The sequence below is a fragment of the Paroedura picta genome, chromosome 8 (genome assembly GCF_049243985.1).
Source record: "Paroedura picta isolate Pp20150507F chromosome 8, Ppicta_v3.0, whole genome shotgun sequence".
Classification (NCBI taxonomy): Eukaryota; Metazoa; Chordata; class Lepidosauria; order Squamata; family Gekkonidae; genus Paroedura; species Paroedura picta.
Window position 1 is genome coordinate 13963 of NC_135376.1, and position 60948 is coordinate 74910.

At 47.0% G+C, this 60948-nt stretch overlaps 1 protein-coding gene and 1 long non-coding RNA gene across 5 annotated transcripts; one reads left to right on the top strand and one right to left on the bottom strand.

Annotated features, from left to right (window-relative positions):
* Positions 1-10910: 10910 nt before the first annotated feature.
* Positions 10911-18487, top strand: LOC143842770 (uncharacterized). Of its 3 annotated transcripts, XR_013233351.1 has the most exons (4): positions 10911-11888; positions 13249-13399; positions 16045-16218; positions 18130-18487. It is a non-coding gene; the product is annotated as an uncharacterized LOC143842770 (long non-coding RNA). The 3 variants fall into 3 exon arrangements; XR_013233350.1 differs by lacking the exon at positions 16045-16218; XR_013233352.1 differs by lacking the exon at positions 16045-16218 and having other exon boundaries at positions 10911-11482.
* Positions 13496-60620, bottom strand: MELTF (melanotransferrin). 2 transcript variants are annotated; one of them, XM_077347920.1, is made up of 16 exons: positions 60377-60618; positions 59148-59302; positions 51255-51354; positions 49599-49781; positions 48751-48907; positions 48237-48304; positions 45108-45295; positions 41760-41940; positions 36248-36399; positions 29006-29102; positions 28465-28659; positions 24777-24933; positions 21242-21309; positions 20967-21154; positions 18186-18384; positions 13496-15466 (listed from the first exon to the last, which is right to left on the bottom strand). In XM_077347920.1, exons 1-16 carry the CDS (start codon positions 60423-60425, stop codon positions 15396-15398), a joined length of 2208 nt encoding a protein of 735 aa, XP_077204035.1. In that variant the 5' UTR covers positions 60426-60618; the 3' UTR covers positions 13496-15395. The 2 variants fall into 2 exon arrangements, with proteins under 2 accessions (XP_077204035.1, XP_077204033.1); XM_077347918.1 differs by lacking the exon at positions 13496-15466 and having other exon boundaries at positions 16545-18384; positions 60377-60620.
* Between the last annotated feature and the right edge of the window lie 328 nt (positions 60621-60948).

Consider the following 60948-nt stretch of genomic DNA (forward strand, 5'->3'; position numbering starts at 1 on the left):
CAAAATGGCGTTTGCCTTTTTTACCGCTGCATCACACTGCCTGCTCATGTTTAGTTTACAATCCACAAGTACCCCAAGGTCTCGTTCAAACACAGTGCTACCTAGAAGCGTATCCCCCATCCAGTAGGCATGCTTTTCATTTTTCTGACCCAGATGCAGAACTTTACACATCTTTATTAAATTGCATATTGTTCTCATTTGCCCATTTTTCCATTGTGTTCAGATCTCGTTGAACTCTGTCTCTATCTTCCGGAGTATTTGCCAGTCCTCCCAATTTGGTGTCATCTGCAAACTTGATGAGTAGTCCCTTCACCCCCTCATCTAGATCATTAATAAATATGTTAAAAAGTACCGGGCCAAGCACTGAGCCCTGAGATACCCCGCTACTCACCTCTCTCCAGTCTGATGAAACACCATTGACAACAACTCTTTGAGTGCGGTTCTCTAACCAATTCCCTATCCACCTGACTATCTGAAAATCCAGATTGCAGTCCTTCAATTTATCCATCAGAACATCATAGGGCACCTTGTCAAAAGCTTTACTAAAATCCAAGTAAATGACATCAACCGAATTTCCACGATCCAGCAAACTTGTTACTTGGTCAAAAAAGAAAACCAGGTTGGTCTGGCAAGACCTGTTGTAGATAAGTCCATGCTGACTTCCTTGGATCACCAAATTGTCCTCCAGATGTTTGCAGATCACTCCGTTTAATATCTGCTCCATTATCTACCCCACAACAGAGGTCAGACTCATTGGTCTGTAGTTTCCCGAGTCATCCTTCCTCCCTTTTTTGAAGATCGGAATAACGTTTGCTCTCTTCCAGTCCTCCGGGATATCTCCAGTCCTTAAAGAGGTCCCGAAGATGATGGACAAGGGCCGTGCAAGTTCTCTGGAAAGTTCTTTGAGCACTCTCGGGTGCATTTCATCCGGCCCAGGGGATTTGAACTCACCCAGTGCAGCTAAATGCCTCTTGACAACCTCTCTATCCATGTTAACCTGCCACCCAGACACTATCCTTTGGCTACTGCCATCTCTAGAGGTCAGACTCACTGGTCTGTAGTTTCCCGGGGATCCTTCCTCCCTTTTTTGAAGATCGGAATAACGTTTGATCAAAGCCTGAACAATGTTTCAGAGGTTTTTCAATGGTCAAGAAAGTTGAGAAACCCTGTGCTGTTGGAATGGCATGCTGCAATGAGCAGGAGCACAATCCAAACTCCACAGAATACGTTAAGCCACCACTGCTGCACTCCACAGCTCCTTGCCCAGTTTTCCCTGCCACATCTGTACAGAGCAAGAAAAGATGGCATGGACACAGGGTCTGGGGCAGGGAAAGTGCCACAAGTGTTACTGAACGGTGCAGAAAGAGAGGCTGGTAGAAAGGCAGACAGTGGATGGGGGGCATGAGGGATGTAAAGACATAGGCAGGGAAGGGGAGAGGAGGAGCTGTGGGTAAGCTGTGCAACTGGACTTCAAGGTATCTGTGCCTAATAGCAGCATAAGAAGCTGAAATTCTCCATCTCTGCATCTGTAAAAGATGTGAACAGCTGCTGCTTAGACACAGAAATAAATGAAGCTACAAGTGAGTAGATTTGTTTGCCTGTGGAGTATCTCTCAGTGTCTCTCCTTGAGCAGGTCCATCCATTCTCAACACTTCAAAGATGATAGAATGAGAGAAAGGGGCTAAACCAGGGGACCATAGAGTTCATGAACCCCCTTTAGAATACTGATACAGAGTAATGCAATCACAAAATGGCTGGTGCTTAAGGCAGAGCCAATCTCAAAATGACAGAAAATGTGCATATCATGAACAGTAATTCTTAAATACATGCAGAGTCAGAGCTTGGAATCCTTTAAAATAAAGCATATTTTCTTTCTTACACACAACTCATTAAGTCCTGCAGTGCAGTGGTGGCAGCTGTTATCAAAGCAATGTGGTTTTTATGAAATGCAGGGCCTGCAAAAGGGAACTCTTCTGCCAGTTTTGGTTGAGGTCGATCTGAATTCAATCACTTCCCACTGGCCCCTGAGCCCCCCGTCCCATGGAAACCACCACTGACATGTCCATCCTGCGGGGCCATCAGTATGTTTCCATTAAATGGATGTTTTCTCCTGTCTGCCTCCACATTCAACATTCCAGGAATGTAAATAGCCTGGATGAAAGCGCAAAAATTCAATACAACTGACGAGTCAGCTACAAAATGGCTGCCATGAGAAGGGGAGGAGACAGCTACAAAATGGCTGCCTAGGGAAGGGGAGGAGTCAGCTACAAAATGTCTGCCAATAGAAGGGGAGGAGTCACCTACAACATGACTGCCTAGGGGACAAGTCAGCTACAAAATGGCTGCCATGAGAAGTGGAGGACTCAGCTATAAAATGGCTGCCTAGGGGAGGTATCAGCTACAAAATGTCTGCTTAGGGAAGGAGTCAGCTACAAAATGGCTGCCTAGGGAAGGGAAGGAGTCAGCAACAAAATGGCTACCTAGGGAAGGGGAGGAGTCAGCTACAAAATGGCTGCCTAGGGAAGGGGAGGAGTCAGCTACAAAATGGCTGCCATGAGTCAGTTATAAAATGGCTGCCATGAGGAGAGTAGTCAGCTACAACATGTCCGCCAATAGAAGGGGAGGAGTCAGCTACAAAATGGCTGCCTAGGGAAGGGGAGGAGTCAGCTACAAAATGGCTGCCATGTGAAGACGAGCAGTCGGCTACAAAATGGCTGCCTATGGATGGCGAGGAGTCAGCTACAAAATGGCTACGTAGGGAAGGGGAGGAGTCAGGTACAAAGCGGCTGCCATGAGAAGTGAAGGATTCAGCTACAAAATGGCTGCTTAGGGAAGGGGAGGAGTCAGCTACAAAATGGCTGCCATGAGTAAGTTATAAAATAGATGCCATGAGGAGAGTAGTCAGCTACAAAATGTGTGCCAATAGAAGGGGAGGAGCCAGATACAAAATGGCTGTCATGAGAAGGGAGGAGTGACCTCCAAAATGTCTGCCTAGGGGAGGAGTCAGCTACAAAATGGCTGCCTATGGATGGAGAGGAGTCAGCTACAAAATGGCTACCTAGGTAAGGGCAGCTCCAAAATGGCTGACATGAGAAGGGGGGAATCAACTACTAAATAGCTGCCAATAGAAGGGGAGGAGTCAGCTCCAAAATGTCTGCATAGGGGGACACGTCAGCTCCAAAATGGCTACCTAGGGGAGGAGTCAGCTACAAAACAGCTGCCATGAGGAGAGTAGTAAGCTACAAAATGTCTGCCAATACTAGTGGAGGAGTCAGTTACAAAGTGGCTGCCTAGGGAAGGGAAGGAGTAAGTTACAAAATGGCTGCCTAGGGAAGAGGAGGGGTCAGCTACAAAATGGCTGCCATGAGTAAGTTATAAAACCCTTACCCTAACCCTAACCTTACTGTAGCAGGGAAGGACATGTTTTTGGTGAGCTCTTAGGCCCAACAGCCAATTTCTCCTGCCATAGAAAGGTGACGAATCAGCTACAAAATGGCTGCCATCTGAAGTGGAGCAGTCAGCTACAAAATGGCTGCCATAGGCAGGGTGGGGCCAAGTACAAAATGGCTGCCTTGGCGAGGGGAAGAGTCAGCTACAAAATGTCTACAACTCCATAACCATTCATTTATTACCAACACATGCTAACTGAGAGAATGAAAGAACACAGAGAAAGAGAACGGGGGGGGGGGGGGAAATATTTTGGCATTTTCCCTTTATCTAACCCTTTCACCACCTATATAAAGGGAAATGATTAACAAGGTGGGGTTGTCGACCCAAAATGATTCAAAGGGATTATAATACAACAGCAAATTAAAATTAATCACAATGTCTTATTCACAAACTTTCTCATTCGTTGCCTAAAACTTTAAAACAATACACCTTTTGTCAGAGATTTCCAGAAGAGAGTTACTCAAGAAACATTATGGCACAATCTGTTCTATTAGGTTTCAGCGCTCAAATATTTTCTCACAAGTATGCAAATACACACATACAAAAGATTTAACTTCTTTAAATGTTTTGAGAATATCTCACCCAATCCTTACCACTATTTCGCTCCCTTATATATTCGGGAAACAGCCTCCTGGGAAGAGACTGTCCAGGGCCCTGTCTGTCCAGGTCCACCCTGATTGGCAATCCCCTTCCAGCTCCCACCCTCCCTCACTGCTAGAAGCCTTGTGGCTGCAGCCTCCATTGTCGCCCACGAGGAGACGGGCAGTGACAGGACAGGATGATTTTATGAACTTTGACAGATGTCACTGGGTGGGCAGGAAGGGATGCGCCATTGTTTTTCTCTTGTGGCCCTTCTTGGCATACACAGGGAATTACTGATTGTCACTGTGGGAATTCCCTCCAGCCTAGGCAGAATTCTGGAGAATTTTGGTGGTAGGACAGAAAACTTGGGCATGAAATTGGGATCACTTTGGGAGGCAAGTAGCTGTGAATTCCTGCAGAGTGCAGGGGGGGTGATTAGATGACCCTCGAGGTCCTGTCCAACTCTATGATTCCCATACGTCCCACTGTATTGGTGGATAGTGGTCCATGGTGCTGCAGACCAAACTGAGTCAGGAGAAGGAGCCTTCATCATACCCTCAGTCAGAATCAGTTGAAAATGGAGAAACAGGAAATTCTAAGGTGCAACCTTTCCCTGGCTAGAAGGCCCACCAGATATTTGCAAAGGAATTAGCAGTTTTCCCTCTGTCACGCTCTGGGCCTTTTTCTATTCTGCCGCAGGCAAAACTGACTCAAGGGGGAAAGAGTGTTCATGACACTGTCACACCTCAGTTGGAAAGTGGTAAGGGTCAATTTTAAGGTGCAACCTCTCTCTGGCTGAGTGACCCACCAAACACCTGCACAGAAATTAGGAGGTTTCCCTCCATGAAGCTCTGGGCCTTCTTTCGTAAAATTATGGGTGTTTTCTCTTTAGCTGCAGGCAAAGGGGAAAGAACCATCATCATCCGCAGTCACAACACAGTTGAAACGGGGGAAGTGGGATTATTAAGGTGCAACCTCTTCCTGACTGCTAGACCCACCACATAAATAAATGTTGTGCTGTGCTTCAGAATCATGTATTTGGGCTGTAGTTTTGCCTCAAAAAGAAGAGCCTCTTGTGGCGCAGAGTGGTAAGGCAGCAGACATGCAGTCTGAGGCTTTGCCCAGGAGGCTGGGAGTTCAATCCCAGCAGCCGGCTCAAGGTTGACTCAGCCTTCCATCCTTCCGAGGTCGGTAAAATGAGTACCCAGCTTGCAGGCAGGTAAATGGTAATGACTGGGGAAGGCACTGGCAAACCACCCCGTATTGAGTCTGCCATGAAAACGCTAGAGGGCGTCACCCCAAGGGTCAGACATTGCACAGGGGATACCTTCACCTTTACCTTTTGCCTCAAAGCTGTGGGTGTGGGTTTTTAAAAAATTCAGTTTATGTCCATGGACTTGCCCCCTGGTACACCGAGGAGCTTCGCAACAAGAAACGGGAACTGAGACGGCTAGAGCGAGTTTGGAGGAAGACTCGTGACGAAGCCTCGAGAACATCTTATAGAATGCAGATGAAGGCCTATGAGATGGCAGTAAAGTCAGTAAAATGCAATTTTTACTCGGCTACAATCGCATCTGCAGACTCACACCCGGCTCAATTGTTTAAGGTAGTTCGATCCCTCACTGCCCTGGTTGAAGGGCAACAAAACAGTAGCCAATTGGACATCAGCTGTTAGGTATTTGTGAGTCATTTTGCAGATAAAATCTCGACACTCCGCCATGACCTCCCACCAACCTTAGATACAAAAAGTGAACTAGAGGCCCCTTGGCCGTCTTTGGAGAAAACTATGAGTAACTTCAGACGACTCACGCTTGACCGAAGTGGACAGGATACTAGCAAAACCAAGGCCAACCACATGTCCACTAGACCCTTGAACATCCTGGCTCTTAAAAACAGCTAGCATAAGGATAAAGGGCCCCCTCCAGGAGATAATCAACCTATGTCTCACAATGGGAGAATTCCCGGAGGGATTGAAAGAGGCTGTGGTCCGCAAGAGCCTAACAATTACAGACCCGTCTCGCATTTAGCGTTTCTGGGGAAGATGATTGAAAGGGCAGTCGCAAAACAACTGACGGAATACCTGGAAGAAGCTTCGGTCCTAGACCCATCCCAGTCAGGTTTCCGGCCTGGCCATGGGGTAGAGACAGTGCTAGTTGCCCTGATGGACGACCTCCGTCGCCAGTTGGATCAAGGCGGGTCGGCACTGCTGATATTACTAGACCTCTCAGCAGCGTTCGACACAGTCGACCATGAGCTTCTAGCTCGCCGCCTCATTGATGCCAGAGTACAAGGGACAGCCCTTCAATGGCTGATCTCCTTCCTCCAGGATCATGGACAGAGGGTAGCAATAGGAGAAAGAACATCAGACCGCTGACAACTTACTTGTGGAGTCCCACAGGGAGCGGTCCTCTCTCCTATCTTATTCAACATCTTTATGCGCCCTCTTGCACAACTGGTACAGAAGTTTGGACTGGGTTGCCATCAATATGCAGATGACACCCAGCTCCTCCTCCTGATGGATGGCCGCCCTGACTTTCCCCCAGAAGCATTAGCCAGCTGCCTAGAAGCAGTGACGAGATGGCTCAAGCAAAGTCGTCTGAAGCTCAATCATAGAATCATAGAATCATAGAGTTGGAAGGGGCCATACAGGCCATCTAGTCCAACCCCCTGCTCAACGCAGGATCAGCCCTAAGCATCCTAAAGCATCCAAGAAAAGTGTGTATCCAACCTTTGCTTGAAGACTGCCAGTGAGGGGGAGCTCACCACCTCCTTAGGCAGCCTATTCCACTGCTGAACTACTCTGACTGTGAAATTTTTTTTCCTGATATCTAGCCTATATCGTTGTACTTGAAGTTTAAACCCATTACTGCGTGTCCTCTCCTCTGCAGCCAATCCTTCAAAGACGGAGGTCCTGTGGCTGGGTAGGAAGGGCCCATGTGAGGAAGCGCGCCTGCCTGCCCTGGATGGTGTGCAGCTCTCTATGGCTCACTCCGCCAGGAACCTAGGCGTGATTCTGGACACTTCCCTCACAATGGAAGCTCAGATCACAAAGATAGGGCGGCTGGCATTCTACCACCTCTGCCAAGCCAAGCTACTAGCGCCCTACCTGGCCCCAGAACACCTAGCCACAGTGATCCATGCGACAGTCACCTCTAGACTGGACTTCTGTAACTCGCTCTACGCAGGCCTGCCCTTAGTCTTAGCAGCCAGGATCCTCACTGCAACACCGTGGAGGTCCCACATCCGGCCCATTCTCCATAAACTGCAGTGATTGCCAGTTGAATTCGGGATCAGACTAAAGGTTCTGATAATTACCTTCGACGCCATACGCGGTCAGGGCCCAGTGTACCTCCCTGCCCCCAAAAGAGCCCTGCGCTCCACTGCTACCAACCAGCTAAAGGTCCCTGGCCCTAAAGAAGTCCGCCTGGTCTCAACCAGGGCCAGAGCATTCTCTGTTCTGGCCCCCACCTGGTGGAACGAGCTCCCGGAGAAGATCAGGGCCCTGACGGAGCTTAAACAGTTCCACAGGGCTTGCAAGGAGTTCTTCCGCCAGGCATTCAGTTGAGACCAGATATATATAACCAACAGCGACCAAAGGGCCCCTGCACCCCGCCCCCCCTCAGAACACCACCTATACACTCTGGACCTGTTTGTATGTTGCAACGTTGTATTCTTTATTGGTTATACAATTATGTTATATATGTTTACAATTATCAGTTATTATTGCACAGTTACCCAATGGTTTTATAAGACTGTTCCATGTATTGTGTTATTATGTAAACCGCCCTGAGCCCCCGGGGAGGGCGGTATATAAATATAATAAATAAATAAATAAATAAATAAATAAATAAATAAATAAATAAATAAATAGATAAATATGTTATTTCATGGTGAATTGGAGTGCTACAATGCAAGAATTTTTATCATCTATTGGATTCTGTGACTTGGGAATCATGTGTTTACTCTGTGGTGTCACCACAAAGATCTGAAACCATGAGTTTTGTGGTTCAAGTTCATAGAATCATATAGTTGGAAGGAGCCATACAGGCCATCTAGTCCAACCCCCTGCTCAACGCAGGATCATCCCAAAGCATCCTAAAGCATCCAAGAAAAGTGTATATCCAACCTTTGCTTGAAGACTGCCAGTGAGGGGGAGCTCACCACCTCCTTAGGCAGCCTATTCCACTGCCGAACTACTCTCACTGTGAAAATTTTTTTCCTGATATCTAGCCTATATCGTTGTACTTGTAGTTTAAATCCATTACTGCATGTCCTTTCCTCTGCAGCCAATGGGAACCGCATCCTGCCCTCCTCCAAATGACAACCTTTCAAATACTTAAAGAGGGCTATCATGTCACCTCTCAACCTCCTTTTCTCCAGGCTGAACATTCCGAAGTCCCCTATCTTCATAAGGCTTGGTACCTTGGCCCCAGATCATCCTCATCGCCCTCCTCTGTACCCTTTCAATTTTATCTGCGTCCTTCTTGAAGTGAGGCCTCCAGAACTGCACACAGTAATCCAGGTGTGGTCTGACCAGTGCCGTATACAATGGGACTATGACATCTTGTGATTTTGATGTGATGCCCCTGTTGATACAGCCCAAAATGGCATTTGCCTTTTTTACCGCTGCATCACACTGCCTGCTCATGTTTAGTTTACAATCCACAAGTACCCCAAGGTCTCGTTCACACAGTGTCACCTAGAAGCGTATCCCCCATCCAGTAGGCATGCTTTTCATTTTTCTGACCCAGATGCAGAACTTTACACTTATCTTTATTAAATTGCATCTTGTTCTCAATTGCCCATTTTTCCATTGTGGCCATCGACATATTTGTTGTGGCCATCAAGTTGTGGCCATCAACACGATATTTGCTTTGATGGTGAGTGTGGAATGACCCAGTGCGACAATCCATATTTCAGTCATGTTTTTGCTCCCTAGTGTCGCTACTAAAATAGGGATCCATGATTTTAGTGATGTGCATTGTGACCATAGACATGTGATTTGATAGTGTTTTGAGGTGATCCAATGCAAAATCTCTGAAGATCCATCAGGTTCTGTGCTTTGCAGTCATGCTTTTTCCTCTGTATCACCAGTAAGATGTGGATCTGTGATTTTTGTAGTGTGTTGACATTTTAGGTGAACGAAGGGTAAATTTGGGATGATCTAAAGCAGTCCTTCTCAACCGTTTAAACCAGGGGTAGTCAAACTGCGGCCCTCCAGATGTCCATGGACTACAATTCCCAGGAGCCCCTGCCAGCATTCGCTGGCAGGGGCTCCTGGGAATTGTAGTCCATGGACATCTGGAGGGCCGCAGTTTGACTACCCCTGGTTTAAACCACCGAGACACCCCTGAAACATTCTACAAGCTTAAAGAAACTCCATGGTCAAAATGTACATTATCCCAAAATTATCTTATTTTGCTTGAGGCCGACCGACTCAAAACATTCTCCCCCCTCAGACACCCCTACTAAACAATTTGACCTCCCCAGGGATAGATCAGTGTTGTTGTTCTGCTGAAATACTGATTCAAGTGGGTAGCCATGTTGGTCTGAAGCAGCACAATAAAACAAAATCAGAGTCCAGTGGCACCTTTAAGACCAACAAAGATTTATTCAAAGTGTGAGCTTTCGAGTGCAAGCACTCTTCCTCAAACTATGGTCAGCATAGTCTGAGGAAGAGTACATGCACTCGAAAGCTCAGACCTTGAATAAATCTTTGTTGGTCTTAAAGTGCCACTGGACTCTGATTTTGTTTTATTGTTGAAATACTGTTCAGGTTGGCATGCTATGTTATGATTATCTGACAGATTGTTATAATGTTCTATGCAACTATTTTTACAGTGTTGTATGTAAACCACAGAGCAGTGTGGAAGGGTGGTATAAAAATCCAAACACATAAAAAGCCTGATCTAGACCAAAAAAACACATGAGGATCTTTGTATTTCAACTGTTTTTACACCCTTGTGGCCCCACAACATAGCACAATATTTGTGGTGCTGCCTACAGCATAACATGGTGGTCTATTTTGTTTCAGTGTAAACCTCGTATGATTTCATGAGGATCCTGCCTCGCATACCCGTTTTTCTGTTGCTGCTCTTGATCCATGTTCTTAATAGCCCAGTCCTGGCTTTCAAACGAGATGCTAATACTGGATTTGTAGGACAACTCTGCCACGTTCTTCCCTTTTTCGGACGGAAAGCTGGCTGGCTGTCTGGCCTCGGGCCCGCTGAGGAAAAGGCCGTCTGGAGCTAGACGCTGCAGGGGCCCCGCATTCGGGGGACGGGCGAGGCGAGCAGGCTCAGGCCGGGACGCAGACCTGTGGCTTCAATGGGGCGGAATTCCCAGGGCAGCGGCCCTGCAGCCCGCCAAACAGACGCTTTTCCCTCGGACGGGGCTCCTGGCCGGCTGGCTGGCAGGGAGTCTCTCGGCGGCCTCCCCCTCGCACCCCCGCGGGAGCACGACGACGCGTACGAGACGCCCGGGGGGAGGGGCCTTCCCGATGACTCCGCCCTCTCGACAAAGGCGCGCACCGCCTCCTCCGGGCGCCCGTAGCGCGTGACCGGCCCTCAGACCCAATCACTGCGCGAGCACTGGGTCACCGGGCCTCCGCCTCCCCGCGAGGGCCTCGCCGCTGCCTGCCTAGTTCGGGGGAGGATGGTCCTGCGCCGGCTGCTGCTCGCCCTGCTCAATGACCACCGTCTGCTGGACCGGCTCGCGGAAGCACGCCCTATCCGGATGGCCGCGCGGCTTACCGCCTCGGCCCTGACACGCGGACTGCGCCTGCGCGACTCCTTCCTCCGCGCGCTCAAGGAGGAGGCGGCGAGCGCCAAGGACGCCTGGCCCAACCAGCGGCGCGGGAAGGAGAAGGGGCGGGGCCCGTGACTCGCCTCTCGAGAGCGCCGGCCGCAGCCACGGGCCACAAGGGGGCGTGGCCAAGGACGACTGCGAGGGATCCTGCCCGCTGCTCCCGGCCGTCTTCCTCTCCTTCCCCCGGAGAGCCACAACACGCCGGCGAGGTAGGCCAGGTGGCGAGGACGCTTCGCAGCCCAACGGAATCGTCGTGACCCTCTGGCAGCCGACGGCCGCGCTCCCTTCTTCTGCGGGGGGCGGGGGAGACTCGAACCCAGGACTGGCGCCCCCCCCCCCCGCCGCCGCCGCCGCCGCCGCCGCCGCCGCCGCCGCCGCCCCCTGAAGAGGAGAGAGGCAGCCCAGCGGCAGGCCGAGGGAGGGGACTGCGGGGCGCCTCCCTCCCTCATGTGCTGCGCGAGACTTCTCCGCTGGACGGAGGGAGACCCTGCAGTGCCCCGCGGGGGGTTCCCGCCTCCCTCGGATCAACAGCGAGCCCTGTGAAGTTCTCTCGCATGCGAACAAAAGCAATTAAAGTCATACAATGCTAGCTGGAGGGAAACCGTGTCAGACTATTGCATTTTTAAACGCTTAGAAAGGGAAGGTAAACCGCTGCCTACATGCGTGGAAATAAGAGGAGATTGTACTCCCCTCGTTTCCGGTTCAGGGCGGTTTCCAGTCAAATTCTTATAACAATACAGAGTGCTTTATAATTATTAAACTGTTAACAATCCAAGCTTATGCTTTAACTGTGCAACCGTTCACTGCACAACTGTGGATTAATTTTTCTGAGAGAGTGCTGCCGGGTCAGGAGTTGCCCTGTGCTGTTTTCTCATTGAGTGCACTTTGGTGGCAGGCAGCAAGGGGGGGGGGTCTTCTGGGTGCTCTGTCTAGTGGATCACAGAAACATAGAGTTGGTAGCTCCTCCAGGGTCATCTAGTCCAACCCGTTGCACAATGCAGGAACTCACAACTACCTGCCTCCCACAGTGACACCAATTTCCTGCCCAAGTGAGTACCCCCCAAAAATTCTCCAGAATCGAGCCTGGAGGGAATTCAGCTACTGTCCCACAGTGGTGATCAACAATTCCCTGGGTATACAAGGAAAGGCAACAAGAGACAAATACTGGCACATCCCATCCTGCCCACCCACTCATCGCAGCACAGGATCAACCTACAGCAGTGGTTCTCAACCTGGGGGTCGGGACAGGGCAAACAGCTTTTTTTGGGGGGGGCGCCATCCCCGCAACAGCCTTGGGGGGTAGATCGAGATAGAGCATTTGTCTGTCTGGAGCACCGGAAAAGAGCTAGATCATCATGGTGGGACAAGAGACAGAGCTGAACTGGGAAACCCTGGGGGGGCGGGGAGACCTATATACAATCATGAACAATAGATCTCCACACCATTGGTCAGTTTTGGTTTAATTTCTGTGGAAGAACACTTGCATAATTTTAAGATTGGGGGTCACCACAACATGAACTGTATCAAATGGTCATTGCATTAGGAAGGTTGAGAATCACTGGCCTACAGCATCCATGTCCAGCCACTTGTTGAAAATGCCAATGTCATAGAATCATAGAGTTGGAAGGGGCCATACAGACCATCTAGTCCAACCCCCTGCTCAATGCAGGATCAGCCCTAAGCATCCTAAAGTCATCAGTCATCATGTAGTTGGCTCAGCACTTCTGACTACAAAGCAATCTCATTGTACTAATTTGTTTGGGAGTATCAGACTTCAGGAGTGACAGCTGATTCATGTGATTTTTATCCTTTTATCATAGCCAGAAAACAGGTTGCATTGAGATAAACTGCAGCATTCTACTTCTGCATTATTCTTTTACTGAGACAACTAGAGTTTGACTCTGGATGAACACAGCTTTGATAGTCAAACTGGTATCTTAGCCAAACTGACCTACTATGAGTGGTTTACACTGAAGCACCTTTAATGTCAGCTTACCAGTATTGAATGCCTCAAACAAAAATCACTTGGTACCTTTAAGGCAATCTAGATTTCTTACTCCAGAAGTTTTCAATAGGGCTACATCTAAAGATACAAAAGGATGAGGCAGAAGGACTTGGCCATGGTCAGATGGTGAAGGAGTTACTCTTTGCCAACCAGGGTACTGGAGGAGACGGTGCCCAAGGCTTCAGTTAGGATGGTATAGGTAGGCAAAGGACCATGCAAATATTGCCTTGCAGGGGGCAAGATGGGGTTAAGTAGTTTATCTGAGAAGGATGAGAAATGTTGCAGAAGAGTAGGTCTAGGACTAATATGCAAAAGCCTACTCAGCAGCTGAGTCATCAGTTGGACCATTGGCTCCTCCAAGCAGCTGCCACCTATTCACACACAATAACCCCCCCTCTTTTTAGCCCAGGTCAGAGAGGGACAGATCCAAAGGCAGCCCATGAGGTTCCAGGGTATGTGAGAGAGCCAACTGATACCTCCCAGACTCTCCAGGACTCTAGCGCCAGTATACCACAGTCACTTTGTCACAAGAACAACTGGAATGGCTTGATGAAGGTAAGGAACATGAACTTATATTTGTTCTATATAAAGCAAAATTGCATGTAACACCTAGACTCAACTGTAGTAAGATGTTTAATGAACACACACAAAAGGGTCTCAAGGTTTTACTGGAAAAGGTACAGTGCTGTTTGGCAAACCCAAACAAACTGGGGAAACCCAAACAAAAGAAACAATAAAATTGGTTACCCAATGTCTGGATGAAAGAAAATTACAAGGAATAAAATATGTTATTTTTCTAGGTGAACTTTGCTTCTAAGTTCTGTATGGCACAAAAGTTTTAATATAGCTATTCTAAGGATCATATAGCCTCTTCACTGGATCAGCCAAATTTCTTTGCCTCCAGTTTGCCTTTGGGGGAAAGAAGAAATCTGTGGGATAGTTTCAGATGATCTAACAAGAAAAATGAGAATAGACACTGGGGCACTGAGAGATTACTGCAGAAATAGGCTATGTCTAAAAAAAGCTCCAGAAATGTTCCCTTACAATGGGAAGTTCAAAAGATAGGTGGTTTGGTTTATGGCTTTGCTACTGTCACCAGCCGTGCTCCTCGGGCGTGGCAGATTGGGACGGGAAGGGCTGTTGGCGTATCTCTGGCAGTCTTCAAGCAAAGGTTGGATACACACTTTTCTTGGATGCTTTAGGATGCTTAGGGCTGATCCTGCGTCGAGCAGGAGGTTGGACTAGATGGCCTGTATGGCCCCTTCCAACTCTACGATTCTATGATTCTATGATCTCCCATGCGGCGAGAGCCCGTAGCAGGGCAAGCAACCCCGGGAAGGCCGCTGCTGGCGGGCACTGACCTGCGGAGGCGGCAGCCTGTTGAAGCGTCAGGGAACGGGGCGAGTGAGCAAAGTGCCCTACTCAGCGGCCAGGAACCTTCAGGCTGGGAGAGTGGGCAAGCGGCCTGCCAGTGCGGAAGAGCTGGACGGACTGGGTGTTCCAGTGTCCGGGTCAGAGCACGGACACCACCCGGACAGACCCACCCAGCTGGCCTTTTCAAAAATATATATTGGAACTTATGGTAAGGATTCTCACATAGAAATTATTGAAGAATTATATTCTTTATATTCGTTTTCAGGCCATATAATCAACCTGACTTGGCACTAACATATTTATATATGATTGTGTGTATGTATACAATCGTTTGACCACTGAGGAAGGCCCCAAAATGTTTTTGCTCCTGTCTTAATGTAGTTTGAGGCCTAGAGATATTGAATTGCATCATGTTCTATAATTTTTGGAATCCTTAGGACTCGCTACTTTGGACTCGCTACTTCATGAGTGGAATGTGCCTGTGTTTTTAAAGTATAGTTTTAGCACACTTTGGAATAAATATATTTATTTTGTTTAATTTATTTCTCATAAATAAATTTTATTTTACCCAACTTTTGGGCACCCAACTAGTGTTACCAAAACATCCACCTGAACACACATAAGGGTCTGAACATCTAATGGATATGGACTTAGAAGAATTTTGGAGAGAAAGACATGTAGTGGGCAAACTGAGGCTTCCACATTCTGCATCAGTTCGTTTGTTGACCCACTGAGTTACTTCTGGAAGGCAGCAAACTTCAAACGTGACTCAGTCATAGAGAAATGGATGCCCTTGAGGCAAAACAGTGGAAAATAGACCCTACAAGCCTGGGATATGCTACTTATAACTACTCTCCCCAAATAGTTAAATAAATGGCAAACATTTTAATGTTTATGAATTAGGAATGCTTTCCTATCTTAATTGGAGCTTCATGGTCCCTGTCATACATACTAAGCTTCATGCTTACCGCACTGTGCACAATCTTAACATTAACACACTCTCAGAAAGCCCTCCTGTGTACTAGAGACATGCATTGTGTCTGATAGGAGCTGGAGGAAATCAAATGTTTACCCAGGCCAAACAAAGACCCTACTGGATTTGCTGATTTCATCGCTGTAGAAGAATTTGTTAGGTTCCCCCAGTTGCATTCTCTTTTGTTGCATGTTGAAGTACTGATCACAAAGAACAGAGTCTTATGAGAGTAAAACCTGCCATCAGCAGAAGAAAGATGTTCATGGATTCCATGCCTGCAATTAGATATAGACCATAAGAACAGATAATAACAAGAATAATAATAGAATCATAGAGTTGGAAGGAGTCATCTAGTCCAAACCACTGCTCAATGCAGGATTGGCCTAAAACATCCAGGATAAGTATCTGTCCAGCTGTTGCTTTAATACGGCCAATGAGGGGGAGCTGGCCATCTCTGGGAAGTCCATTCCACTGCTGAACTACTCTGACTGAAAATTTTCTTCCTGATATCTAGCTGGTACCGTTCTACAAGTACTTTAAAGCCATTAATAAACTTTATTTCTGTAGCCCACCCTTCCTCAGTAGCTAAGGATGGGTGACAACGTAGTTTAAAACACTCACAATCATATAATCACTAAAGCGTATTTGTAATTTACAGTAACCCGCAAGTAATTTCAACAGGGGGGTTAAAACTTTTTCTGGGCAGGTCTGCTCTCCATTTCACCAGTGACATCTGGGTCACAAAACTGAGAAACATACATACTAGATGGGAGATACACATCTGGGGAGCAGTATGTGTGAATGTGATTTTGGGGTACTTCTAGAATCTAAATCAATGGTTCTCAACCTGCAGATCAGGACCCCTTTGGGAGTCTTAACAACCCTTGCACAGGGGTTGCAGCAGGCAAGCAGCTTGGCGGAGGGGGAAGAGTGTTTGTCTATCAGTTGAGCTCAGACAACTGAGAGCACGTGGAGAAAGCTGCTGGGGAGGGCTGCTGCTGCTGCTGCTGCTGCTGCTGCTGACCAGGTGAGGCTGTTGTGGTGCTGAGTGAGGTAATTGCTGGGTGATTGCTGGGAGGATTAAAAAGGGCTGCTCCTCGCCAGAGGCTCTTAGCCTGGGGTTCTTGGCCTAGCAATTAGAATCATCAGTAGATTATATTTCCCTAGAACAAGATGCAATTTAATAAAGATGTGGACAAAATAGAGAGGGTGCAGAGGAGAGCAAGGAGGATAATCCAGGGCCTAGGGACTAAGCCCTATGAGGCAAGGTTGAGGGATTTGGGTATGTGTATCCTGAAGAAGAAGAAGCTGATAGGGGGGCATGATTGCTGTTAGTATCTGAAATTATTATTATTATTTATTTATTTATTTATTTATTTAATTTTTAGACAGCCCTTCTCCAAATAGGGCTCAGGATGGTTTAACATAAACAGTTAAAACACAATAAAATCCCCATAAAAACCCCAATTTACGTCAAACAACATGTCACATGTACCATATAAGCGGCGGTGGTCACAATTCTAATCATATTTACCCAACTTCCCCCAAATTCAGCCTGGTGGGGAGAATAATATTCAGGAAAAGGGTGGCGCAAATGCAATAGATCTAACAATGATATCAATATTAGAGATCTCAATATTGGAGGGGATCCTCCAATGGATTAGTGGAAGAGCTGCCCTGCCTTCAACCATATGCCTGGCGGAAGAGCTCCGTCTTGCAGGCCCTGCGGAAAGCTGGTAGATCCCGCAGGGCCCTTAACTCTTCTGGGAGTTCATTCCACCAGGTTGGGGCCAGGACTGAAAAGGCCCTGGCCCGGGTCGAGGCCAGGCAAACATCCCGTGGGCCCGGGACAACCAGTAAATTCATACCCGCAGAGCGGAGTGCTCTGCGGGGGGCATAAGCACCCAAGTGGTCCCGCAGGTAGATGGGACCCAGGCCGCGTATAGCCTTAAAGGTCAATACCAATACCTTGAATCTGATTCGGAAACAGACTGGTAACCAGTGCAGATGACAAAGCACCAGCTGAATGTGGGCCCTCAAAGGTGTTCTAGTGAGGACCCTGGCAGCTGCATTCTGGACCAGCTGTAACTTCCAAGTCAAAGACAAGGGAAGGCCCGCGTAGTAGAAATGCTGTTACTTAGAGGAGGGCAGGGAACAGTTCCTATTGGCAGCAGAGGATAGGACCTACAGTAATGGATTTAAATTACATTAGTATGGTACCACCTAGATAACAGGAAAAAAAATTCAGAGTAGTTGAGCAGTGGAAACGGCTCTAGCAACCGAGGTGGTGAGCTTCCCCTCAATGGCAGCTTTTAAGCAGTGGCTGGACAGATACTTTTCATGGATGCCTTAGGCTTATTCTGAACTGAGCAGGGGACTGGATCACCTGTATGGCCTCTTTCAATTCTATAATTCTATGTGTGGTGATGAACCCTCCCGCCACGGGTGAACCTGTTGCTCTTATTCCAGGCTTCTATTCCAGGTTCATTGTTCTGAGGGTCAGTAGCCCCAGTGCACACATGCACCCATGCCAAAATACATCAAGGGCAGAAACACTTATCCCTTTTCAGGAAGAACTGTGTCACACCTCTAACTAGTATTTCATGTCTTAATTAAAAGCACAGTCCAAATGTCTCTTTTTGTCTGTCTCTCTGCACTGTCATGCACAATGTGAGGCAGAAAATGGCTTCCTATATTTGAAAATGAGGTTCACAAACGAGATTCTTGTCACATAACAGCAGCAAGCAACATAGACAAATATTTTTAAAGCCTATCATAGACACATACACTTCTGCCCCCAACAGCTGTCCATAGAGGGGGGGACCACACTGTATGTAAGGTTGAAACTAAGCACAGTGGCAGCTTGCAATAAGTAGGGGAGGGGTTGTGAGGTTTAACAATCCAACTCTGAAGCTCCACTTCTTCTGATTCCTACCAGGAGGCCAACCTTGCTGTTAGAACAGGGAGAAGATAAAAGTCTTGAGTCACACCCACCTGCTGCAGAACACTGGAGAGACTCCAAGCCTTCGAGAGACTCCAAGAACTGCTGCTCCAACCATGACATGTATGTTATTTTCTCCCCAACAGGCACAATTTCAATTGTGGAATCCCTGAAAATTAAATCCTGTCCTTGGAAATCAGTGGAACTGAACATTTTAAACCCATGTCCATTGTTGTCATCCCCAAAGAAATCCTAAAATCCAAAAAGAGATTTCTCGTTATACCTAGAAACTGCTCAAAGTTAACACACTAGTCTGTTGTTGTTATATTTCCATTAGCATGGGCTTCTGATACAACTTATAATGTGTCTGCTATTTTGTGACTGTTCATAGAATCATAGAGTTGGAAGGTATGTCCAGGGTCATCTAGATTCTAGACCACCCCCCTGCAGAATTCAAGTGATGGCCACAAAAGCCAAGCACCTACACAATGCATTCTGCCTACACACTTACAAACTGCCTATATTCACATAGTATTTTTGTCAAATGGCTATTTAGCCTCTGCTTTAAAACTTCCAAAGAAGAAGAACCTCCCACCTCCCGATGAAGCCTGTTCCACTGAGGAATCGCTCTTCCAGGTGTTTAGATGGAATTTCTTTTGAATTATTATTTTCATCCCATTGGTTCTGGTTCAACTCTCTGGGGCAACAGAAATAACTCTGCTCCATCCTCTATGCGACAGCCCTTCAAGTACTTGAAGATGGCTATCATATCACCTCTTCGTTGTTTTCTCTCCAGGCTAAACAGACCAAGCTCTCTCAACCTTTTCTGATACTTCTTGGTCTCCAAACCCCTCACCAGTTTTGTTGCACTCCAGTTTGTCTACATCCTTCTTCTAAGTGAGATCTAACCAGAGGAGAGGAGAGTGGTACCATCACCTCACGTACACTGGGCACTATACTCCTTTTCATATAGCCCCAAATCCCATTTGCCTTTTTAGCCACCGAGTCACACCAACTTAATACTGACCAACAGACAAGAGTTGGTGGATGAGGTGAAGGAGGTGGGGACCCTAGGGGGAAGTGACCATGTCCTCATAGAATTCCTTTTGAGATGGGGAGCCAAGGAAGCTTGTAGCCAGATGCGGATGTTGGATTTTCGTAGGGCAAACTTTAATAAACTCAGAGACATGATGAGTGTCATACCATAGCTGGAAGGGAAGGGAGCATGTGAAGGGTGGGCGCTACTCAAACAAGAGCTATTGCATGCTCAATCAATGACTATCCCAGAAAGACGAAAACACTGCAGGAGCTCTAAGAAGCCTATTTGGATGAACAGAGAACTTCAAGAAAGAAAAGGGAAATGTTCAGGAAATGGAGGGAAGGACAGAGCTCTAAAGAAGAGTACCTACAGGTTACTAGGCACTGTAGATCAATCATAAGAAAGGCCAAAGCTGAGAGTGAGCTAAGATTGGCCCCAGAAGCCCATTGTAACAAGAAAATATTTTTCAGTTATGTGAGGAGCAAACGTAAAGTAAAGGAGGCAATAGGCCCACTGTTGGGTGCAGATGGACAAAATCTAACGGAGGATGCAGAGAAAGCAGAAAGGCTCAGCGCCTATTTTACATCTGTTTTGTCCCACAGGTCAAAGGGTTTAGACACATCTAGAGATGGCAGTAGCCAAGGGATAGTGTCTGGGTGGCAGGTTGGCATAGACAGAGAGGTTGTCGAGAGGCATTTAGCTGCACTGGATGAGTTCAAATCCCATGGGCCAGATGAAATGCACCCGAGAGTGCTCAAAGAACTTTCTGGAGAACTTGCAGAACCCTTGTCCATCATCTTCGGGACCTCTTTAAGGACTGGAGATGTCCCGGAGGACTGGAAGAGAGCAAACGTTATTCTGATCTTCAAAAAAGTCCTCAGTCCGGTACTTTTTAACATATTTATTAATGATCTAGATGAGGGAGTTGAGGGACTACTCATCATGTTTGCAGATGACACCAAATTGGGAGGACTGGCAAATACTCCAGAAGATAGAGACAAAGTTCAAGATCTATATAAAATGGAAAAATGGGAAAATGAGATGCAATTTAATAAAGATAAATGTAAAGTTCTGCATCTGGGTCAGAAAAATGAAAAGCATACCTACTGGATGGGGGATACGCTTCTAGGTAACACTGTGTGTGAACGAGACCTTGGGGTACTTGTGGATTGTAAACTAAACATGAGCAGGCAGTGTGATGCAGCGGTAAAAAAGGCAAATGCCATTTTGGGCTGTATCAACAGAGGCATCACATCAAACTCACAAGATGTCATAGTCCCATTGTATACGGCACTGGTCAGACCACACCTGGAGTACTGTGTGCAGTTCTGGAGGCCTCACTTCAAGAAGGACGTAGATAAAATTGAAAGGGTACAGAGGAGAGCGACGAGGATGATTTGGGGCCAAGGGACCAAGCCCTATGAAGATAGGTTGAGGGACTTAGGGGACCCCTAGATCATGGTCAAGGTTCATACAGTTTATTATGCTGTTTTCATTACTGCTGCTTTTTTAGTATTTAAAATTGGGATCTTAGTGTTTTTGCTTGGTAGGTTGGTCTGAATACTATTCTGATACAAAGACGTAGTATCTTCCTGGAAATGATGGGGGCTGTGGCTTCTTCTCTGTGGCCTCAAGCCCAGCCTCTAATCCTGCCCTTCCCAGGATCCACCCCCAAGTCTCCAGGCATTTCACAACCTAGCAAATAAGAGGCGATAACTGAAGCTCCGGATCTTATCCAGTGCCTGTTTCAAATAAAGCCTTTGGTAAGCTCATATCGAAGCATCCAGACAGGTACCTGAGCCTTTCTGAGAAGTCCATACACAGCCACAGCATTGGTGTCTGGGTGGACCATAACAGCACGAGCAGGCACCTGGCCCCAGTGACACTCTGAAAACTGTCTGACTTCAGCACGGGCTCCATTGGGACACAACAGCTGGAAATCCATAGACCGCAGCTGGGAGGCCCAAGAGTCTGAGTTGTTACCTGGAAGGGAGAAACTGGCTCCATGAGGTGTTTAGAAAAGGGAAAGAAGGGTGGGTGGGGCTGCAGCAGTCCAAAACAGCATCATACCATCTGTGTTCTCAAAGACTGAAGAGTGCTTGACAAAGGCTACATCACCACGATGCTCAGCTAAACACCTGCAAAAATGAGACAGCCATGGATTGTTTCATGCAGTTTCATTACAAATGCAGATGAATTCAACATTTGCTGCTGCAGCAGCACACACCCCCCCCCCCAGTCCCTGCAAGAAACTCTCTTGAATCTGCTTGACTGGACAGCTTTACCAGATGTGAGCTCTGTATTTCAAGGCCTTCTCTGTACTCTTCCGGGGATATGGAGGGGAAATATCCCTTTGTGCATACAGCATTTGTCCTCAGCAGGGGGAAGGGGGAGGGCAATGGAACACTCCTCCTCCTAGGCTGTGGAACCACGTTTTGATTACTCTAGGTAATATCCATAAGGTATCTCAACCTGGCACAAAGAGATGTAGACCAGAATTGAACATAATTGCTGTATGTTCAGGTATCAGTACTTAACATGCTGGTGAGTACCCAAGAGAAAGGGCTGAAATAACCTGATGAACAGCCAGCAGAGAGAGATGAAGCAATGAAGAAGAGGGATCAGCCTGCACTCCAGAGCCAGATGGGGCAAAAATCACATTGGTTGGTTGAGAAGGCGTCTCCTCCCATTATTGAAACCAGGAACTTTGTACTTTATTTTAGGTATTTCTCGTTGTGCATTATAGCAATATAACATAAAATAAGTCACTAGAAACCAATACCATGATTAAGGCATGAATGGCAACTAATCAAACATTCATCAAAGGCCAACATCTTACTCATCAAATGCAAGAGTAACATGTTCTTCCTTCGAAGGTATGTTGTTTCAACCTAGATGGTATTCATCTAGGATGTCCAGAGGACTTGATTTATCTTGGCTAACCAGCTGGCTGGCCAGACATACTTGGTAAAAATCTCTGTTTTGTTTTTCATGGAATAGAATCATAGAATCATAGAGTTGGAAAGGGCCATACAGGCCATCTAGTTCAACCCCCTGCTCAACGCAGGAACGGCCCAAAGCATCCTAAAGAATCCAAGAAAAGTGTGTATCCAACCTTTGCTTGAAGACTGCCAGTGAGGGGGAGCTCACCACCTCCTTAGGCAGCCTATTCCACTGCTGAACTACTCTGACTGTGAATTTTTTTTTGCTGATATCTAGCGTATATCATTGTACTTGTAGTTTAAACCTGTGTGCAGTTCTGGAGGTCTCACTTCAAGAAGGACATAGATAAAATTGAAAGGGTACAGAAGAGAGCGACGAGGATGATCTGGGGCCAAGGGACCAAGCCCTATGAAGATAGGTTGAGGGACTTGGAAATGTTCAGCCTGGAGAAAAGGAGGTTTAGAGGGGACATAATAGCCCTCATTAAGTATTTGAAAGGTTGTCATTTGGAGGAGAGCAGGATGCTGTTCCCATTGGCTGCAGAGGAAAGGACACGCAGTAATGGGTTTAAACTACAAGTACAACGATATAGGCTAGATATCAGGAAAAAATTTTTTCACAGTCAGAGTAGTTCAGCAGTGGAATAGGCTGCCTAAGGAGGTGGTGAGCTCCCCCTCACTGGCAGTCTTCAAGCAAAGGTTGGATACACACTTTTCTTGGATGCTTTAGGATGCTTTGGGCTGATCCTGCGTTGAACAGGGGGTTGGACTAGATGGCCTGTATGGCCCCTTCCAACTCTATGATTCTGTGATTCTGTGAATGGCTCAGATCCCACATAAAGGAATCGAGCTCTCGTCTTCCTCCAGGGAGGCATAATTAAGATGGGGGCCTGCACGGATCTCAGCCACAAATATCCCCGTGCACTAGGGTGCAATGCAACATTGGCCTGATATTGTTGGCCTGTCGTGGTACTCTCAGCTGCTGGAAGGGAATGCGGTGCAAAAAAGGCGCAGGGTGCTGGGCCCTCATGATTGGACAGTGCACCTCCTCCACCCTCCAGTCATCCCTGAGTATGTTCAGTAGGGAGGGATGAGTTGGAGAAGGTGTTGCATTACACACACAAGGCTGACTGTGAAGAGCTCCAGGAGAACCTCCAAATCTGTGTGAGTGGGTGACAATATGGCACATTTATTTATATTTATTTATAGTTACATTTATTGACTGCCATTCCCGTATCCTGCCGGCTTGTGACAGTTTACAAGAATTTAAAATGATATAAAATACAATTACAAAAACGCAATCCTAGATCGGCAGCAAAACCCAATCTAAACCACCCCCTCCATTCAACCCACACAGCACATACAGACCCACACCACCATCGTGGGGGGGGAGTAACTTCTTCCTAGATAACCAACATATAGGGCCTAAACAGGGAAGGGACCCAATCTACCTGGACCAGCAGAATGCTGACAGCTCCATCTGGGCCCTCAGCTCTTGAGGGAACTGAAAAGGCCCAGGCCCTGGTGGAGGCCAGGGGACAGCCAACAGATTCAAACCCGCAGCGTGGGGGGCTCTGTGGCAGGCATCAGAGATGAGGGATGAGCAGGGTATAGCAAGTTACAGAAGTCTAGTCTGGAAGTGACCATTGCATAGATCACTGTGCCCAGGTGTTCTGGGGACAGGAGGGCATTAATAGCCTCACTTGGCGAAGACAGCAAAACACCACTTTGGCCACCTTCATCACCTGTGCCTCCATAGATAAAGAGACATCAGATATCACCCCCAAATTCCTGGCAGAAAGAACAGCTGTAAGGTGTACCCTGTCCAGTGAGAGTAAGCAAGCTTCCTGATCGTGTCCCGATCTACCAAGCCATAGGAACTCCATCTTGGAGGAATTGAGTTTCAGGCGATTCTGCCTGAGCCATCCAGCCACGGCTTCCAAAGATCTGGCAATGTTTCTAGGGGGGAGTCCGGCTGGCTGTCCATCAGGAAATAGAGCTGGGTGTCATCCACATACTGGTGACAACCCAGCCCATAACTCTGGACCAACTGGGCTAGAAGGCATATATAGATGTTAAAGAGTATATGGGGGAGTATCACCCCCCCATGGCACCCCACATGGGAGTACAAAGCCCGACTGATATGGGTCAAGGACCAAAGCTTCCTCCAAGAATGCCAGGAGCTGGTCCATGGTGGCCCACTCAACTATCTTGCCCAGAAACATTAAATGTGAGACTTGGTGGCAGCTGTCAGGATCCTGTGGGTCCATCGATGAAATTCAATGCTGGTAAATGTGAGGTGATGTACATTTGGGACAACAAATCCCATGCTGATTAATGCGATCTGAGCTGGTTGAGGCTAAAAGGGGAAAGGAACTTGGGGTCATAGTGGACAGCTCAATGAAACTGTCCACTCAGTGTGCTGCAGCAGTGAAAATGGCAAACTCTGTGTTGGGGATTGTTGGGGATGGGACTGACAATAAGAAAGCTGTTTAGATCTATTGTGCAACCTCATTTGGGATCCTGGGCACAGGTCTGGTCACCGTATCTCAAAAAGCACACTGCAAAGTAGGAAAAAGCTCATTAGCCAATCCCAGGGAACTGTGTGGTACTCCGGTTTCTAGAAACCCAGTACTTGGCATCCCCACGTGTTTCCCCCTTACCTGAAGGCTCCAGTATAGCCATAATAGCGCTCCTGGTTGCTGGCATGGCATTTATTGTCCCCATTGTTATCACCAATGCAGAGTTCACAAAGGCTGGCTGGATAATTGTCTCTCTCAGCAGCAGGAACACAACTGGCTGAGAAGAAGGCACTCACCGCTGGAATAAGAGGAGACTTTGCTGGTATTGCAACCGTGATGCTTGCTGGGAGGCTTTGTGACTCTGGGACTGGCCTCACCAGCCATCAGGTTTGGTGTCCACGAAATATATTCAAATTATATTCACATTTATTGTGCACAACTTAGAAAGGTAAAAAGTTAAAAATGTAGACAAAGCCCATAGGCTAACCATTCAATTCACAAAATATGCACATTCAATACTAAACTGTCTAGCATTCTATGGTGCATATTTTGTGAATTCTATGATTAGCCTATGGGCTTTGTTTATGAAGAAGAAGAAGAGTTGGTTAAGTGTAAAATGCCACTTTTCTCTACCTGAAGGAGTTTCAAAGCGGCTTCCAGTCGCCTTCCCTTTCCTCTCCCCACAACAGACTTCCTGTGAGGTGGGTGAGGCTGAGAGAGCCCTGATATTACTGCTCGGTCAGAACAGCTTTATCAGTGCTGTGCTGAGCCCAAGGTCACCCAGCTGGTTGCATGTAGGGGAGTGCAGAATCAAACCCTGCTCGCCAGATTAGAAGTCCACACTCCTAACCAGCACACCAAGCTGGCTTTAACCTAACCACTACACCAAGCTGTTTTTAATTTTATAAATTGTGCACAAAAATGTGAATATAGTTTGAATATATTTCATGGACACCTAACCTTTCGGGTCCTAAGTAGTGGTTGGTTAGGTTTGTTGTTTGTTGTTTGTTGTTACACTATCCCTGTTCGGGTTTTCTCTCCAGCTGTCAGCCTGGCTGGGGTTCCTGCTATCCTCACAGGACAGGTAGTGTGATGTGCTAAAGGAAGTCTAATGCCAGTCTTGTGCACTTGATGAGTTCACAGGCTGACTGCAGGACCAGAATCATAGAATCATAGAGTTGGAAGGGGCTATACAGGCCATCTAGTCCAACTCCCTGCTCAACGCAGGATCAGCCCAAAGCATCCTAAAGCATCCAAGAAAAGTGTGTATCCAACCTTTGCTTGAAGACTGCCAGTGAGGGGAAGCTCACCACCTCCCTAGGCAGCCTATTCCAGAGTGCTAAACTGACTGTGAACAATTTTTATCGTGATATCTAGCCTATATCGTTGTACTTGTAGTTTAAACCCATTACTGTGCGTCCTTTCCTCTCCAGCCAACAGAAACAGCATCCTGCCCTCCTCCAAGTGACAACCTTTCAAATAGTTAATGAGGGCTATCATGTCCCCTCTCAACCTCCTTTTCTCCAGACTGAACATTCCCAAGTCCCTCAACCTATCTTCATAGGGCTTGGTCCCTTGGCCCCAGATCATCTTCGTCGCTCTCCTCTGTACCCTTTAAATTTTATCTGCGTCCTCTTTGAAGTGAGGCCTCCAGAACTGCACTCAGTACTCCAGGTGTGGTCTGACCAGTGCCGTATACAATGGGACTATGACATCTTGTGGTTTTGATGTGATGCCCCTGTTGATACAGACCAAAATGGCATTTGCCTTTTTTACCGCTGAATCACACTGCCTGCTCATGTTTAGCTTACAATCCACAAGTACCCCAAGGTCTTGTTCACACACAGTGTTACCTAGAAGACACCATATTGGGAGGAGAAGCAAACAACCCAGAAGAAAGTTCAATGAGATTTGAACATGCTGGAAAAGTGGGCAAATGAGAACAAGATGCAGTTCAATAAGGAGAAGTGCAGAGTGGGTTACAAAATGGAGACGCATGCATACTGGATGGCAGATAACACTTTTGGGTAGCAGTATGTGCAAATAAGATCTTGAGGTACTTGTGTACTATAAGCTAAATCTGAGCAGACAGTGTGATGCAGCAGTAAGGAAGGCAAATGCATTATAAACAAGGCAAAAAATCCAGTGGCGCCTACAGCAGTGTATTGGCAGAAAGAACAGCCTGCCTCACCAATGGCCAGCTAAAAGATAAAAAGAAGAAGGCTTGAGCTATATCAACAGAGGCATCATATCCAGATCACAAGATGTCATAGTCTCACTGTATACCACATTGGTCAGACCCCACCTGGAGTCCTGGGTGAAATTCTGGAGGCCTCACTTGGAAAAGGACGTGGACAAAATTTAGAGGGTTCAGAGAAGAGCAACGAGGAAGATTGTGAAGAGCTACAGAAGGAGCTCTCTGAACTGTGTAAGCAAGCAGAAGCATGAAAAAAATTAAAAAGTATGAGATTAGCAAAAAATGGAACAAAATGCTAACTTTAAATGTATGTTAATGAATTCTGAAGTGGGGTTATTGTGGAAATAATGGAAATAAAACAATAGATCCATTCAAATGTAAAGTCTATGTGTAGTAGGGGCCCCAGAGGCAAAGTCAGTGGTGGGGATTGCTAGGAAAGGGATTGAAAACAAATGCCCCTTCATTTCGAAAGCTGTTTGTGCAGTTCTGGTCACTGCATCTCAAAAAAGTCATTGCAGAGCTCAAACATGGACAGAAGCAGGCAACTAAGATTATTAATAGGTTAGAGTATGTTTCCTATGAGGAGAGGCTAAAGTGTATTTTCAGTTACAGAAAAGGGGAGGGAGCACACACAGTACAGGTTTATAAATTTGTATATGGAGAATTAAGAAAATAGCTAAACAGAATTTATCCTCACTGATTCACTAGGCCAGAACTTGGGGGCAACCAATTATGAATTTAGGCAGATTGAGAGTGGTTGGGCAGGAAGGGATATGTCAGTGTTTTTCTCTTGTGACCCTTCCTTGCATACCCAGGTAAGAAAATCACAATAGCCTCAACACCAGTGGGGGAGCCTTTGCATTCTGGCCCAGCTTCAAGACAGAGAGCAATCCTGGGTGGAAGGTGTTTGGAGGAAAGGAGAAGTGGGTGGAGCTCAGGTGTAAGCTGGAGCTAAATATAGGGAGGAAAGGAAATGGGAGGGGGCTGGCAAGAGAAGCAGGTGACAGCATTGTGGCTTTTCTTCTATGTAATACAGCATAACCCTGAGGTGGGCGAAGTGAACCATACCTTCATAGGGTCCAGACTGATAAATAAAGGAATCTATGGCCTGCACGTGTGATGTTCTCCTGCACTACAACGGCTTTAAGGGAATTAGACAAAGTAATGGAAAAATGGTCCCTCTCAATGGTTCCTAAAGTGTTTCATGGGTACTTAAGGAGAACCTTCAAGTTCAGAAGCAAGAAACACCTCACTGCCAGAGATTGGAAGCAGCATCAGGGGAAGCCTTGGCTTCCATGACCTCTTTTTTTGGCTCTCCAACGGAACTGGTTGGCCACTATTTGAAAGTGGATGCTAGATTATCTGATTCAGCAGGACACATCAATTACACCACCCTTAGCCCCTTGGAGCAAGAGTACAATCCAGGATGGCAGGATGGGGAATACATTTTTAAAAATCTGACATATTCAGAATTCTGCTTTTGGTCCCAAGTGTTTCCCCCCCCCCCTATATGTCATCCTTTGCTTCTCCCAGTGCAATCACACTTTGCCTTCTTCCTCAGCACTTTCCCACTGCTCTGCAGGGACCACCAGAGGGTGATGATAATCCCTCTAGCCTTCTGCCCCCCCTTACCTTGGAGGATGTTGCAGCTCTGAGGCTGAATGAAGCCCCTTCTTAACAGGATGCCAACAGGTATGTTCCACCCAGCCATCCTCCCGAGGCCAGTATGGCAGGACTTCTTCCCTTCCAGCTCATGGATGGTGAAGGCATTGGAAACGTTCCGCCTCACCACTGCGACAGCATAGTATGTGTCATTCGTGTCCCCATCTGGAAGAGGAACAGAGAGATGCCCTGATGTCTTCCCTCTCCCTTGGCCCACAGTCCTCTTGGGAGGGGCAGACACCCTGGGGCTCTGCAGTTCTGCCTTCTGCTCCTGCTTGCTCCGTAGGTTAGGGAGCACCAGGGACATCAAGAGGCACCCACAGGAGTCTGACGAGAGGACACCTTGAGCAGAGCTACAGAACGGCAGCCTGAGGTGACTGATGTCTTTTCTGTCTGGCTGTCCTTTTTTTGGGGAGGGGGAGGCAATTCTCCCATGCTTCCCCAGTTCCTCTGCCTCAGGCAGTGACAGGACAGCTTAGACACACTGGCCAGTGTTCTCTGGCCTCCTCACCTGCATAGCGTTCCCCAGCAGCAGGCACTAAGCCATATTTCTTCCCAGCCATGTAAATATACTCTCCTGCCAAAGCTACTGCATCAATGTCTCTTTTCTGCAATGAAAGGACAACAAGGGTGTGGTTGGAAAACAGCCCAGGAAGATGGGGCTGAGGGGAGGGAGGAGGATGGGAGGAAGGCTGCCTCAGAGTGACAGGCTTTGCATCTCATCTGACCGTGGCCCTATCCCAAGAGAGCATAGAAGTAGAATACAGCAACAAGTTGGTAAAGTACCAGCCCAAGCCCTGAAGGGAAGCAGCCCCCCCTCCCCCCCACTGAGGAAGGAGTTCCATCTCTTGCCTAGTCCAGACCCCTGCTATCTGCAAGGAATCCGGAGCTGAAGCACTCCTTGCCAGGAAAGCACAGATGATAAATGTGGAAGCCACTTGGGAGGGGAGCGATGACAAAAAGTAATGACATCACTTCTGCTTTGTGCTGAGAAGTGATATGACTATGATTATTTATATATTTACACTTATATTTATATACTGCCACTCTCAAATGTCTCACGGCAGTTTACAAGATTCACAAGTACAATAAAATCCCATAAAAGGGACTTAGTTGGTTTCAGCTAGAGATCCACAGCTGACAGTACTGGGAACCACCTTGGCTTCAACCATATGCCTGGCGGAAGAGCTTGGTTGTCGGGGGGGGGGGGGGTTGAGAACTTGCCCATGCCCCTCGCCCCAAGAGAATGGTGGCTGGATAGCATCTGCTTGAAGACCTCCAGGCTGGGACTGCCGTCCGCTGGCGTTATTGTCACGCTGCTCTTACTCTTAGGAAGGGCCTCCTAAGAGTCAACCAAAGTCAGCCTTCTTGACCTCTGAAGCCGTGGGGGAAAAGGAGAGGCTTATGGAGGATGGTTCCTATTTTAAGACAGATGTTTTCCATGCAGGAACAGGTTTGTATGGTTTCCTATTGCTTGCACAATTGCCTCTACAGCACAGCAGCCACAGGGCTGCTTCCCTGCCCCAGCCCCCCCCCCCCCGCAGCAGTCATCCTCCCTCCTCCAGGATATTCCCAAAACAACCCCCCCCCCCAAAAAAAGCCCTTTTCCCCAACAGCGTTGACCTCATAATACATAATCCATAAGCCCCTGAACTCTCTCTTGGTTTGTGAAATAAAATAATTTCCCCCCTTCTAACCCTCTGGATAAAGGAGAGAGCCAGTTTAGTGTAGTGGTTAGGAGTGCGGACTTCTAATCTGGCAAACCAGGTTTGATTCTGTGCTCCCCTACATGCAACCAGCTGTGTGACCTTGGGCTCACCCAAGGTCAAGTTGTTCTGACCAAGCAGTAACCTCAGGGATCTCTCAGCCTCACCTCTCTGACAGGGTGTCTGTTGTGGGGAGAGGAAAGGGAAGACGAATATAAGCCGCTTTGAGCCTCCTTCGGGTAGAGAAAAGTGGCATATAAAAACCAACTCTTCTTCTTCTTCAGTAATATCAGGGCTCTCTCAGCCTCACCTCCCTCCCAGGGTGTCTGTTGTGGGGAGAGGAAAGGGCAGGTGATTGGAAGCCACTTGGGGACTCCTTCAGGTAAAGAAAAGCTGCATTTAAGAACCAACTCTTCTTCTTCTAAAGCCAGGAGAGGATTCATGGTTTAGCTACAGAGCCTCTGCTTGGGTCCAGATTCAAATCCAGTAGCACTTTAAAGACCAGTAAGATTTTCAGGGCTGGTCTTTAAGCTGCTATGGGACTTAGATCTTGCTTTTGCAGTCCAACACAGCTGTAACTCTCTGCCTGGTCTGCAGTACAACTCCTGTCATCCCTGGTTACAAATATCAGGCAGCTGGGTTTGAAAGAAAAGTGTACCTGGGGAGCCCCTGAGCGGCTGCCGGTCTGAGGAGGGAACGTTGACCTTAGGCCAACTGTCAAGGAAGAAGCAGGTTTATGTGTCCTCCTTCCCAGTGCTCTCCTTGGTCATGGAGCTCTAGGGACATCTTCCCTCAAAGTGGGATCGTTCCCTCTCCCTCCCAGCTCCAGCCTCCTCATCCTGTCCTCAAGGTGGCTTTTTGCTGCCTTCTAAAAAAAAAAAACACACTATTGTTGGAGCCTCCTCCCTTTTTTTTTTTTAAGGTGGCAAAACAGTGAATTGACCAGGACTGAATCTGCACTTACTTTGTTTATTTCGTTGTGGAGCCTGCTGAATCCAGATTGATTTAAACTAGGGTCTTCCTCCCCCCCCCCCACTGAAACAGAAAAGTGGTTAGGGAAGCTCAGAAGGGAGGGGGGAGCCAAGTGCAGCAGGAGCCTCTTTCTTTTCTTGAAGTCAAGGGGGGGAGGCTTGAAGACAGCAGAGGAGGGAGAAAAAAAAACAAGAGGAAAATCTCTAACCGAGAGAAGTTAGGGCTTATGGAGCTTTAAGGCAAGCTTACAGCCTGGGAACGAGGAGGCCTTTGAACTGAATCCTTGGCCAATCAGGGCTTCTCTACCACAGAGGCTCAGCAGCAAATTTGGAACCAGCATAGATGTGCATGCTTTCTCATGCCGATTTTTCAAATACTGAGGGCTATATCCACTCTAGGATATTGTGGGAAAGAGGTAGGGTCACTCTGGATCAATCATGCTTGTTGCAAAGGGAACATTTTAATTGAAAAAACTCAAAATGGAAATTGCATTCCGTGCAGACGGCAGGAACTGAATTGACCTGTACCTGGAGGAGCTGGGAGAAGGAGGAAGTGTTATCTCAGGAGTTGACTTGGGAGCTGACTGCTTGCTCTGCCCTATGCTGAGTAGGCCTTTGTGCTATAAAAGGCTTTTGCTTGCCAGAGGCGCACGCCAAAAAACCCAAAGGACTCTTGGGTAATGGATCAAACAAGAATACTCTGTAAGGAGCCAAGAGCAAAATCTAAAGGACTCTTGGCTGTTGGCTCTTCGCCAGACGATCTAGCTGAAGGGTTCAGTGAAGTGTAGGCCTGTTTGAGGAGCATTTCAGATTAATCAAAGTGGCATGAAGACTGAAGAAGCTCAGATAGTGACATGTCACATGTACCATCTACGGAATGTTTGTCTTCTTACCTCGGGGGGACAACTTTTACAAATGCAGCAAGTGTAAATTAATGGCTCTGCTGGAGGAGAAGGACCAGGGATTAGAGGAACAATTGAATACACTGCAGGAGGAGGGAAATGTATTAAAACAGAATCAGGAGTACCTAACACAGGATGGTAATAAATGGAAGGATGTAACACAAAGGAGTAGAAGAATAAGAAGGTCTGCTCCATGATGCTCAGCAATCAATGGTTAAAAGATCTGCCTGAAGAGTTGATTCAGGAACACAGGAGCATGTGCAGTTCCCCATGAAGAGCAAGCCCCAACATAGACCAGGAAAAAACTCACAGGCTCCCGCAAGTGAGAGTTCTAGGTCTGCTCCCAAGGGTAAAAAGAAATGGGTACTGGTAATTGAGGATTCCTTGCTGAGAGGCATAGAGGCCTAAGTCTGTAGACCAGACTTGTTGTCTCGAGAGGTCTGCTGCCTACCTGGTGCACAGATCAAGGATATCACAGAATGGCGGGAGAGGCTCATCAAGCCCATAGATCACTACCCCTTCCTTCTCATCCCTGTAGGAACAAATAATACTGCCCAACAGAGCATGGAGCATATTAAGGAAAACTTTGTGGATCTGGGGGAAAAGGTAAAGGACCTGGGAACACAGGTTGTGTTTTCATCAGTCCTTACGGTAAGTGGCCGTGCCTTAGGAAGAGAGAGAAAAATCATGCAAGTAAATGACTGACTACATCACTGGTGTCATCACAAAACGTTTGGATTTCTGGATCATAGTCTACGATTTCTGGATCATGGTCTTTCCGGAGAACTTGCACAGGCCTTGTCCATCATCGTTGGGACCTCTTTAAGGACTGGAGATGTCCGGGAGGACTGGAAGAGAGCAAACATTATGCCGATCTTCAAAAAAGGGAGGAAGGATGACCTGGGAAACGACAGACCAGTGAGTCTGACCTCTGTTGTGGATAAGATAATGGAGCAGATATTAAAGGCAGCGATCTGCAAACATCTGGAGGACAGTTTGGTGATCCAAGGAAGTCAGGACCAACAGGTCCTGTCAGACCAACCTGGTTTCCTTTTTTGACCAAGTGACAGGTTTGCTGGATCGTGGAAATTCGATTGATGTCGTTTACTTGGATTTTAGTAAAGCTTTTGATAAGGTTCCCTGTGATGTTATGATGGATAAATTGAAGGACTGCAATCTGGATTTTCAGATAGTTAGGTGGATAGGGAATTGGTTAGAGAACCGCACTCAAAGAGTAGTTGTCAATGGTGTTTCATCAGACTGGAGGGAGGTGAGTAGTGGGGTACCTCAGGGCTCGGTGCTCGGCCCGGTACTTTTTAACATATTTATTAATGATCTAGATGAGAGGGTGGTGGGACTACTCATCAAGTTTGCAGATGACACCACATTGGGAGGACTGGCAAATACTCCGGAAGATAGAGACAGAGTTCAACGAGATGTGAACACAATGGAAAAATGGGCAAATGAGAACAAGATGCAATTTAATAAAGATAAGTGTAAAGTTCTGCATCTGGGTCAGAAAAATGAAAAGCATACCTACTGGATGGGGGATATGCTTCTAGGTAACACTGTGTGTGAACGAGACCTTGGGGTACTTGTGGATTGTAAGCTAAACATGAGCAGGCAGTGTGATGCAGCGGTAAAAAAGGCAAATGCCATTTGGGCTGTATCAACAGGGAGATCACATCAAAATCACAAGATGTCATAGTCCCATTGTATACGGCACTGGTCAGACCACACCTGGAGTTCTGTGTGCAGTTCTGGAGGCCTGACGTCAAGAAGGACGTAAATAAAATTGAAAGGGTACAGAAGAGAGCGATGAAGATGATCTGGGGCCAAGGGACCAAGCCCTATGAAGATAGGTTGAGGGACTTGGGAATGTTCAGCCTGGAGAAAAGGAGGTTGAGAGGGGACATGATAGCCCTCATTAACTATTTGAAAGGTTGTCACTTGGAGGAGGGCAGGATGCTGTTTCCATTGGCTACAGAGGAGAGGACACGCAGTAATGGGTTTAAACTACAAGTACAACGATATAGACTAGATATCAGGAAAAAGTTTTTCACAGTCAGAGTAGTTCAGCAGTGGAATAGGCTGCCTAATGAGGTGGTGAGCTCCCCCTCACTGCCTGCTCATGTTTAGTTTACAATCCACAAGTACCCCAAGGTCTTGTTCACACACAGTGTTACCTAGAAGCGTATTCCCCATCCAGTAGCCATTCTTTTCATTTTTCTGACCCAGAAAAATGAAAATGTTCTTGTTTTGCAAGAACAAGTCATGTCAGACCAACCTTATCTCTTTTTTCAAGAAAGTGACTACCTTGCTGGATCAGGAGAATGCTGTGGGCATAGTTTATCTGGATTTGAGTAAAGCTTTTGATAAGGTTCCACATGATATCCTTGTTGACAAGTTGGTAAAATGAGGTTCTAATTCTGTCAAGTGGATCGATAGCTGATTGACAGCTCGTATCCAAAGGTTACTTGTTAATGGTTCAGCATCCTCTTGGAAAAGAATGACAAGTGGAGTACCCCAGGGAACTGCCCTGGGGCCTGTGTTGTCCAACATATTTATAAATGATCTGGATGAGGGCTTAGAGAAGATACTTATTTAATGTGCAGGCATCCTAAACTGGGAGGCGTAGCAAACCCAACAGAAGGCAGAATCAGAATACAGGATGATCTTGATAGGCTCGAGAAGTGGGCTAAACTGAATAATATGAAGATCAATAGTGTCAAATGTAATGTTCTGCATTTAGGTAGGAAAAAACAAATACACCAATATAGGATGGGGGAGACTTGTCTTAGCAGTAGCATGTGGAAAAAGGATCTAGGAGTCTTAGTAGATCATACACTGAACATTAGTCAGCAGTGTGACTCGGGGGCTAAAAAGGCAGATGGGATTTTGGGCTGTATCAAACAGAGTATCGTGTCCAGATCCCGAGAAGTGATGGTACCGTTCTACGCTGTTCTGGTTCGGCCTCACTTGGAGTACTGTGTTCAGTTTTGGGCACCCCAGTTGAAGAGGGAGGTAGACAAACTGAAGCGTGTCTAGAAGAGGGCAACAATGATGAAGGGTTTGGAGACTGACGTATGAAGAAAGGTTGAGGGAGCTTTGTCTGTTTAGCCTGGAGAGTAGATAACTGAGAGGGGATTTGATAACCATCTTCAAGTATTTAAAAGCCTGCCATATAGAGGATGGAGCAGAGTTGTTCTCTCTTGCCCCGGAGGGATGGACCCGAAACAATGGGATGAAATTAGTTAAAAATAAATTTGGAAATTTTTAAACAGAGGCTGGATAGCCATCAGATGGAGAGGCTGATTCTGTGAAGGCAACGGGGTGGCAGGTTACAGTAGATCAGTGATTGGGATGTGAGTGTCCTGCATAGTGCAGGGGGTTGGACTAGATGACCCATGAAGTACCTTCCAACTCTATATTCTATGATATTCTATGATTCTGTTACCTGGGATTGGAATAAAAGCTCCATGCAGATTCAGCCCAGGTCTGTATTATTAGGATGCCAGCCTCCTGATGGGGCCTGGATGTTCCCCAGAATAACAGCTCATCTCCTGATTAAAGAGATCAGTTCCCCAGGAGAAAATTTATGTTTTGGAGGTTGGACTCTATGGCAGTATCCCTCACTGAGTCCCTGTCCTCTCCACCCCCCAAATCTCTAGCAGTTTCCGCACCTGGAGTTGGCAACTCTACCCCCATCCCCTGCCAGTGACTAGGAGGAACCTGGCAACCATGTGTGTGTGTGTGTGTATGTAGAGGGAAATGTGGAGACAACCCCCCATTCATGTGGAGATCTCTGCCTTTGTAGCAGGGCACTGTCCCTCTAGACCAGGGGTAGTCAAACTGTGGCCCACCAGATGTCCATGGACTACAGTCCCCTTGAGCCCCTGCCAGTGTTTGCTGGCATGGGGCTCATGAGAATTGTAGTCCATGGACATCTGGTGGGCCGCAGTTTGACTACCCCTGCACTAGGCCTTGGGGCTCCTGGAGCTGTGCTGCAAGGCCCAGAACGCAGTACTGGTGAGACGGTTCTGAGGCCTCTCTGGGAGCCCTGTGTGCCTTTGCCTGGAGCGACATGCAACAAGGCTGGGGGTCCCTGGAGGCGTGGCCTGCCACAGGCACCAACTGACAATGCTCAGGAAGGCTTCTGCCACGGACGCTTCACCTGAATCTGTTCCATGCACTGCTCTGGACTCGCCGCAGAAACACACTGGATTTCAGGCTTCAAGTTTCTCTCCTTAAAGGCCAGGGCCATTTTGTTGCATTTCCAGATCTCTTCTGTTGACAAGACGCACCAGCGCAGAGATTTGGGCAATCCTGTGTTAAAACACAAACAGTGGGAGGACTGACGGGGAATTCACATGTTTAACCCTGAGGTTTGCATCCTCAACTGAAAATGTAACTTATGTTTTGGACAGACATGAAGCCTTAAAATTTCCAGTCAGCACCTGGACTGGCTGGCTCCGAACTTCTGGCTCTGAGTGGAAGCTCCTCTCCAGAACCTCAGGGTCAGAACAATCTTTCCCGCCCAACAACCTGAGATCTTGTTGCAGAGTCTAAATATGCATAGCAGTTGAGCAGATCTGCTTAAGAATAAAATGGGTTCATTAAGAGAACAAATTGTACAGGGAGAGAGGAGAGAGAGAGGCCTGGATGCCTGGAGGGAAGAAGAGAACTAACTAACGGTTCTTAGGAAAACATGAGTGAGCCAATCAGAGACAAGAAAGAGAACTATTTGAAATGGGGGAGCTAACTGTCCCCCCATTTACTGCTCCTGGAGAAACCAGCGATTGCCTAAGCATATGGCCAAAACTACTGCCACCAATCACCAAGAATGGAAACGTATTATAAACAAGGCAAAAAATCCTGCAGCACCTACAGCAGCATATTATTTTTTAATATATTACTCGCCATTCTTGGAAACCAACTCGTGGCGGGTTACACAACAGTCCAAATACAATAAAAAGAGGATGATCTGCTCAACCGATCACCAAAAGAAGAAGACTGCCACTGTAGAATCATAGAATTGAATCTCCAGGGTCATCTAGTCCAACCCCCTGCACAATAACCTGCCTCCCCACAGTGACCCCAATTTAATGCCCAAGTGATCCCCCATCCCCCCAAAAATCTCCAGAATCCAGCCTGGCCTGGAGGGAATTCACCTACCGTCCCACAGCAGCAATCAACAATTTTCTATGTGAGGAAAGGGCCACAAGACACAAACACGGGCACATCCCTTCCTACCCACCCACTCACAATCTGTTCATAAAATCAGCATTTCTGTCAGATGACTATCTAGGCTCTGCTTTAAAACTTCCAAAGGAGGAGAACCCACCACCTCTCAAGGAAGCCTGTTCCCCTGAGGAACCGCCCTAACTGTCAGGAATATCTTATGGATGTTTAGCCGAAAATTCTTTTGAATTATTTTCAATTAATTTAAACCCATTGGTTTTGGTCCAACCAATATTAGAACAAATATCAAACAAAATCATCTCTTTTTTTGGAACCATATCATAGAATCATAGAGTTGGAAGAGGCCGTACAGGCCATCTAGTCCAACCCCCTGCTCAACGCAGGATCAGCCCTAAGCATCCTAAAGCATCCAAGAAAAGTGTGTATCCAGCCTTTGCTTGAAGACTGCCAGTGAGGGGGAGCTCACCACCTCCTTAGGCAGCCTATTCCACTGCTGAACTACTCTGACTGTGAAAATTTTTTCCTCATATCTAGCCTATATCGTTGTACTTGAAGTTTAAACCCTTTCCTTTCCTCTGCAGCCAATGGGAACAGCATCCTGCCCTCCTCCAAATGACGACCTTTCAAATACTTAGAGAAGAAGAAGAAGAAGAGTTGGTTCTTATATGCCGCTTTTCCCTACCCGAAGGAGGCTCAAAGCGGCTTACAGTCGCCTTCCCATTCCTCCCCCCACAACAGACACCCTGTGGGGTGGGTGAGGCTGAGAGAGCCCTGATATCACTGCCCGGTCAGAACAGTTTTATCAGTGCCGTGGCGAGCCCAAGGTCACCCAGCTGGTTGCATGTGGGGGAGCGCAGAATCGAACCTGGCATGCCAGATTACAAGTCTGCACTCCTAACCACTACACCAAACTGGCTAGAGGGCTATCATGTCCCCTCTCAACCTCCTTTTCTCCAGGCTGAACATTCCCAAGTCCCTCAACCTATCTTCATAGGGCTTGGTCCCTTGGCCCCAGATCAACTTCGTCGCTCTTCTCTGTACCCTTTCAATTTTATCTACATCCTTCTTGAAGTGAGGCCTCCAAAACTGCACACAGTACTCCAGGTGTGGTCTGACCAGTGCCGTATACAATGGGACTATGACATCTTGTGATTTTGATGTTATGCCCCTGTTGATACAGACCAAAATGGCATTCACTGTTTTTACTGCTGCATCACACTGCCTGCTCATGTTTAGTTTACAATCCACAAGTACCCCAAGGTCTCGTTCACACACAGTGTTACCTAGAAGCGTATCCCCCATCCAGTAGGCATGCTTTTCATTTTTCTGACCCAGATGCAGAACTTTACACTTATCTTTATTAAACTGCATCTTGTTCTCATTTGCCCATTTTTCCATTGTGTTCAGATCTCGTTGAACTCTGTCTCTATCTTCCGGAGTATTTGCCAGTCTTCCCAATTTGGTGTCATCTGCAAACTTGATTAGTCCCTCCACCCCCTCATCTAGATCATTAATAAATACGTTAAAAAGTACCGGGCCAAGCACCGAGCCCTGAGGTACCCCGCTACTCACCTCTCTCCAGTCTGATGAAACACCATTGACAACAACTCTTTGAGTGCGGTTCTCTAACCAATTCCCTATCCACCTGACTATCTGAAAAACCAGATTGCAGTCCTTCAACTTATCCATCAGAACATCATAGGGCACCTTGTCAAAAGCTTTACTAAAATCCAAGTAAATGACATCAACCGAATTTCCACAATCCAACAAACTTGTTATTTGGTCAAAAAAGAAAACCAGGTTGGTCTGGCAAGACCTGTTGTAGATAAGTCCATGCTGACTTCCTTGGATCACCAAATTGTCCTCCAGATGTTTGCGGATCACTCCCTTTAATATCTGCTCCATTATCTACCCCACAACAGAGGTCAGACTCATTGGTCTGTAGTTTCCTGAGTCATCATTCCTCCCTTTTTTGAAGATCGGAATAACATTTGCTCTCTTCCAGTCCTCCGGGACATCTCCAGTCCTTAAAGAGGTCCTGAAGATGATGGACAAGGTCTGTGCAAGTTCTCTGGAAAGTTCTTTGAGCACTCTCGGGTGCATTTCATCCGGCCCAGGGGATTTGAACTCACCCAGTGCAGCTAAATGCCTCTTGACAACCTCTCTATCCATGTTAACCTGCCACCCAGACACTATCCTTTGGCTACTGCCATCTCTAGATGTGCCTAAACCCTTTGACCTGTGGGAAAAAACACATGTAAAATAGGCACTAAGCCTTTCTGCTTTCTCTGCATCTTCCGTTAGAGTTTGTTCATCCGCACCCAACAGTGGGCCTATTGCCTCCTTTACTTTACGTTTGCTCCTCACATAACTGAAAAATCTTTTCTTTTTACAGTGGGCTTCCTTGGCCAATCTTAGCTCACTCTCAGCTTTGGCCTTTCTGATGATTGATCTACAGTGCCTAGTAACCTGTAGGTACTCTTCTTTAGAGCTCTGTCCTTCCCTCCATTTCGTGAATATTTTCCTTTTCTTTCTTATTTCCTCTTGAAGTTCTCTGTTCGTCCAAATAGGCTTCTTAGAGCTCCTGCAGTGTTTTTGTCTTTCTGGGATAGTCATTGATTGAGCATGCAATAGCTCTTGTTTGAGTAGTGCCCACTCTTCACATGCTCCCTTCCCTTCCAGCATTTTCGTCCATGGTATGACACTCATCATGTCTCTGAGTTTATTAAAGTTTGCCCTACGAAAATCCAACATCCGCGTCTGGCTACAAGCTTCCTTGGCTCCCCATCTCAAAAGGAATTCTATGAGGACATGGTCACTTCCCCCTAGGGTCCCCACCTCCTTCACCTCATCCACCAACTCTTGCCTGTTGGTCAGTTTTAAGTCCAGTATGGCTGAACCTTTTGTGGGTTCATCTACCATTTGATAAATGAAATTGTCAGCCAGGCAAGTCAGAAAGTTGCATGACTGAGGACGCTTCGCAGAGCTTGTTTCCCAGCACACATCTGGGAAATTGAAGTCACCCATGATGACAAGGTCCTGCCTCTTGGATATTTTCTCAAAATATTTATCAAAATTTTTACTGAAATCGAGAAACTATATCCACAGCATTCACCTGATCCATCTCTATTTCCTTATGGATGGCCACTCAGATCTTCCCCCAGAACCATTTGCCAAATGTTTGGAAGCCATGACTGGATGGCTTGAGCAGAGTCTCCTGAGACTCAACCCCTCTAAGATGGAGGTCCTATGGCAGGGAAAGAAGGCATTGGATCAGACAGCATGTTTGCCCCTCCTGGCAGGGATGCAACTGTCTATCATGTCACAAACCAGCAATCTGGGGGTGACCTTAGATGCTTTGCTAACTATGGAGGCATAGCTCAAGGTAGCCAGCCTGTGCTGAGGCAGCTGCATTGGTTGCTTGGATTAGGTTCTAGGTCTTGGTGCTGACCTTTAAGGCCTTTCATGGTCTGGGACCCACATACCTGAGGGATCCTCTTTTCCCCACAAAACACTTCTCACCATGCAGGGACACAGGGTGCACTGACCTCCCCCCCCCCCCCCGCTCTTTGGCAGCAGTCAGCAACTGGGTGTCTCCCAGGGCCAAGGGTGGGTCTTGTTGGGGAGAGGAGTTGGTGAATAGTGCACAGTTGGTGCACTATAGTTGGTGAATAGTAGCCTCCCCTCCCCCTCCCCCTGTGCTTTCATTCCCTCCAGCTGTACTTCTAGCTGTTACCAGACTTATTTTTCCTGGGCCTCTTCTGCATGATGGATAAACTGATGAAAACTCACTAAATACATTGCTGTTTTTCTGATCTCAGCACAGAAGAGTTAATTTACTCCGCAAAACTGATTTTGCTCTGCTTGGTGAACTGCCTCTTCGGTGCTTTAAGCGTCTTTTCACTGATTCATTTCTCTCCTGCCTGCCTGAGATGATCATGCAGGCATGAGGCATGCAGATAAGCTCTTTAGTTATGCAGATTAGTGACTACATTAGAGAACAAAGCGGAGTTGGCAAAACTACAGGGGGCAAGGCTATGAATTGTTTCATGCAGAGAGCATTGCAACGTAGTTTTTCAACAGACTATATTCAATGCAGAACTATGATTGTAATATAATAAAGCGGTCTAAACTGGTTATTTTTAAAACTGTTTTATTTGGCTCCATGCAGAATACCTCCTGGCCTCTTCGGCATCTATTTTCTTCTCTGCCTATTTTTTTCTCTGCCTTTCCACCACCTGTGAAACCTGTTTGCTGAACTTATGGTTGGCCTTGCCCACTCCCCTCCCCCCATGTTCCTTTTACGTTCATTGCCAGGGCTTTGGTCCTTGGAGCTTGGTATTTAAATGAAATATTTCTAGCATATCCTACAGAAGCACCCCCAGGCTAGAAACCTGCTCCTTTGGGGACAGCATAGCCCCATCCAGAAAAGGATATCTTCCATGTTGGACACCTCCCCCCCCCCCCCTCCGAGTGGCACTTACTTGTCGGGTCACAATCCAGGCCCTGCACAGCATGTAAATACTCCGTTCCGAGCCATGTCTGGTAGGTCTGCTCCTCAATGGGAACCAGCTGTGTGGTGGAGTCTTTGAAGAGAAGGTTCTTCCCACCATAAGCCACTGAGTCAAACATCCGGAAACTGGAGCTTTCATCATTAAACTTTTGCTGTAATGTGGACAGACGGGCATCTGTTAAATACCGGCATTCCTGAGGCCACAGGAATCCTCCAGCAACTGGGGACAATTGGGGAAGGGGGGGGGGCACAAGCCATGGCTCTGCCCAAAGCCTTCCTTTCTTCTCTGGAGGAGCCTTTCCTTAGTTGGACCTGATTGATGTCTGCCCAAGTAGGCTGTAGTGAGAGACACTGGTCTGATTCTTTGCTCCGCCCTGGAAGCTGGCTGGTGGGTCCTTCTCTCACACTTGACTCACTCCCAGTCACCTTGGGCCAGTTGCTTTCTCCCAGACTCATCCGCTTCACAAAGCTGTTGTTGTGAGGATAAAATACAGGTGGGAAAGTGTAGTAAAGATAGTGGGTACCCATTGTGGAGAAACATTGGATATAAATAAATAATAGTTGGAGAGATTTTAACATAGGACCCCCCAGCCCCAAGGAAGTTAAATCAGCTTCTAAGCGAAGGCCCTGGCCCCAGCCTGGGAGAATACTCTGCCAAATGAGATCAGGACCCTGCGGGACCTTAAACAAGCCCACAGGTCCTCCAAGACAGAGCTGTGCTGCCAGACCTAGAAATAATTTTATAGTTTGCTGGCCTCCTTGTCTACAACCCCTGAAGCTAAATGCCATCTGAGCAAATAGTTTGACTCCTTCACCTCTTTTTTGATGTGGAACATATTTTCCGGCATGCCCCCTGGGACAGAAATTGATACGAACATGATGTCCATAGTCATGCCCCTGGGAGCGTGGCAGAAGATGCGGGGAGATTGTAAGCAGAGATGGCTGAGGCTATAGCCAAGGTGCTGGAAAAGCTGGCAGAAGTGGAGGTGGAGCTGCTGAAGCCATTGGGGCTGCCCCGCAACCAATGGGGCTGATGTGCAGTGAGGCACCTCCCCGAAACTAGATGGATTGGACTAGATGGCCTGTATGGCCCCTTCCAACTCTAGGATTCTATGAAACTGGCTGGGGTTGCTTCAGGACCACACTGGGGTGAGGCACAGCCCCTAAAGAAGCCTGGAACAGCTGTGTGAATGCTGTGGGGTGGGGTACCATCCCCAAAGCTGGCTGAGACCGCCCCACGACCCACGCTGTGGGGGAGGGCACTGCCCCTGCTGCCGAATGGGGCCATCCCATGATCTGTGCGACTGCTGCGGGGAGGGGCACCCCCTCTGAAGCTGCAGTGTTCTGTCATATGCTTTTTGTGGGCAGAAGGTATGTCAGGAACACAAATTCATCTCTGCCTGTGTGGTCACTATGGGGATAAAGTTCTCTCTTGTAGAGTCATCTATGAGTGGATTGAAATATTCGAAAATGGCCATACTAGTATGACAGAGGCAGAGCGTTCAGGATGTCCAGCTACATCCATGACCACAATAATCCTAGAAGATGGTAAACATCAACTTTTCAGTCAATGGTTGCGTCTTGAATTTTTCTTCCACAAGAGATGATAGATGTTTCCATTGCATACTCTGCCACTTGCTTTCAGGCTAGCAGTGGTGAGCCCACATTTCATCCCCAGCGACTGCTACAGAAAATAGTCACCTTCTCGATTGTCAGTTGCTTAGGCACCCACACTTCACTGAACTCAGAGCTGTTCTGAATCAGGGCATAGGCACAGCCAACACTCACCCTCAGTTTTCCTGAAACTGCTTCAACTGTTATTCTTCTGTTTTCAAGAATCACTTCCAGGGTTCAAGTGGATAGCCGTGTTGGTCTGAAGCAGCAGAACAAATTAAGAGTCCAGATGTTGTATCTGAGGAAGTGTGCATGCACCCAAAAGCTCATACTGTGAATAAAACTATGTTGGTTTTAAAGGTGCCCCTGCTGGACTCTAAATTTGTTTAGTTCCAGGATTCTTTCTTTATTCCTCATGGTCACTGTGTATTACAGAACGGTGCAATTTCTAAGGTTCGCAGCCCTCAAGTGTGACAGCTCTTATACTAAAATGCAAGGCCAGCTGGCTTGCCAGACAGACTACTCACATGACACTCTCAGATACAACCAATGACTATTCCTCCCTTCCTCACCATTTCCAACCAAAATGCAAAAGTGTGGGAACTTTTTGAAGACCAGTTGTATTTATTTAATATTGAATTTTTATTTTTATGTTTTTAAACTTGATATTAATTTTATTATATGTTTTTAATGCTTCGATTAGCCACCCTGACACACCTGGGAAGGGCAGGGTATAAATGCAAAAATAAAAAAATGAATAAACAATACTTTTTAATCTCTTAAAACTTCTGGTGTCTGCAAGGACCTTGCCTGTGGAAAATTGCCACTTGATCTTCTACTCAGAAGTCGCTGAAGGCCTTATTTATTTATTTACTTCATTTGTTATTCCATTTTTATCATCATTGGGTACCCAAGTACATTATAATGATTTTCCCTTTTCCCTTTTTATCTTCACAACAACCCTGTGAGGTAGGTTCAGCTGTATGTGTGTGTGTGTGACAGAGAGAGAGAGAGAGAGAGAGAGAGAGAGAGATTGGCCCAAGGTCACACAGCAAACCTCCAAAGCATAACATATAAACCTGTGACCTACAGATTGTAGTCCAACCACTATACCATGCTGACTCTCTAAGAAAAAGTGGGTAACATAACAGGCAATATTAAATTGGTAAATCTTTCTCTGTAGTTGGGGAAAGCTGTAATGTTTGGATGTGTCTGACTTGCAGCAGTTAAAGTGAGAGTAGCTCTCTCACATACAGAGAAGTGTTAACTGCATCTCAAGAGGCCAAGAGAACTACACGTGAGGACCTAAAGCTTGACGAGTCTTATGAAAGCCGGGGTCTTGCTGAGCTAGGCCTCCTCTGATCATGAAGGCCCAAGCTGCTCCCGGCTGCAGACCCGCAAGGGATGCCTCCTGTACAGTTGAGGGCTGTGGGAGGAAATTCATCCGTAGCCACCATGGCGCTTGCTGGTGCCACCTACCAAGTGATCATGATGTCTGCTGTCAGAGCCATCTCCCCTCTTGTCTGAGACAGCTGCCACTAGGACATTATATGAACTGAAGGGTCCAAAGGAAACCATAGCATGTTTGCTGAATGCAGTACATTTGACATGTCCCCCTGTTTCATTTTGTTTTTGTAATGCTGCAGGCCCAAGAAACCAGCACACAGATCTGAAAAGAGCCCCAGCCTAAAAAGTCACTGGTCACCTGTCCTTGATCCAGCAGCTGAAAGATGAGGCTCCCCGCAGTGTCTTGCCTGGTCACCACAGCATGAGCAGGGACACGTGCCAAGTGGCACCTCCGCCACTCTGTGACTTCTGCCCTGGTTCCGTCCCGGCAGAGGAGCTGGAAGTCACCTGGCTGAAGCTTCTGAGCCCACAAGGGGGGAGCTGGGCCTAGAACCGGGATCAGAACAGACCGCAGGCTGATGAGGAACAAAGGCCACACCACCACCCTTCCAGTTCCACATATGCTTGCCAGCTCTTAGCTGGAAACTCCTGGAGATTTGGGGATGGAGCCTAAAGTGGGGAGGGTCGTCAGAGTCCACCTTCCAAAGCAGCCATTTTCTCCAGAGGAACTGACCTCTGACGTCTGGTGAGTACTTGTAATTCTGGGAGATCCCCAGGCCCTACCTGGAGGTTAGCAACCCTAATTCCACAGTCCACATCCTTCTAGAACTGACAGGAAAGGGACATTTTTAAAGTATCTTCAGGATCATGTATGTATGTAGGTTAACTGTATTTAACTGTTAATTTATTTTAAATGGTGTATGCTAGTGGGGGGGAGCTTTTCATAGAATCAAAGAATCATAGAATTGTAGAGTTAGAAGGGACCTCCTGGCTCTTCAACCATCTGCACTATGCAGGACACTCACATCCCAATCGCTCATCTACTGTAACCTGCCACCCCCTTGAATAGTTATCAGTTGTCTCCTCTCTAGGCTAAACAAACCAAGCTCCCCCAACTTTTCCTTATATGTCTTGGTCTCCAAACCCCTCACCATCTTTGTTACCCTCCTCTGGACACACTCCCTATGAGTACGATCTGTCAACCAGTTAGGATCCATACCACAGTTTACCAGCTTCTCAACAAGAATATCATTTGGAACCTTATCAAAAGCTTTCCTGAAATCCAGATAAACTATGTCTGAAGCATCCCCCTGATCCAGCAAGGTAGTCACATTCTTGAAAAATGAGATATGTTTGGTCTGACATGGCTTATTTTTGCGAAACGTGTGCTGAGTCTTAGAAATCACAGCTCTCTGTTCCAGCTGTTCAAGGACCAAGTGTTTAATGATTTGTTCCAAAATTTAGCCAGCTATAGACATCCAGCTGACAGGTTGATCGTTACCTGGATCCTCATTTATAAATATGTTGAACAACACAGGCCCCAGGACAGATCCCTGGGGTACTCCACTTGTCACTCTTCTCCAAGAGGATGCTGAACGTTTTACAAGTACCCTATGGATACGATCTGTTAACCAGTTACCGATCCACCTGACAGAATTAGGATCCAGGCTGCATTTTACCAGCTTGTCAACAAGAATATCATTTGGAAGCTTATCGAAAGCTGTACTGAAATCCAGATAAGCTATGATTATGATTTGATTAGTTATCATATCACCTCTTATTCATCTTCTCTCCTGGCTAAACAGACCAAGCTCCCTCAACCTTTCCTCATATGACTTGGTCTCCCAACCCTACACCATCTTTGTAGCCTTCCTCTGGACAAGCTCCAGAGAGGGTAGATGATGATTAAATATTTGAAAAGTTGTCTCTTAGAGGAGGCTAGGGAGCAGTCCCTGTTGGCAGCAGTGGATAGGACCTGCAGTAATGGCTCTAAACTACATGCAGAATAGTATTGGTTAAATATTAACCAGCTCTTTTTAACTGAAGTGGGTAAGCTACTAGGGTCAGTGAGGGCAACTATTTACCCCCTTGATCCCTGCCCATCCTGGCAGCTTAAAATGAGCAACCAATAGGTAGGAGGCCCCCTGAGGGATATTGTCAACCTCTCCCTGTCATCCAGGGTGTTCCCAGAGGTGCTGAAGGAGGCAGTGGTGTGCCCTTTACTGAAGTATTCAGCACTGGATCCACGGGATCTGGCCAGTTTAGGGCAGATAGATATTTATCAACTTTAAAAGGTTTTAATGTAGACTATTAATATGACCCCCCTTCAAGGATTGCTGCCTTGCTGTGGCAAGGAGGCTTGCGTAGCTCAGTGAAGCTATGAGCTATGCCATGCAGGGCCACCCAAGACGGACAGGTCATAGCTGAGAGTTCTGACAAAAGGTGATCCACTGGAGAAAGAAATGGCAAACCACTCCAGTATCTTTGCCATGAAAACCCAAATAGATGGGGAAGAAATGGAGATAGTGACAGATTTTATTTTCCTGGGCTCCAAGATCACTGTAGATGGGGACTGCAGCAAAGAAATTAAAAGACACTTGCTCCTGGGGAGGAAAGCTATGGCAAATCTAGACAGCATTCTAAAAAGCAGAGACATCACCCTGCCAACAAAAGTGCGTTTAGTCAAGGCTATGGTATTCCCAGTTGCAATGTATGGCTGCGAAAGTTGGACCATAAAGAGGGCTGAGTGTCAAAGAACTCTGGTGCTGGAGAAAAGAACTCTGGTGCTGGAGAAGATTCTTGCGAGTCCCTTGGACTGCAAGGCGAACAAACCGATCAGTCTTAGAGGAGATCAGCCCTGACTGCTCCTTAGAAGGCCAGATCCTGAAGATGAAACTCAGATACTTTGGCCACCTCATGAGAAGGAAGGACTCCCTGGAGAAGAGCCTAATGCTGGGAGCGATTGAGGGCAAAAGAAGAAGGGGACGACAGAGAATGAGGTGGCTGGATGGAGTCACTGAAGCAATAGGTGCAAACCTAAATGGACTCCGGGGAATGGTAGAGGACAGAAAGGCCTGGAGGATCATTGTCCATGGGGTCACGATGGGTCAGACATGACTTTGTACTTAACAAAAGCAATTAATATGACAATTTTAATTTCCAGCTTGGAGAGAATTGTAACTAGAAAGGCACCTGCTTCTGTACCAGCTATAGGTCTCCTTCCGCATTGTGGAATTCTGTTTGCCCCAAGACACACGTGTGAAGATGATCCAGAGGAGGAACAGACCCTGCCTGCAGTCCAGGCCAGTATTCCCTCCATGCTGTTTAGTGGAGGGCTTTCCTGCTGGCCTCCAGGTTCTGGGGGACTCCCAGCCTTACAGCAGTGTTGTCTGCCCCTCCCCACCAGTTTCCTCGGCCTTGGGCCCGAACAATTCTTCTGTGGCTCCATTGTTGCGTGCTGCATTGTCGCAGCCAGAAAGAGACTTACCTTGGATGGTGTCTGTGACGGTGTTGTGCTTCACAAAGGCAATCTCTCCCGCCTTTTCCACCAGACACCTGCAGGAAACCGAACCCAGTCAATCCAACCCACTCCAGCAGCAAGTCCTGGAGCCATGTGGAACTGTGACAACGATGCAAACTGTGCCGGGATAATGAAGGCACTGCAGCCTGCTTTAAGGAGGCTGCTCACTGGGGCCAGCTGGCTGCTCTGTTTTGTAGCTGCTGGACTCCGTGTTGCACAGAATCAGTCCCCAGAGGGGCTTGCGGCAACCAGCTGCGACAACTGCACACATCCTCATCTTTTACCTTCCTTTCAAGGTGTTCAGAAGCATCGCTGAAGTCCTGCAGGATCCCTAACAGGTGATGCCTTTTTACAGGACATAAACAAAAAACATTCACGCAACCTGGAGGAACAGGCCACAAGGCAAGTGCAGTGAAAATTATGACCCTTGGGTGCCCTTCTGACATGCCTCCCCACCCTCCACCCCCACTGTCTGACATACCTGAAGGCTCCAGCGTAGTCGTAGTAGACCTCTCGGGGACTTGCTTCACATTCCCATTGTCCTGCCCCATCCCCTTTGCAGATCTCACAGAGGGAGGGAGGGTATCTATCCCCACTTGCTCCAGGGACACAGCTAGCATTGAAATACTCCCCGACAGCTGGAAGGGAATGAAAGCCTGGAAGGCATGCTACATCAGGACATGCCCTTGGAGGAAAGTGACAGCTTAAGAAGCAGCTGTATGGGATTCATCTTAAAGAAGGGACTTCGTTCTGCTGGGCAGGAGGTCCCAACTGGCATGAAAGCCATTCAGAGTCTGTGGCTGGGAGCCAACCAAGAAGCCACATTGTGCTGGTGTCCCCACTGCTGCACTCTGTCTCACAAACACACACAGCAGCCTGTGGGCAAGACAGGGCTCATGCTAGAGAGAGAAAGCCCTCTAGACAGGTGTCTCAGTCTAGACCTTTGCAAAGGCACTTGTAAGCCGTCACAGTGGGAATTCTCAGTGTATGAGCTAGTAGCCAGTGTTAAGGTCTTGCAAATTCAGGACATTACAGATTCTCTCTCACACACAAACACCCCATCACCACACACAAGCACAAGGCTGCCTTGAAGAGAACCTGGTCTTCTGCATCCTTTAGCAGTGCAGAGAAATGAAGGTACACAAAGGTCTCTGAAATGTGGGGTAATTCTTCTTTGAATTAGTGGGGCTTCTGTATGTAGCAGAATATTTCCCCTCGACTGCTTAATGTCATCCAAATATTATTTAATTGCCCACCCACTCAGAGCTCAGGAGGGGAGGCTGCAGAGTGCAGCACCAAGCTGGTTACTATAGGGCAGCCAATGCTCACCTTTCGGAACCTGACAACCCATCAGTGCTATCTGGCCACTGTCAATGAGGAAACCCACAGGGACGTTCCATCCTACGGTCCGGTTGATGCCAGTGTGGCAAGTCCTAGCCCCCCTCAAGCTGTTGATGGTCAAGGTGGAATTGGTTCTCACCACAGCGACAGCATAGTAGGAGGTGCCAAGATCTGTACAGAGGTGAAGGGGAACAAGAACCATTTGAGTGGGACTCCTACCTGAGAGGACTGTTTATTATTCCCCATCTTTCACACTAAGGGCCCAAGGCAGATCACAAGGCACTAAGAAGCAAAGCTGAACCTCCAGCCTCTGTATCATTATGAGGAATGGAAGACTGAAGAGGCAGGCAAATGAATGGGATACAGACCAATGGCCTTAAGTTACAGCCAAGTAGAGACTGGTTGAACATTGGGAGAAACTTCAGGACAGAATGGAAGCAATTCCCTTGCAATAGGTTGTGAGAGGTCTTCAAACAGAGCTGGCCATCCATCCACTGGGAATGCCCTGCCTGCCTGCCTGCCTGCCTTCCTTCCTTCCTTCCTTCCTTCCTTCCTTCCTTCCTTCCTTCCTTCCTTCCTTCCTTCCTTCCTTCCTTCCTTCCTTCCTTCCTTCCTTCCTATAAAATTTTCTCTCTTGGAAGAGTCTACTACAGCCTTTTTCAACCCTTTGACTGTGGAGGAACCCCTGAAATCAATTTTCTGGCTTCAAGGATACCGCCCCCCCCCCCCAAGCAATGTAATCTGATCATGCCTCCCTGCCACACCCCCGGAAGTGATATAACCACACGTACCCTTCCCCCTACTGAGCCTCTTGTGGCGCAGAGTGGTAAGGCAGCCGTCTGAAAGCTTTGCCCATGAGGCTGGGAGTTCAATCCCAGCAGCCCGCTCAAGGTTGACTCAGCCTTCCATCCTTCCGAGGTCGGTAAAATGAGTACCCAGCTTGCTGGGGGGTAAACGGTAATGACTGGGGAAGGCACTGGCAAACCACCCCGTGTTGAGTCTGCCATGAAAACGCTGGAGGGCGTCACCCCAAGGGTCAGACATGACTCGGTGCTTGCACAGGGGATACCTTTACCTTTTTACCCTTCCCCCTCCTTTTTCTCTGTCTTTACTAATGCTCCAGTGGCTCTGCCTCATGTAAGCCAGAAAGAATGGCAGGAGCTGAGACAAATCCCAACCCCCACCCCCATACCACTCCACAACCAATTCCCCCCTTTCCTTTTTACACCCATGGTCTACCCACTGTGCCCTCGAGGGGGAGGGGCCTAGCTTGTGGCCAAGTCAATTAAAGCAAGAGGGGAAAGTCCATGGACTCCCTTTACAGACCCCTGGTTGGGAATCCCTGGTCTAGTGGGCTTGAATCAGGGTAGCCCAGCAGCAGGTGACTATCCAAGTGACTCCGCCTCTGCCATGGATTTGGGAAAGTTCCTCATCTAGCAGGAATGAATTCATGGTGATTGTGAGGATGATCACAATAAACTCAGAGAGTATACACATTATAAGCAGGAGTCACTTGCTGCCTGGTTGGTGTCACAGAATTGACCCCCTCCCCTCAACACAAGTGCTAACCACACTGGTATCCTTGAGGCAGATGCTAGTGGTCTTGTCTGAACAAGGAGGAAGGCACTGGTATTAGCTATTTACCTTGGCCATATGCTTCACCCACAACTGGCTTCAGATTGTACTCCTTCCCAGCCTGGTAAAGGGTGCCTCCATCCAGGGTTGCAGCATCTGCCAAGCTCGCCTGTGCACAAAAAATGGAGGGTGTTAAGAACAAAAGATTAAACCCCGGTATCTCACCACTATAGACCCTTACAACCTATGTTGAAATAGAACACCTCCTCCTCAACCCACCAAAATACACAACCAGAAACAAGTCGGCCCGATATATCAACTAATAAGATAGGAGCTATGCACACACACGCACACACACACACACAAAACCAACCATCCATATCAAGCCAAAACCTAACAAGGAGGAAGACAAAAAAGCCAATCACAGCATACAAAGGGAAGAAAAGCAAGGATACACGAGGACAGAATACAGAAACAACAGAAAAACGAAGACACAACACCAAAAAAACAACAATGAGCATTCAAAAAAATCAAAGCATCTTTGAGAGGTCAACAGGGGTAGGGGTAGAGTAGTTGAAATGAGAGAAGAGGCACAAGATATGGACATACTCGCACCCCTTCTAATCTCTGCCCCATCCCTCGGTACTCAAGGGTGGAGGTAAAAAACTGCCTCCGACACTGATGATATGCAACACCAGGTCAATTAAAAAGAAGACCATGAGAGTGGAATAGGCTGCCTAAGGAGGTGGTGAGCAGAATTGTTCTCTTTTGCCTGAGAGGGACCAGAACGAATGGGATGAAATTAATTCAAAGGAAATTCCATCTAAACATCCAGAAGAAGTTCTTAACAGTCAGAGCGGTTTCTCAGTGGAACAGGCTTCCTCGGGAGGTGGTGGGCTCTCCATCTTTGGAGATTTTTAAACAGAGGCTGGAGAGCCATCTGACAGAGAGGCTGATTCTGTGAAGGCAAAGGGGTGGCAGGTTACAGTAGATGAACAATTGGGATGCGAGTGTCCTGCATAGTGCAGGGGGTTGGACTAGATGACCTATGAGGTCCCTTCCAACTCTATTATTCTATGATTCTATGATTCTATAATTCTTGGAAGAGCTGAGGACCCTCCTGGAGTCTTCATAGTTCTGCAGAATCTGCAAGATGGAGCTCTTCCACCAGGTATTTGGTTGAGGCCACAGCAGTTAAGACCTGTGGGCCTCTCCTCTTAACATCCGGAAAATCAGGTTACATCTCCCTCTGAGGCATGGGTAAGGAGTATGATGAGCAGGAGGGAAGTGAAGGGTTAGGATTGATATGCATTTTGGCTACCACAGAGGGATGACAATATTAAGATTATTGTGTTTTGTGGGGTTTTATTGTGGGGTTTATAAACTGTAACCCACCATGAGCAATTTATTTGTTTGTTTTTGATTTATAGCCCATGGTGGGTTACAATCATCCAAAAAACCCACTAAAATCCCACTAAAACGAACATAAAAACATAAAGCAAAAACCCTTATGATACAGCAGCAAAACTCCTCCATCACTAACATAACCCAGTATCTATTTGGATGAACAGAGAACTTCAAGAGGAACTAAGAAAGAAAAGGGAGATGTTCAGGAAATGGAGGGAAGGACAGAGCTCTAAAGAAGAGTACCTACAGGTTACTAGGCACTGTAGATCAATCATCAGAAAGGCCAAAGCTGAGAGTTAGCTAAGATTGGCCAGGGAAGCCCACTATAACAAGAAAAGATTTTTCAGTTATGTGAGGAGCAAACGTAAAGTAAAGGAGGCAATAGGCCCACTGTTGGGTGCGGATGAACAAACTCTAATGGAGGATGCAGAGAAAGCAGAAAGGCTTAGTGTCTATTTTACATCTGTTTTTTCCCACAGGTCAAAGGGTTTAGGCACATCTAGAGATGGCAGTAGCCAAGAGATAGTGTCTGGGTGGCAGGTTGACATGGACAGAGAGGTTGTTGAGAGGCATTTAGCTGCACAGGATGAGTTCAAATCCCCTGGGCCGGATGAAATGCACCCGAGAGTGCTCAAAGAACTTTCCGGAGAACTTGCAGAACCCTTGTCCATCATTTTCGGGACCTCTTTAAGGACTGGAGATGTCCTGGAGGACTGGAAGAGAGCAAATGTTATTCCAATCTTCAAGAAAGGGAGGAAGGATGACCCGGGAAACTATAGACCAGTGAGTCTGACCTCTGTTGTGGGTAAGATAATGGAGCAGATATTAAAGGGAGTGATCTGCAAACATCTGGAGGACAATTTGGTGATCCAAAGAAGTCAGCATGGATTTGTCTCCAACAGGTCCTGTCAGACCAACCTGGTTTCCTTTTTTGACCAAGTCACAGGTTTGCTGGATCGTGGAAATTCGGTTGATGTCGTTTACTTGGATTTTAGTAAAGCTTTTGATAAGGTTCACCATGATGTTCTGATAGATAAATTGAAGGACTGCAATCTGGATTTTCAGATAGTTAGGTGGATAGGGAATTGGTTAGAGAACCGCACTCAAAGAGTTGTTGTCAATGGTGTTTCATCAGACTGGAGAGAGGTGAGTAGCGGGGTACCTCAGGGCTCGGTGCTCGGCCCGGTACTTTTTAACATATTTATTAATGATCTAGATGAGGGGGTGGAGGGACTACTCATCAAGTTTGCAGACGACACCAAATTGGGAGGACTGGCAAATACTCTGGAAGATAGAGACAGAGTTCGAAGATAGAGACAGAGTTCAACGAGATGTGAACACAATGGAAAAATGGGCAAATGAGAACAAGATGCAATTTAATAAAGATAAGTGTAAAGTTCTGCATCTGGGTCAGAAAAATGAAAAGCATGCCTACTGGATGGGGGATACGCTTCTAGGTGACACTGTGTGTGAACGAGACCTTGGGGTACTTGTGGATTGTAAACTAAACATGAGCAGGCAGTGTGATGCAGCGGTAAAAAAGGCAAATGCCATTTTGGGCTGTATCAACAGGGGCATCACATCAAAATCACAAGATGTCATAGTCCCATTGTATACGGCACTGGTCAGACCACACCTGGAGTACTGTGTGCAGTTCTGGAGGCCTCACTTCAAGAAGGACGTAGATAAAATTGAAAGGGTACAGAGGAGAGCGACGAGGATGATCTGGGGCCAAGATAGGTTGTGGGACTTGGGAATGTTCAGCCTGGAGAAAAGGAGGTTGAGAGGGGACATGATAGCCGTCTTTAAGTATTTGAAAGGTTGTCATTTGGAGGAGGGCAGGATGCTGTTCCCATTGGCTGCAGAGGAAAGGACACACAGTAATGGGTTTAAACTACAAGTACAACGATATAGGCTAGATATCAGGAAAACATTTTTCACAGTCAGAGTAGTTCAGCAGTGGAATAGGCTGCCTAAGGAGGTGGTGAGCTCCCCCTCACTGGCAGTCTTCAAGCAAAGGTTGGATACACACTTTTCTTGCATGCTTTAGGATGCTTTGGGCTGATCCTACGTTGAGCAGGGGGTTGGACTAGATGGCCTGTGTGGCCCCTTCCAACTCTATGATTCTATGATTCAATTATTCTATCTGAGGGGGGAGGAAGAAAGAGGGCGCAGATGGAATTCACCACCACCGCATCTATGAGAGGGGCCCAGATCTACCTCGCCGCCCAGCCTCAACCATAGACATGGTGGAAGATCTCCATTTTGCAGGCCCTGCAGAACGCCCTCAGGGAGCTACCTGCCCACTCACTCACAACCTGCCTAAGTTCAATAACTCTTTCCAAGGCAATTGGTACAATAAATTTTATACATTGATAATTTTTTAAGGACCAACCAAAAAAAATTTATAAAAAATTAAAAAATTATCAATATATAAAATTTATTGTACCAATTGCCTTGGAAAGGTTCTGCTTTTCTCTGTTTATCTCCCCACCCCCTGCCTTGTCCTCCTCTACCTGTGTTACCTGATATCTTCCTATATCATGTCTCCCCTGCACTACTGGATTCTGGACTCTGTCCATGGAGCAAGAGTGACAGGAGTGTTCCACTCCTGTGAACGGTTTTTCTTCTCGTAGCAAGTGCATTGCCCTGCCACCACGCAGCCCTTGTGTCAGGTGACCTGCCTCTTTCTTCCAGATAAGGGGGAACAAAGTGCAGCACAGCCCAACCTCCTCCAATGCCATAGGCAAAGGACAGGTGTCCTGTCGCAAGGAATTAGCATCCTCCAAGCCTCCGGGACTGTTGTGCTCCTTCCTGGTTCAGATAATATCTGCCATCAATCTCATTTGCTGATGTAGCAAGGATGCAAGGTCTTTGGCGTAGGGTTTGACGCCAAAGAATTAATGGACACAAGTCTGACATCAAAACCACAAAATTGAAAAACCTGTAGGGGAACACTTCAAACTTCCAGAACGGACCTGAAAGTAGCTGTTATATTGCAAAGGAGCTTCAAGAACAGGCTAGAAAGGGAGATTGCATAAATGCAAGTTATTACAACACTCAATACTACAACATACCCAGGACTCAATAGGGACAAAGGTTTTTTTATCTCACTATTCATGCTAACCTTGTTCAGCCTGTGTATCCAAATTCCTCACAACTTATTTTATGTGTGATACTGTGATAATGTGACTGTAAAGTAATGGTAATGTTATGGTGTGTTGAGTTTACTCCCTGGTCTTGGGATAAGATAGTTACCGGCAATTACCTTGTAAGAATGTTTCACACTGGTATTGGGAACAGATGGGGGCAAGCAACATATGGTGATGTGATAGCCTTTGATCACTTTTACAGAAAGTTTTATTTCTCCCATGTTTATGTGAATAACAACTGAATTTCAAGGGGATTGACCAGCTGTTTTGGCAAAGAATTATCATTGGCTGTATTTGGATGTGTGACACAGTTTACTAATGTAACAGAATTAATTTTTGCTATATATTCCCACTGTCATGTAAGGCAGGGGTAGTCAACCTGTGGTCCTCCAGATTTTCATGAACTACAATTCCCATGAGCCCCTGCCAGCATAGTTCACGAACATCTGGAGGACCACAGGTTGACTACCCCTGATGTAAGGAGTTCTTGCACTTGAAAGCTCATGCCCTGAATAAATCTTTGTTCTTAAAGGTGCTACTGGACTCTGATTCTGTTGTGCTGCTTCAGACCAACATGGCTACCCATTTGAATAACCTGTTACAATGTCACTTTCTGGTCCCTGCAATAGGTCTACCATGCCCTTATTCTTCTTCTTACTTTGAATATAACAAAAAAATGTTTTGTTTTTTTTTTAAATTTCTTGCCAGCCTAAGCTCATTCTGAGTGTTAGGTAACACTCTCTCTGCAAGCCTTGGTTTTTGTTTATATACCTTGCTGGATCATGGGAATCCTGTGGACACAACGAGATCTGAACACAATGGGAAAATGGGCAAATGAGAACAAGATGCAATTTAATTCAATCATCAGAAAGGCCAAAGCTGAGAGTGAGCTAAGATTGGCCAGGGAAGCCCACTGTAACAAGAAAATATTTTTCAGTTATGTGAGGAGCAAACGTAAGGTAAAGGAGGAAATAGGCCCACTGTTGGGTGCGGATGGACAAACTCTAATGGAGGAAGACCAACTCTGCTAAAGATACTAGCTTCGTTAAATTCTTAACTTGTCTTGCTGACAGCTTCATTTCCCAGAAAGTAAAGAGGGGAACCAGGGGGTCTACTATTTTAGACTTGATTCTTACCAATAGGGAAGAATTTGTAGATGAGGTGGAAATTGGTAGAAGCACACTTGGTAGTAGTGACCATGTGATTCTGGAATTTTCAGTTAGGCTAGATACCAGGAAAAAAAATTTCACAGCCAGAGTAGTTCAGCAGTGGAATAGGCTGCCTAAGGAGGTGGTGAGCTCCCCCTCACTGGCAGTCTTCAAGCAAAGGTTGGATACACACTTTTCTTGGATGCTTAGGGCTGATCCTGCGTTGAGCAGGGGGTTGGCCTAGATGGCCTGTATGGCCCCTTCCAACTCTATGTTTCTATGATTCTATGAAATATGTTGAACAACACAGGCCCCAGGATGGATCCCTGGGGTACTTCACTTGTCACTCTTTTCCAAGAGAATAATTGAATTATAAAATCATAGAGTTGGAAGGGACCTCATTGGTCATCTAGTCCAACCTCCTGCACTATGCAGGACAATGCTGAACCATTAACAAGTACCCTCTGGGAATGATCTGTCAACCAGTTACATGATCTGTCGATCCAACGGACAGAATTAGGATCCATTCCGCATTTTAATGTGGAACCTTGTCAAACGCTTTACTGAAATCCAGATAAACTATAGAATCATAGAATTATGATTAGAGTTGGAAGGACTCGTTCACACACAGTGTTACCTAGAAGCGTATCCCCCATCCAGTAGGCATGCTATATTATAGGATAGGTGACACTTGTCTTGGCAGTCGTTCTCTACTGACCAATGTCCTGCATGATGACATTATTTATTTACTTAAAACCTTTATGATCTGCCTGTCTCCCTCCTTGTCAATTCAACTCACATTTCTAATTGCAAACGACTGGGGATGTTTGTAAAAGCCACAGTCTCTTCACCTTCCCTCCTATTAAGCTGATAGGACACAACTAAATGGGGACTGTGGCACTCCATAGTGCCTACCTGACCTTGGGTGATCCCTTGGATTAGCGATCCCCAACCTGTGGGCCGCGGACCACATGTGGTCCTTCAACTAATTGGAGGTGGGCTGCGAAGGATGCCTTCTCCCCCCCCCCCAGCCCTTTACTTCATCCCCCCCCTAGCCCTTTACAACACACTTCGGGTGTCATTGTCTCCCATCACTCCCAGATGGGACTTTGCAGAGAAACAAGCTCAGGGTTCCCATTGGTTTGTCATTGTCATGAGTTAAAATGTCCATGAAAAAAAAATGTTCCTTATGTTCATTGTTGTGGCGTGTCTGTATCTTATTTTGAAGGGATGTTTAAACATTACCATAGTGATCAGAGAGCGTTAGGGCAGTGGTTGAGAGTAGAGGAGTAAACTATCCCCCCCCCCCGGGCCTCAGTAAAAGGCGCTGAGTGGTACCCAGTGAGTGGTCCCCGGCGTTGAGTGGTCACCGGTGATAAAAAGGTTGGGGACCACTGCCTTAGACTATGGGATGCCAAAATCATGCCTGCTTCCAAGTTGATGCCTAAATCCAGAAATGGGGCTGCCATACATCACATCCCCCACCCAGCTGGCATCAGGAATAATGGTAGGGAAGAATTAAAAGGTAAGACATGATTTGCAGAAGAAGACATGATTTTAGAGCACCTCAGAAATCATAGAATCATAGAGTCGGAAGGGGCCATACAGGCCATCTAGTCCAACCCCCTGCTCAATGCAGGATCAGCCCAAAGCATCCTAAAGCAGGAATCATGACAGGACTGGGTGATGGAATCAGTGGTTTGTCGCATCTTCAGACAGGAGCCCTATTTGGGTCTGCAGTAGAAGCCCTGCAGAGACCAACAAGAGTTTCAGAGTAGGAGATTCAGAGAGTGAAAGCTCCTTTTGTCGGATATCTGGGAATTTTTGTTGATCTTCAGTCTTGCTGTATTGCTCAAGGAATGCCTCAGTTGACTCATCAGTGGGCATATTTGTTTACCTTTTGAGGCGATTCTGGTTCGGGGGTGTTTTTCTGGTAAGGAATGTAAAAAGAACCACTGTTTCTTCTAGTTGTGCTTGTAACTTACAATTTAACACATGAAAGACCCCATTATAGCCAAGTTTTGTCAATATGCATACCTATTTCACCTTCAACAACTGTTCAGTTGTTTCATTAAAAGCAGTGAGAAAACAACTGCAGTTTTATTCTCTGGCTGAGAGCTGAAAATATAAGACCTTGGTGGGAAATGAACCAGGGTGTGAAGGTTCAGAACAGAGGGAAGGGCTATCAGCCCCAGCTCCATTTCCTTTCCTGCCATCCAAAGTGTAAATCTGCCCCAAACAAATCAGGGACTTACATTGATCATGGAGGTGCAGGTGCTGGTGGAGCCCCCATTCACACATCCCAGCAATGGGCGGAGTTGGGCTCCTGCAAAGGCTCTGCTCATGTCACTGCACTTGGCCAGCTCCTGGTCAGAGATGGTGCACCAACGCAGCAGGCTCAGGGTGAGGCCTGGGGAGCAAGAGAAGCAGTGAGGCATGGGCTTGGCTGAGACATGCACATGGCATAGTGAACAACAGATTTCATCAGAGACCTCATTGCCCATGTGGTTAGGATTTTGATCCTGAGTCATATTGGGAGGGCAGTATATAAATCTAAGTAGTAATAACATACTAGTAATAATAAGTTCATGTGTCTGCCGCACTCCCATGGAGGCAGCTCGCTTGACATTCTTGTGCTTCCCCTGACGCGTTGGGTATCTGCTGTTACCTTCCCAAGAAATAGCTGGATGAGAAAGCTGCATGGCAAAATATACCCATACCAAAAGAAGAGGTGGAACTGACCTCTGTGGCATTCACAGGCCTCCTATCACAGGAGGAAGAGGACTGGAGCAAGGCTCATCTGCAAAGTGCTTTTGTACTGATATTTGCAGAGGAGTCAACATACACTGCCTGGACCACCCACACCAAAAGAAAGTGAACACAACTCATCTTCCACACACTCACTTTCTTTTTGGCGGGGGGGGGTGTGTCAGTAACAGAAGCTGCAGTTTTACAAAGAGCATTTTGGGCAGCATCTGCCCAGATATGGGCCTATCTCCACTAGCAGAACCTTTCCGTGCCCTCTGAAGAGAGGCATACTTCCTGTTCCCATCCTGCCAAATTGAAATTGATGGGTCTAACACATGCCAGTGCGTACCAGCACCCTCAGAGACCCCTCCCCATGACTGCAACACAAGGGACAGGGCAGGCTCTTGCTTCTGGTAGCAGGGCCAGGGCTATGAATGAGGGACCCAGGTCCTGCTTCACAAGAGGAGGAAGGGGGGGCTGGGATCCCCCTTTGGAATTACAGCGCACATTGTTCTTCTCCTAAATATAAAGGGAGAGGGGCAAAATATAAAAGAAAACCAGCAACACTAAAAAACAACTGACCAAAGAACACTGTTGTGGAAGTCAACACCCAAGTCATAAATTAAACCAGCTCTAAATTCACTCCACATCTCCTGGAGGCAATTTCATATCTGCTCTGGAAACGCTAGTCCTGGAGTTAAGAGAAACAATTGCTATTATTGTATTTGGAACCTACCAGGAGGAAAGTAGAAAATAAGGGCACAAGCAGGTCTGAAGTGCTTCATGGTCGTCAACTCTCGCTCTCTTTCTCTCGCCAGCTGTCAGGGGGAAAAAGGGATGTGAGCTTTATGACAGGCCGTCTTGGGCAGTTCCTTGCCAGACCACTCCTTCTTGGAAACCAGGCGGGCAAAAGAAGCAATGTCTCCTTGCATGTCAGTCCTCACGTCACTGGGGGCAGGGGAATCTTTCATCTCCTGCCACCTTGACAGGAAACCCAACCTCTGGGAGAAGACCAAAAATGGTAGGAAAGATTTTGGAAACGTTGTCACTTCAGCACCATCTAGTGTACCAGCCATGCCATTCCTCTTTAGTGGGACTTATTAAAATATCACCAAAGAGTTGCTTGCTTGTTGATTTCTTCCCTGGGCTTGATAGAAGGGGGGGGGGGGTAAGGGGGGGGAGAAAAGCAATCCTTACCAGCTCTGTCTTCAAGGCCTCCCATGTAGCTTGATCAGCAAATCTGCTGCTGGGTGCTTTCTGGGAAGAAGCAGTGAACATAAGAACATAAAAGGAGCCCTGCTGGATCAG

What these genes read in the sequence shown, in the direction of transcription:
- MELTF (XM_077347918.1), bottom strand. Translation starts at nt 60,425, where the DNA reads ATGAAGCACTTCAGACCTGCTTGTGCCCTTATTTTCTACTTTCCTCCT. An exon ending in CCTGGATTGTGACCCGACAA is followed by an intron (nt 36,400 to 41,759) that starts GTAAGTGCCACT and finishes GTTTTAACACAG; the next exon opens with GATTGCCCAAATCTCTGCGC. An exon ending in TGCTGGGGAACGCTATGCAG is followed by an intron (nt 28,660 to 29,005) that starts GTGAGGAGGCCA and finishes TTCCTCTTCCAG; the next exon opens with ATGGGGACACGAATGACACA.